This window comes from Camarhynchus parvulus, chromosome 22, assembly GCF_901933205.1.
Source record: "Camarhynchus parvulus chromosome 22, STF_HiC, whole genome shotgun sequence".
Taxonomy (NCBI): Eukaryota; Metazoa; Chordata; class Aves; order Passeriformes; family Thraupidae; genus Camarhynchus; species Camarhynchus parvulus.
In genome coordinates, this window is record NC_044592.1 from 1,889,955 (window position 1) to 1,958,525 (window position 68,571).

The 68,571-nt window shown below is 54.1% G+C and overlaps 3 protein-coding genes across 3 annotated transcripts in view; 2 read left to right on the forward strand and 1 right to left on the reverse strand.

Annotated features, from left to right (window-relative positions):
- Positions 1-16,677: 16,677 nt before the first annotated feature.
- Positions 16,678-39,644, forward strand: LZTS1 (leucine zipper tumor suppressor 1). The gene is made up of 4 exons (XM_030964313.1): positions 16,678-16,780; positions 32,758-33,167; positions 33,771-34,595; positions 36,432-39,644. The coding sequence occupies exons 2-4, from the start codon at positions 32,817-32,819 to the stop codon at positions 37,083-37,085; spliced, it is 1,830 nt and encodes a 609-aa protein (XP_030820173.1). The 5' UTR covers positions 16,678-16,780; positions 32,758-32,816; the 3' UTR covers positions 37,086-39,644.
- Positions 39,645-44,691: 5,047 nt separating this feature from the next.
- On the reverse strand, positions 44,692-57,981 carry ATP6V1B2 (ATPase H+ transporting V1 subunit B2). The gene is made up of 14 exons (XM_030964303.1): positions 57,861-57,981; positions 54,746-54,801; positions 54,053-54,151; positions 53,359-53,452; positions 53,186-53,263; positions 52,327-52,466; positions 52,121-52,222; positions 51,547-51,644; positions 50,429-50,552; positions 49,433-49,583; positions 47,825-47,907; positions 47,638-47,742; positions 46,219-46,348; positions 44,692-46,120 (listed from the first exon to the last, which is right to left on the reverse strand). Exons 1-14 carry the CDS (start codon positions 57,967-57,969, stop codon positions 45,984-45,986), a joined length of 1,506 nt encoding a protein of 501 aa, XP_030820163.1. The 5' UTR covers positions 57,970-57,981; the 3' UTR covers positions 44,692-45,983.
- Positions 57,982-61,421: 3,440 nt separating this feature from the next.
- The window catches only part of MAK16 (MAK16 homolog), a 7,400-nt gene continuing 250 nt past the window's right edge, over positions 61,422-68,571 (forward strand). Inside the window, exons 1-10 of the mRNA XM_030964250.1 lie at positions 61,422-61,552; positions 62,782-62,831; positions 63,448-63,557; positions 64,429-64,493; positions 65,516-65,667; positions 66,586-66,640; positions 66,741-66,815; positions 67,511-67,627; positions 67,742-67,798; positions 68,027-68,571. The exon at positions 68,027-68,571 is cut by the window's right edge and continues 250 nt beyond it. Of these exons, the coding sequence (XP_030820110.1) occupies positions 61,538-61,552; positions 62,782-62,831; positions 63,448-63,557; positions 64,429-64,493; positions 65,516-65,667; positions 66,586-66,640; positions 66,741-66,815; positions 67,511-67,627; positions 67,742-67,798; positions 68,027-68,215 (885 nt within the window). The 5' untranslated portion in view covers positions 61,422-61,537 and the 3' untranslated portion in view covers positions 68,216-68,571. The remainder of the gene's footprint in view (positions 61,553-62,781; positions 62,832-63,447; positions 63,558-64,428; positions 64,494-65,515; positions 65,668-66,585; positions 66,641-66,740; positions 66,816-67,510; positions 67,628-67,741; positions 67,799-68,026) is intronic.

Below are 68,571 nucleotides of genomic sequence, written 5' to 3' on the forward strand. Positions count from 1 at the left end.
TTCCATATTCCCAAAATCTTTTGCCAGACAATCACATTTATAAGGCTTTCCTGTTCCATCTTCCCCAACACCTCGGGATCTGTTTCAGCCCAGCCACGGGACAGGGTGTCCTGCCAGGATGTCACAAATGTCACACAAATGTCACAGCAGGCTCCCAGCCCCTCCCCAGCTCCCCAAAACCAAATCCCAGCTCTGGAACAGATCCCAGCCCAAGCCTCGCTTCCCAGCCAGGCTCATGGCAAAAAAAAAAGGCAGAAAAAAGACGCAAAGAAAAGCAAAATCTCTTCATCAAATCTCTTAATAAACCCCAAGAATGATTCTGGGCTTGTTTCCCTTTTGTGCTGCACCAGCAGCAGATGAGGATTCATTAATTCTCTGTCTCTGTGCTGGGATTATTCCCGGGGTTTTTGGCTGCATTGCCACAGGTGATTTTTGGAGCAGGTGCACCCATAATTGATTTGTCATTATTAGGGAGATAATTTACCTGAATTCGGTGTCAGGCCCTGATTCCAGCCTGGGATTAGTGCAGCCTGATCAGATTAGCAGGGACTCTGCCAGGCCTGGGTGTTCCCAGGCCAGGACCTGGAGCCTTGGAGCAAAAGGGTTTTGTGTAAAAAATTATCTTTAAAATTATCTTTAAAATCATCCCAGAGTGCAGGACGGTTCCCCAGCTCCTGCCTGGGTGAATCCTGGCAGAATTCCTCCTTGAACTGAGCACCCAATGCCCCAAACCCCAAAGGAGTGACCCCAAACTGGGTTTTGGGGAGTTTTGCTGGATTCTCATCATTTTGCAGCTCACTCACAGAACTGTGCAGTGCCTGCAGCTCCTCCCGTTCACCACAGCCCCGGGCAGCTCCAGCCCCAGCCCAGCCCCGTTTCTACCCCTCAGCCTTTTCCAAATCCCTGGAAGAGCCAGGAGGGGCAGGAGGGGCTGCTCGGGAGAGACAGCGTGGGGAGAGGGGGATGCTCAGCAGAAACAACCTCCTCTTCTTCCTCCTCCTCCTCCTCTCCCTCCTTCTCCCTCTCCCTATCCCTCTCCTCTTCCTCCTTCTTCTCCTCCCTCTTCTCCTCTCCCTCCTTCTCTCTCCCTATCCCTCTCCTTCTCCTTCTCCCCCTCCTCTTACTCTTTCCTCTTCTCCTCCTCCTTCCCTTTCTCCCCCTCCTTTTCCTCTTGTCCCTCCTCCTTCTCTCTCCCCTATCCCTCTCTCTTCCTCCCTCTCCTTCTCCCTCTCCTCCTGCTTCCTGTCCTCCTTCCCCTCCTCCTTCTCTTCCTTCTCCTTCTTCTCCTTCCCCTCCTCCTCTTCCTCCTCCCTTCTCTCTCTCCCTCTACTTCTCCTCCTCATCCTCCTCCTTCTCCCTCTCCTCCTACTGCTTCCCGTCCTCCTTCCCCTCCTCTTCCTTCTCTTTCCCCTTCTCCTTCTTCCCCTCCTCCTCTTCCTCCTCTCTCTCTTTACTTCTCCTTCCCCTTCTTCCCCTCTTCCTTTTCCTCCTCCTCCTCCTTCTCCCTCTCCTCCCCCTTCCCCTCCTCCTTCTCTCTTTCTCCTTCTCCTTCCCCTTCTCCTCCCTCTCCTCCTCTTCCTCCTTCCCCTCCTCCTCCTCCTCCTCACCTGCGCCTCCCCCGCCACCCGCGGCGGTCCCGGTGCCGCCGGGCTCTGACAGAGACGTTGTTTAGCAGCTTGTCAGAGCCGTAAATTGGCCGAGCAGCGGAGCCGTTCGCATTCTCCACGGGGCTTGAACTGAGAATTAAACAGTGGCAGCAACCGCTGCTGCTGCCTGATGGAGCAAATCAATTCTCCCTCCTCCTCCTCCTCCTCCTGCTCCTCCTGCTCCTGCTCTCGGCCCGGATTCGGGAGGGCAGGATTTGCCAGGCAACCCTTGAGGGCCGGCGCAAAAAGGCAGAGAGAGATCAGGGCAATTAACCTGAGAGGCCCCTGGAGAGCGAGAGAGGAGGACATCGGGGAGGAGGGGAAAGCTCAGGATCCGAGCGCTCCCTCTGCCCGCGCTGCTTTAATTGATCCGCGAGTCAATCACAGCAGCGGCGGCTGCTCCTGGGCTCGGAGCAAACACGGGCAGGGCAGGGGATCCGGCACGGCTGGGGGTGACACGGGGACACCTGGATCCCCATCCCTGGATCCCCATCCCTCGATCCCCATCCCCCGATCCCCATCCCCTCCTGGACCCCCACCCCTGGATCCCACATCCTTGGATTCCCACCTCCTCAATATTCCCACATTATCCAGGGGTTCATCCCACATCCCTGATATTCCCACATTAGCGAGTTCATCCCCTGATATTCCTGATATTCTCACATCCCCGATATTCCCCTGATTCCCAGGGCTGGGAGCAGAGCCTGGATCAGACCCCAAGGGATTGGAGCACTGGGATATCTGCCCTCATTCCTGTCAGGAGAGGATGGATCAGATCCCAGGTGGTTGGGAGCACTGGGATATCTCACCTCATTCCTCCTCATTCCTGGGAGGAGAGCCTGGATCAGTTCCTGGGCTGTTGGGAGCACTGGGATATCTCCCCTCAATCCCAGGCTGGGAGCACTGGGATGGATCAGACCCTGAGGGATTGGAGCATTGGAATATCTCCCCTCATTCCCAGGATGAGAGGATGGATCAGACCCTGACTGGGAGCACTGGGATAACTCCATTCTCGGGATGGGAGCAGAGCCTGGATCAGATCCTGGGCTACTGGGAACACTGGGATATCTCCCCTCAATCCTAGGCTGGGAGCACTGGGATGGATCAGATCCTGGGCTATTGGGAGCACTGGGACATCTCCCCTGATTCCCAGGCTGGCAGGAGAGGCCGGATCGCATCCCAGGCCATTGTGCCGCGATGAAAGGAGCAATCAGCGGCTGAAAGGAGCAATCACCGCCTGCCGCCTCCTCTGCCATCCCCGTGGGGTCTCGGCCTCCCGGAGCAGCTCCCGCTCCCATCCCTCTCCCTCTTTCCTTCATCCTCCAATTTCCGTCTCCATCCCAGCAGAGATTCCCAGGGCGAGGAACCCGAGCGAGAATCGTTCCTTTTGTTGTCGCTACAACGTTCGGCACCGATCTGCTCTGTCCTTCGGCTGTTCCGGGGATTGATTTTGCATCAGCTGCCTCTGCCTGGGCTCTGGGGCCCGAAAAATCACACAGACACCTCGGAGATGTCGCCGGCCGAGGGCTGTGTACAGATCACAAACGGGACAGGACTGCTGGGAACGCGCCTTGAGCTGTTTTATTTTCCAGCATCAGCCTCATTCCATGGTTATGACAATGGGAAGATGCCACCAGCTCACATCTCAGGCAGCAGATCAAGAATTTAATGTCACAACTCACTTTTTAAGTTTTTTGACCAATCACACAAAGCAAAAGCACATTGACAGCAGTTCTATCCAACCACTATAAGCACAGGTACCTTTGGTTAAAACAATGCTTGCTTATTTGGAATACAATACTTACTTGTAAGCTTTAAAACACAATGCACAGAGCTCCTTTATTAAGCTTCAAACTTCCTAATATCTCACTAGATAAACTTTTCTGTAGCTTAGGGAGTTATTCTAGACAAGCGTTAATACACAGACCATTGTTCTATTTGTCCTTGCTTTTCTACTGTTTAAATAATTTTTCTGCTGACCAATCTCATGGCTGCTGCTTAGCTCTAATCACAGTTCAGCTGCCTCTGGGGCCTTTTGCAGCTTTCCCAAACCCCTCTGATTTTGTGGATTCCCGCAGGAGAGCTCGGGAGCGGCGGCTCCGGCTCCAGGACAGCACTTTAGGGCCGGGAGAAGCGACAGCTGCGGCCAGCGGCCCTAAAAGCCGAGCCCCAGGCGGATAAAAGTTCCAACAAGACTCGGAGAGATGGAAATATCTCTCTCAAAGGGATGCTTGGCTGAGCCAGGGGGCTGGGGAGGAAAGGGAAGGGCTGGAGAAGCACTCAGCAGGAACCTCCCAAATCCCCATCCTGGAGCAGGAGGGTCCCAAATCCCCATCCTGGAACAGAAGGTTCCCAAATCCCCATCCTGGAGTGGGAGGTTCCCAAATCCCCATCCTGGAGCAGGAGGTACCTCCCAAATCCCCATCCTGGAGCAGGAGGTTCCCAAATCCCCATGGGTTCATCCCATCCTGGAGCAGGAAATGCGCCGTGTCCGCGGGGTTGGGGGGTTTGGGTCGCTCCAGGAGGGGTTTTGGCCTCCTGAGCTCATCCCAGGGGCAGAATTCCAGCCCGGAGCGATTCCAGGGCCAGAGGAGCTCCCGAATCCCTTCTCCGGATTTCTGCCCGCGTCCTTCCCCGTGCGCGACTGACTCCTGCCACCTAGCGCTGCTGCCGGCCCCAAAGCCCGCCATTCCCTGCAATCCATCCCGAAATTCCCGCAATTCCCTCAAATCCATCCCCGAAATTCCCGCAATTCCATTCCCTCAATTCCCTCAAATTCCCGCCATTCCCTCGAATCCATCCTGAAATTCCCGCAATCCCAAATCCAGTGGGGTGACCCCAAAACCACTTGGGTGACCCCCAAACCCAGCTGGGTGATCCAAAATCCACCTGGGTGACCCCAAACCCACCTGGGTAACCCCAAACTTGGCTGAGTGACCCCAAACCCACCTGGGTGACCCCTAAACCTAGCTGGGTGACTCCAAACCCACCCAATTGACCCCAAACCCACTTACTTGACCCCAAAACCGCCTGGGTAACCCCAAACCCACCTGGGTGAGCCCAAACCAAACTGATTCACCCCAAATCCATCTGGGTGATCCCAAATCCATCTGGGTGATCCCAAACCCACTTGGGTGACACAAAACCCACCTGGGTGACCCCAAACCCAACTGATTCACCCCAAATCCAGCTGGGTGACCCCAAACCCACCTGCTTGACCCCAAACCCATCTGGGTGACCCCAAATCCATCTGATTCAGCCCAAACCCACATGATTGACCCCAAACCTACTTGGGTGACACCTAAGCCCACCTGGTTGACCCCAAACGCATCTGATTCACCCCAAACCCACCTGATTTACCCCAAACCCACCTGGTTGACCCCAAACGCATCTGATTCACCCCAAACCCACCTGGGTGACCCCCACTGCCACCCCCACCCTCAGGATGCTCCCGCCCATCCCAACCCATCCCTTCCCAGGTGCTTTTCCAGGATAAGTGGGACCATCAGGTAAATCCGCTATTGACTGCGTCACATTAAGGACACGGGGTTTTTGGGGTTTTTTTGGGGACTTTGATGGCAGCGGGAATAATAAAAATGCACTTTGTGCCGCAGGATTGATGGGTTTGTGAAGCAGCTTTGGTGCCCCCTTGGGAGCACGGGGATTAGAGGGGCATTAAACACCTCCAGCGAAAATCCCACTCGGGTGAAAAGGGGGGAACTCAAGGGCGAGGAGGGAAAACTGGAGTTTAATTTATTATCAAAGGAGTAAAAGCCTCGTAAAAAAATATAAAAAAAAATAAATAAAAATCTTGCTGGCAGGCAGGAGGAATCCATAATGCCACACTGCTTGTGGATTCTGCCTGGAGAGAGCAGGCAGGAAGGAAAATCGGGATCAAAACGTGAGGGAAAGATGGAAAATTTGGGGGAAAATTCAAAAGCACCGAGCCCTCCCCTCTCTGGGCAGAGCCAACCTTGCCCCAGAGTGGAGCAGAATTCCAGGGGGAAATTTCTGGAGTTCCAGTGGGGAAATTCCCACATTTCCACCACCGGATCTGGCTCTGTGCTGTGCCAGGAGGGGCAGCGGTGACAAATGGCCCTGAGTGTCACCAGCTGTCACCAGGTGTGCTCAGGTGTGCCCAGGTCTGTCCCCAGATGTGCCCAAGTGTATCCACAAGTGTCCTCAGGTGTCACTAGGTGTCCCCAGGTGTGACTCCAGGTGTCGCTAGCTGTCACCAGGTGTGTCACCAGGTGTCCCCAGGTGTGTTTAGGTGTGCCCAGGTGTGTCCTCAGGTGCATCCTGAAGTGTCCCCAGCTGTCCCCAGGACACCTGGTGTGCTCAGGTGTCACCAAGTGTGTCCTCAGGTGTGTCCCCAGGTGTCCCCAGGTGTGCCCAGGTGTGTGCTCAGGTGTGTCCTGAAGTGTCCCCAGCTGTCCCCAGGACACCTGGTGTGCTCAGGTGTCACCAAGTGTGTCCTCAGGTGTGTCCCCAGGTGTCCCCAGGTGTGCTCAGGTGTGCCCAGGTGTGTCCTGAAGTGTCCCCAGCTGTCCCCAGGTGTCACCAGGTGTCCCCAGGTGTGTCCCCAGGTGTCCCCAGGTGTGCCCAGGTGTGTCCTGAAGTGTCCCCAGCTGTCCCCAGGTGTCACCAGGTGTCCCCTGGTGTGCCCAGCTGTCCCCAGGTGTGTCCCCAGGTGTCCCCAGGTGTCACCACAGCCACGCTTCATTTCCCTCTGCCACCCTGTCTGACCCCGGGGTCATTCTGCTGTTATAAACCACCCCAATTTGGGGCCATTTGGGGTGAAAACAACAGGGTGAGACCAAACCTGCGAGACCAAACTTTGCCTTCCCTTCCCGTAAGGAATCGCTTCCCGTGGGAGCTGAGCCACAATCTCATAAATCCCATAAATCCCATAAATCCCATAAATCCCATAAATCCCCACGGAGCCCCTGCTCGGGGCTGAAATCCCACCCCAATCCCGAGGAGTTATTTGGGATTTTTGAGCAGCCAGCGCCGAATCCCCAGCGCTCCCACCCGAGCCCGGCTGTTCAATTCCGCTTTTCCACGGATTTCAGCAAAAAGAGAACTTTATGGGGTGGTTTTTTTCCCACCCATCCAGACTCCTGCTGGTGCCACAGCCTGGAATTTCTCCCTCATTCCCCGCAGCGTTTTGATGCCGTTTTTTCCCCTCTCCTCGGAGAAGTTTTCCCAGGACAAACCCGTGCCTGCTTTACAAACCCCTGGCTCGAGCCCTAATTAATCCTCCGAGGGCACTCATGGCACGGGGAGCCTCCGGAACAGCTTGAGTTATCCAAGGAGAAGCCAACAACCACCCCCGGGGATGGGCAGAGCTGTTAAACAGCCCGTAAATCTCCCGGCAGGAACATTCCCGGCTCCTCCTGAAGCCAGCTTGGCTTGGGAATCCCCTCCAGGCTGGGATTCCTTCCTTCCTTCCTTCCTTCCTTCCTTCCTTCCTTCCTTCCTTCCTTCCTTCCTTCCTTCCTTCCTTCCTTCCTTCCTTCCTTCCTTCCTTCCTTCCTTCCTTCCTTCCTTCCCTTCTTCCTATTTCCTTTTTCCTTTTTCCTTTTTCCTTTCCTTTCCTTTCCTTTCCTTTCCTTTCCTTTCCTTTCCTTTCCTTTCCTTTCCTTTCCTTTCCTTTCCTTTCCTTTCCTTTCCCTCCAGGATGAACTCCCATCAGGAATGAATTCCTCCAAGATGAATCCCTGGATGAATCCCTCCTGGACAAATCCCTCCAGGATGAATCCCTGGATAAATCCCGGACAGGATGAATCCCTCCAGAATGAATCCCCATCAGGATGAATCCCTCCTGGATGAATCCCTGGATGAATCCCAGGATGAATCCTTGGATCAATCCCTGGATGAATCCCAGGATGAATCCCTCCAGAGTGAATCCCTGGCAGGATGAATGAATCCCTCCAGGATCAATCCCTCCAGGATGAATCCCTGGCAGGATGAATCCAGCAATTCCCAGCTTTGAATTTCCATGGGCAGGGGAACCAGCCCCGGGAGCAGACAGTAACTATGGCAATGCCTCAATCACAGCTCGCTAATTACAGCCCGCTAATTACAGCCCTGTAATCACAGCCGGGCCTGCCCAGGCCCTACCTGGCATCAAAGCAGCCCAAATCCAGCCGGGAATCTGGCTGGGAATTCGCTGGGAATTTGCTGGGAATTCTCTGGAAATTCCATGGGAATGTGGCTGGGAATTCCATGGGAATGTGGCTGGGAATTCTCTGGGAATCTGGCTGGGAATTCTCCAGGAATTCTCTGTGAATGTGTCTGGGAATTCTCTGGGAATCTGGCTGGGAATTCTCCAGGAATCTGGCTGGGAATTCTCCAGGAATTCTCTGGGAATCTGGCTGGGAATTGTCTGGGAATGTGTCTGGGAATTCTCTGGGAATGTGGCTGGGAATTCTCCAGGCTCCCATTCCCGGTTTGCCTGGTGCCCATCCATGGTTGCCATGGTGAGCCCTGACCTGGGGAATTTCAGGGGTTTTACCTGGGGGAGTGCAGAATTTCCAGAATTCCCCCCCTGCACCATGCCCAGGTGGGGTTTGGGGGCTGGTTTGGGATCTTCCCAGGAAGGGGGGAAGCCACAAAACCCCAAATTTGGGTTGTGGCCACCAAACCCCTCCAGGGTCGCTCCCGAAAAAGGGTGAAGGGTGACAGAGGCACAAAACCCCAAACTGGGGTCTCACCCGAACAGTGATAAAGCCACAAAACCCCAAATTTGTGTTGTAACCACCAAACCTCTCCAGGTTTGCTCCCAAAAAAGGGTGAGGGGTGACAGAGGCACAAAATCCCCACAGAAGGAGCAGAGGGGTCCTGGGAAGGAGCAGGACACGGTCTGGGGACTGGGAAGGGTCAGCGGGGGACATTGCTGAGGTCACTGCTCCAAAGCTGCCCTGGAAAGGGATTGGGGGATCCTGGGATCAAAGGGATCCTGGAAAGGGATGGGGGGAACTCTGGAAAGGGATTAGGGGATTCTGGGATCAGTGGGGTCCTGGAAAGGACTCAGGGAGATCCTGAAAAGGGGATGGGGGGAACCCTGGAAAGGGATCAGGGAGATGCTGGAATTTGGGAGAGGACGAGGCTGGAATTCAGGAGAGGACAGGGCTGGAATTCAGGAGAGGATGGGGCTGGAATTCGGGAGAGGATGAAGTTGGAATTCAGGAGAGGACGAGGCTGGAATTCAGGAGAGGACAGGGCTGGAATTCAGGAGAGGATGGGGCTGGAATTCGGGAGAGGATGAAGTTGGAATTCAGGAGAGGATGGGGCTGGAATTTGGGAGAGGACAGGGCTGGAATTCAGGAGAGGATGGGGCTGGAATTTGGGAGGATGGGGCTGGAATTCAGGAGAGGATGAGGCTGGAATTTGGGAGAGGACAGGGCTGGAATTCAGGAGAGGATGAGGCTGGAATTTGGGAGGATGGGGCTGGAATTCGGGACAGGATGGGGCTGGAATTCAGGAGGTGAGAGGCTGGAATTCAGGAGAGGATGGGGCTGGAATTCGGGAGAGAATGAGGCTGGAATTCGGGACAGGATGATGTTGGAATTCAGGAGATGAGAGGCTGGAATTCAGGAGATGAGGGGTTGGAATTCAGGACGGTTCCAAACGGCACCAGCAGCCTCTGGCGGGCGAGGCGGGCCCTGCAGCCGAGTCCGGGTTTATTCAATAAAGGTCCAGGTGTGTGCGGGGACTGGGCTGGGATGGGGAATTCTGGAGCACCCCTGCTTCCCCAGGGATGGGAATTTCAGCTCTCCTGCCTCCCCCGGCCCAGGCTGGGCTTAAATCAACCTGAAACCGGCTTAAAGGGCTCTGGAGAATCAGCAGAGAGGAAAATCTGATTTAGTGAGCCCGGCTCAAAGCCGTGTTTACGCAGCCCCGGGCTCAATAAATCCCGGAATTACTGCTCCTCTTTAGGAGTGATTTAAGCCCCTTTAAGGGCTTCGAATTTGCAGCAGAGCAGCCAAAAGGGTTTTTCACAGCTGGGTGAGGGAAATAAACAAACCCCAAAGTGTCCCAGCCCCCCAAAACTCGGGATGTTCCCACTCCAGCCCTCAAATCACCCCCGCGGGACATTCTAATCCAGTTCCAGCATTCTGTGCTGGAACTGCGACAAATCCTTATTTCCAGCGGAAAAAGGGTTTAATCCAGCATGGAGAGGGCTGGGAATCCTGGAATGGGGTGGGAAGGGCCTCAAAAACCATCCACCTCCCTCTGCCCCAGGGTGGTGCGGGCACATCTCCTCCCTCCGGCTCCAGGATGAATTATTCAACCCCGGAGCGCAGCAGCTCTGCTGAATTATTGAGGAGGATTTGGATCTGGAGGCCGACGGAGCAGAAGCACTGAGTGCCCATGGGGAAATCCAGGCCCTTTTCCTGCTGGTTTTTTCCCCTGGAAAGCAGCAGGAGAAAGGTCTGAGCTGTCCTGGGGTGAATCCGGGCAGGCAGAGCCAGGCAGGCTCAGCAGAATGGAGATAAGAATTGCGTAAGTGGTGAGTAATGGGGGGAGGAGGAGGAGGAGGAGGAGGAGGAGGAGGAGGCTGAGAAGGAAAAGGAGAAAAAAGTTTTCTTCTGACAAGGAGAGAAAATTTCTGCTCCAGAGCCTCTGGAGTGGGATGACACTGGGGTGGGGATATCTCACCCACTGACATTCCCATTTCTGACCCAAACGTGACACTTGGATTGGGATAACAGTTTGGGATATTTCATCCTCTGATATCCCCAGCTGTGACATCTGGGTTGGGATGAGAGTTTGGGATATTTCATCCACTGATATTCCCATTTCTGACCCAAATTTGACACCTGGGTTGGGAGGAGAGTTTGGGATACCTCACCCACTGATATTCTCATTTCTGATCCAGATGTGACACCTGGATTGAGATTAAAAATTTGCGATATTTCATCCACTGATATTCCCATTTCTCACCCCAGATGTGGGACCTGACTCCAGCTCCCTCCTGCATTTTTTGGGATCCTCTCTCACCTTCCCACCTTCCTCCCCTGAGATTCCACCCCTCAGCTCCCTGCCCAGACCAGGAGCAGGATCTGGAGCAGGATTTTGGAGCAGAATTTTGAAGCAGGATTTGAAGCAGGATTTGGAGCAGGATTTGGAGCAGGAATGGGAGCAGAGATTTTTTTGAGCAGGATCTGGAGCAGGATTTGGAGCAGGATTCTGGAGCCAGAATTTTGGAGAAGGATTTTTTGGAGCAGGATTTGGAGCAGGATCTGGAGCAGGATTTTGGAGCAGGATTTGGAGCAGGAATGGGAGCAGGAATGGGAGCAGAGATTTTTTTGGAGCAGGATTTTTGAGCAGGATTTGGAGAAGGATTTTTTGGAGCAGGAATTTTGGAGCAGGAATTTTGGAGAAGGATTTTTTGGAGCAGGAATTTTTGGAGCAGGATATTTCGGAGCAGGATTTTGGAGCAGGATTTTTTGGAGCAGGATTTTTTGGAGCAGGATTTGCAGCTGAGGAGCTGCCCAGGAGCTGAGCCCAGCTCTCACTTTCATTCCAATGGCAAAGGCAGGGATGAATCCCAGAAGTGGAACAGGAAATATCAATCTCCCTCTGAGCAGGGGATGGGACTGGATTTTCTCCGGATTTTTTCTCACGACCTTTTGAGGGTTTTGTTTGGGTTTATTTTGCTGGGAGTGGAGCCAGAGCTGCTTCTCAGGGCTCCAGGAACGGGAGCTGGGAGCAGAGCCTGGCCTAAGCAGGCTGGGACTCCCTGGGAATGCTGCAGGGATTTGCCAGAGCAGCTGGGGCTGCCCCTGGACCCCTGGCACTGCCCATGGAATTGGGGATTTTAGGTCCCTTCCAGCCCAAACCGTTCTGGGGCAGGTTTTACCCCAAATTACAGAGGAGCTGGTGGGAGTCGCCTTTCCTGCTGGGAAGGACACACTCTGCTCCCAGGGGAGGATTGGATGAGGATGGGTTGGGATGGATTCCCTCCTCCACCCCGACCAGAATTATCAGAATTATCCCTGGGCCTGGCTGGAAATCCCTTTGTGCAGCACAATGGGGACAAAATCCCGGGACGGCAGCTGGGGACGAGCTCATGAATATTCCCAGCCCCAAAGCAGAGCACAACGCTGAGCCCTCAGCAATCCCAAAGTCATATCCCAGTCCTGAAGCCCCAAATCCCTGCTCTGACACCCCCAGGAAGGCTCAGGCTTTGGGATCAGGCTGTGAGATCAAACTTTAGGATCAGCCTTTGGACTCAGGCTTGGGCTCAGGTTTTGGGATCAGCCTTTGGGATCAGGTTTTGGATCACCCTCTGGGATCACCCATTGGATCAGCCTTTGGGATCAGCCTTTGGGATAAGGCTTCAGGGTCAGGTTTTGGGATCAGCCTTTGGGATCCGCCTTTGGATCAGGTTTTGAGATCACCCTTTGGGATCAGCCTTTGGGATCAGCCTTTGGGATCAGCCTTTGGGATGCGGCTTTGAGATCAGCCTTTGGATCAGGTTTTGGGATCAGGCTTTGGATCAGCCTTTGGGATCAGGCTTAGGGCTCACCCTTTGGATCAGGTTTTGGGATCAGCCTTTGGATGACCCATTGGGATCACGGTTTGGGATCTTTGGATCAGCCTTTGGGATCAGCTTTGTGCAGCCCCACAGCCACTTTCTCCCCCCTTGGAAGGGAAATTCCCACCCCCGTGGTTTTGGGAAGCAAACCCCATCCTCCAAACCAGGAGAGCTGGGACAGCCCTGTGGGGATGTCCCTTCCCCACCCCACATCCCCCTGCCTGGATCTGTTGAAAATCCAGGTGGAAAAACCAAGGTAGAATTTCTTCCCCTGGCAGCCCCGGGTGCCATTGGAGCCCTCCAGCCCCACGGAGCCTTTGGAGGTTTTGTTTTGTTTCCTTTTCCAGCCTTGGCCTCACTCCTCCGATCCTCCCTCATGGCTCTGTGGGGGAAAAAGTCATTAAATACACACCTACTTCTTGCTTTTATCACTGATCTGATTATCTTGTAATTCCCTCCCCGAGCAGCAAACGAGTGTGAACCGAGTTCTATCCAATTTCAAGGGATTTGTAAATAATCTGGGAGTAGTAAAAAAAAAAAAAAAAAAAAAGGGGGAAAATCCTGTCTTTGTCATTTCTGCTTTTCTTTGTACTAAAATTTAAGGGATTTTATTCCATGTAGCCATGCAAATCCACTTAGGGCTGCGTCAGGGTGACTGCAGGGAGGAAGGAGGGGTGGGAGGGAGGAGGGAGGGACTCGCTGCCCACCTGAGCCACTCCCGGCGCTGCCCAACCTGAGTCAGCCCCAGGAACTTTTCCACTTTTCCCCGCCCAAATTCCCTGCAGGGAAATAAATCACCCGTGGTTCACCTCCTATTTGCAGCCAAAGGACAAAAAGTGGATTATTGTGATTTTTTCTTTAATTTTTTTTTTTTTTTTTTTGGTTGGGTTTTGCTGGAGGAATTTTTAAACTTCAAACGCGGAATGTTTGCGGGGGGAATTTTCACAACAGGTCAGGTCCCACCACGGGGAAATCCAGGTGGATTCAGGGAGGCATTTCAGGACCTGGCCTTCACCCCACGCTCCTCAAGAGCCCAAAGCTCCACTCGGATCCTTTCCAGTTCCTCTCCGGGGCTCCCTTGCCCTGGGAAGGTTTCCAGGTGACTCCGCAGTGAATGAACCGCGGCTCCGAGGCGGCTGCGGGGGAGGCAGCGGTACCGGGGCGAGTTCTGACAGGATTGGGATGGGATGGGATGGGATGGGATGGGATGGGATGGGATCCATGGGGTGGGGTGGGATAGGATCCGTGGGGTGGGATGGGATCTGTGGAGTGGGATGGGATGGGATCCATGGGGTGGGATGGGATCCCATGGGGTGGGATGGGATCCATGGGATGGGATGGGACTGAAGTTGATGAGATGGGATTGATGGGATGGGATTGATGGAATGGGAGGGGATGGGATCCATGGAATGGGATCCATGGGGTGGGATGGGATGGGATGGGATGGGATGGGATGGGATGGGATGGGATGGGATGGGATGGGATGGGATGGGCAGGGGTTCCAGCCCAGGAGCAGCCAGGCAGGGTGAGTTCCAGCCCAGGAGGAGCCGAGCACGCCCTTGGGGACAGCCCATGGGCAGCCCAGGGACACCATGGGGCTCTTTCCCCTCCACCCCTCCACGGTGGCGGAGCTGCTGAGCTCCCAGCCCGGAGGATTCCTGGCAGCTCCAGCCTCTGGCCCAGCTGGAGCAGGTCCCTCCTGTTTGTGGTTTGCTATAGAAACACGGAGCCGGCTGAAAATGAATCACCATCGTTTTCCTGGGCCTTTTCCCTCGTGGAATCCTGCTGAACCCTCTCTGTGCTCACGTGAATTCGCTTTCTCCTACCTCTCCTTCTCCCTGTCCTCCTGTTTCTACTTCTATTTCTCCCTCTTCTCTTCCTTCTCCTCCGCCTCCCTCTCCTCTTCTTTCTTTTCCTCCTCCTCCTTCTCCTCCTTCTTTCTCCTTTTCCTCCATCTCCTTCTCTCTCTTCCTCCCCTTCTCCCCTCTCCTCTTCTTTCTTCTCCTCCTTCTCTTCCTCCTCCTCAGTTCTCTTCCTTCCCCTCCTCCTCTTTCATCTCCTCCTCCTCCTCCTCTCTTCTCCCTCCCTTCTCCTCCTCCTTCTTTCTTCTCCTTCTTCTCCTTCTTTCTTCTTCTCCTCCTCCTTCTTTCTCCTTTTCCTCCTTCTCTCTCTTCCTCCCCTTCTCCCCTCTCTTTCTTCTCCTCCTTCTCTTCCTCCTCCTTCTCTTCCCTCCTCCTCCTCCTCCTCCTCCTCCTCCTCCTTCATCTCTTCCTCCTCCCCCTCTCTCTTCTCCCTCCCTTCTCCTTCTCCTCCTTATTCTCCTGCTCCTCCTTCTCTTCTTCTTCCTCCTCCTCCTTTTCTTCCTTCTCCTTCTCTCTCCCTCCCCTTCTCTCCTCTCCTCTCCTCCTTCCTCCCTCGCTTTGCAGCTCCCACAGTATCAGATTCCAGCCCCTGCTCTCGGGGCTGTGGGAGCTGCTCAGCCCAGCAGAGACACCGAGGGAGCTGCCAGGAAACGGCGTCAGGAAAAGGCAGGGGGTGGATCTCGTCCGCCATAAATCACCTAAATCCCATAAATCCCGTAAATCCCATCAATGGCAGCCCCGCTCTCCGTTCCTACTCCTGTCAAACCCCGGGAGGGACAGGGCCGGGATTGGGCTCGCACCTCCCACCCGCTCCCACCGGGGAATGGAGCAAATCCTGGGGCTGAGATCCTCGGGCTGTGCCAGAGGATGGAGATCCATCGTGGGACACCATCCCAGCCCCGTGGGGCACAATGATCCCAATGCCATGGGAAACCATCCCAACCCCGTGGGAAACCAACCCAGCCCTCTGGGGCACAATGATCCCAATCCCATGAGATACAATGATCCCATTCCCATGGGACACCATCCCAATCCCACAGGACACCATCTCAACCCCATGGAACATGATCCCAATCCCAAGGGACACAATGATCCCAATCCCAAGGGACATGTTGATCCCAACCCCACAGACACCATCCCAAACCCATGGGACATGATGATCCCAATCCCACAGGATACAATGATCCCAAAACCATGGGACATGATGATCCCAAACCCACAGACACCATCCCAATCCCACAGGACATGATGATCCCAATTCCATGGGGCATGGTTGATCCCAATCCCATGGGACACCATTCCCACCCTATGGGACACAACGGTCCCAATGCCATGGGACATGATGATCCCAATCCCACAGGACACCATCCCAAATCCCATGGGCACCCAGCAGCCCAGTGTGAGACTGAACGGGGATTCTGGGCTGGAATTGGGCATCTTCTGCTGAACGGGAATCCCGTGCTGGAGTGGGGATCCTGCACTGGAATTTGGGATCCTGTGCTGGGCTGGGAATCCTGGGCTGGACTGGGAATCCTGGGCTGGAATGAGAATTCTGTGCTGGCTCGGGCGACCTCCCCTCCCCTGCCCGCATACCGGACCGGGCCGCTCCGTGCCCGGGACAAGAGATGTGGCCGGGACAAGCCCAGATGTGGCTCCAGCTGCCCGGGGGATTCCTGAGCGCTGCGTCAGCGCCCCGGGCCCGCACGGGGCAGGCGGAAAACTCCGGGCAGGAAAATGCGGGCAGAAAATTCCGGGCAGGGAGCGGCTGCCCAGGTGAGGAGGAGGAGGAGGAGGAGGCGAACCCCCCCAGGGGACGGAAGGGACGTGGCAATGTCGCTGCACCTCCAGCCCGGTCCCAGGCTGCCAGCGAGCGACGGGAAGGACACGGAGCTGGAAAATCAGCAGCAGGACAAACCTCAGCGGCGGCCACGCTCAACCTGCTCGGGCTACGGAAATCGGGGCCCACCTGAGAGGATTTAGCAGAGACCTTCGGGGGTCAAACCGGGGCAAACCTCACCTGCGGCCACGCACAACCTGGAATTGGGGATCCTGGGCTTGGTTACCTGCTCGGGCTACGGAAATAGGGCCCCACCTGAGAGGATTTAGCAGAGACCTTCGGGGTTTCCTTTAGAGCGTCCCTCGCACTCCGGCGAGCCCAGGAGGGGTCAGAAGGGCTCAGGTCCCCCCTGGCCCAGCAGCTCCAGCCCCCCGAGCGGGTTGCCCAGTGGTCAGAGGCGCGGGGATCGTGTCCCCAGTGGCGCCCCCAGGCTGCGGCGTGAGCCGGGCACAGCCCAGGCCGGGATTTTGGAGCTCAAAGTCCTCGCTCCGAATGCAGCAGAACAGGAACTTCAGCCCGGACCTTTCCCGGCCGGGCGGGCTCCTGGCTGCTCCCCCGCGCCCTCGGCTCTGTTCCCGAAGCACCGGAACCAAGCCCAGCTCCGGCGAGCCCGGATCCACCCGCGGGCCCTTCTCGCTCAGCATCCGAGCAGAAAACGCCGCTCCAGCCCCAGCCCCGGGCCCGGGGAGCGGAGGAGGGGCCGGGGGCGCGGAGGAGGGGCCGGGGGCCGGCGCACAAAGCCGGGGGCTGCGGCGGGGCGGGCCCGGTGCGCGGGCGCGGGGTCCGGGCTCCTCCTCCGCCACCGCCTCGCCGGGGATGCTGCGGCCGGGCCGGCTCCGGGAGCCCCGCGGAGCCCCGCGCCGCGCCGAGGAGCCAGCGGCCACCCGAGGTGGGCACGGGGGGACACCGGGGGGCTCCGGGCAGGGACGCGCGGGGAAGCGCTGGCGGCACCGGGGGACGCTGCCCGGGGAGCTGCGGGGACATTGACGGGACACCGAGGGGACACGGAGGGGCTGAGGTGCGCGGTTGGGGCTCCCCGCAGTGCGATGGCTTTGGGGTGACCCCCCCGCCGGGCACGATGCCCCGCACCGGCCCTGTCCCGGTCCGGCTGCTCGGGGACGGGGACGGGGCTCGGGCTCGGTCACAAAAAGCCGGGATGGCCCCGGCAGAGCGGCTGGACTCGCCTCCATTGCCGCCTCCCATCCCTTCGGCCGCTCGCAGCCTCCCCCGCGGCTCAGCTCTGGCTCTTTTCCCTTCCCTCTGAAGTCTGGCAAACTTCTTTTCACACGGCAGCGAGAAAATTCTGCCTGTTCAGCAGCACCTCGGTGCGGGCTGCCTCGGGTTACAGAGCCCCGGAGCGCCCGGGCAGGAGGGGAAGGAAGGGAAGGAGCGGATGGATGCCTTTGGTTTGTTGTCATCAGCTCGGAGCCATCCCGGCGGAGGGGCTGCCTGCTCCAGAATTCCTCCTGCAGGAATTTTTCGCCGCTGGAGCTGCGCGGGGGCAGCGCCGGGTGCGTGGGAGGAGAGGAAAGAGCGCGGGGGCCTGCGGGAAACGCTGACCGCACCTGGATGGATGCGGCAGCACCGGCCCTGCCAGGGCCTTTCCCGGGGCTGCCCCCGCTCCCGGCCGGGCCCCGCAGCCCGGGGGAGGCGGGGGAGGGAGCTCCGAGCCGCCCCGAGGCCGCGCAGCTCCTGCAAAGCCGCGGGTGAATCTCGCCTGGAAAAGCGGCGCTGGAGCGCTGCCACGGCCGGGCTGTCACCGCTCACACGGTGACACCGAGCGCGCTGGGGACGGATCTGAACGGGGACAGAGAGCGGGGACAGGTCCTGGCAGGCGGCATTCCCATCCCTGCTGAGCCACCCGAGCCGTGTTTGCTCAGTGACATCTCCCGAGGGACCTGGGGTCCCCCCTTGGTGTGGCAGGAGGGTCCCACCCCCACGAGAGCGCCCCGGGGTCCTGTGGGACCCCCGGTGCTGATCCCCCCCTCCCCAGGGATGTGTCCCCATCCCTCGGTCCCGCTGCAGGGGTGGCACAGCTGCGTCCCCGCTGTGCATCGGGGGGGAGCTGGGTTTGCTTTCCTGTGTCCTGTGACCTTCTCCTGCCCCGTGGGCCTTGGGCAGCCAGGAGGGACCAGTGTGGGCCCCATTTTTTGGGAGCAGGGTCCCATTTTTGGGAGCAGGGTCCCATTTTTGAGAGCATGCCCGTGGGTTTCCACAGGAGCCCCCATGGCTGCCCAAACCCTTCGCAGAGCTCCTCTTCCACAAGCAGGGAAAAAAAAAAAAAACCAACAAAAACTCCTCCATCATCAACCATCCAGCAGCAAAACTGATTTACCTTCCCTGGGGAGCTCTGCCAGGGATTCCAGCCTCCCACTCCAGTCCTGGCCAGTGTCACACTCTGTCCCCTGTGTATGTCCCGGTGTCACATTCTGTCCCTTCCCTGTGTCCAGCTCACCTCTGTGTCCCCAGCCAGGCTTTTCCCGTGTCACCCTCTGTCCCCTGTGTGTGTCCCTGTGTCCCCAGCCAGGTTTCCCAGTGTCACCCTCTGTCCCCTATGTGTGTCCCTGTGTCCCCAGCCAGGCTTCCCAGTGTCACCCTCTGTCCCCTGTATGCATCCCTGTGTCCCCAGCCAGGCTTTTCCCGTGTCACCCTCTGTCCCTTCCCTGTGTCCAGCTCACCCCCACGCCCCCATCCAGCTTTTCCCGGGGGGGGGGGGGCTGCAGCTCCGCTCCGCTCGGGCCGTTAATTAATTAATTACCAGCCCCACTAATGAGCGGCACAAAGAGCTGCAAGTGCGACATCCTCTCCATCAGCGCTGGGGGCAATTTAATGGCAGCTGCGAAAGCGCATTTGGCCGCACAATCGCGGCTCGGGGGAGGCTCCCGGAGCCCCGGGCGAGCCCCCCGGGCACGGCGGGGCCGGGAACGGGAACGGGGCCGCTCCGTCCCTCCCACCCGTCACTCCGCGCTGCCCGGGGAGGAGGCGAAGGCAGGCGAGGCTCAGGCAGCAAAATGAGAGCTCGGGAGGAGCTCGGAGCCCCCGCAGGGCTGCGGTGCCGTGCCCGGGTGTGCGGGGCAGGAGGGGCAGCGGGGATGCTCCGCTGTGGAGGGGACAGGGGTCTGAACCAGGGATCCGTCCCAGGGATCTGTCCCTGTCCCAGGGATCTGTCCCAGCTCCTCCTGCACCCCTCTCTCTCTCTCCTCAGCCCCAACTCCCTTTTCCCTCCCTCGGCAAGGCTCAGTTCTGCCGCGGGCAGGTCCGGTCATGCTCAGGTGAGGCTCAGCTGAGGCATCCCCGGCACGCAGAGAGGGGCAGCGCAGAGCAGCAGGGCCGGGAATGCGATCCTTGGGAGCATCCCAGAAATCCCTGAGAGCCCGAGCCGAGCTCCAGGGGCCCTTCCCGGGACAGAAGCCCAATTCCCCAAACCAACCCAATTCCCCAAACCAACCCAATTCCAGCTCAATTCCAGCTCTTGTCCCCCATTCCTTGGCTGTAGGAAAAATCCCCAAACCAGCCCAATTCCTGCTCTTTTCCCCCCTTCCTTGGCTGTAGGAAAAATCCCAAATCAGCCCAATTCCAGCCCAATTCCAGCTCTTGTCCTCCATTCCTTGGCTCTAGCAAAAAGCCCCAAACCAGCCCAATTCCAGCTCTTGTTCCCCATTCTTGGCTGTAGGAAAAATCCCCAAACCAGCCAAATTCCTGCTCTTTTTCCCTCTTCCTTGGCTGCAGGAAAATCCCCAAACCAGCCCAATTCCAGCCCTTGTCCTCCCTTCCTTGACTGTAGGAAAAATCCCCAATTCCAGCCCAATTCCAGCTCTTGTCCCCCATTCCTTGGCTGTAGGAAAAAATCCTAGAGTCACCCAGGGCCAGGAATGCGATCCTTGGGAGCATCCCAGAAATCCCTGGGAGCCCTTCCCGGGACACAGAGTCACCCGGGGCCGCCGGCAGAGCTCGGCGCTGCGTGGCCAAGTGTGAATCCGTAGTAGCACTGCAGCTATTCCTGGAGCTGCTGCTAAAGCTGCTCCTAAAGCCGCTGCTAAAGCTGCTCCTGGAGCAGCCCAGCCTGGCTGTGGCTCCATCCTGCAGCGCTCGGGTGTCACAGCGCTCCCTGGGGTTTTCAGCTGAGGCGAGAGACGAGAACGTTGACTCCGTGATCAGAAGGCTTGATTTATTATTTTATGATATATATATATATATATTACATTATAACTATACTGAAAAGAAAAAGGAAAGGTTTCCAGAAGCTAGCTAAGCTAAGAATAGAAAAGAAATGATAACAAAGGAGCCGGCTGTGCTGTGACTGGTCACTGAACCAAAACATCCACCCGAGACCAATGACGGATCCACCTGTTGCATTCCACAGCAGCAGACAACCATTGTTTGCGTCTCGTTGCTGAAACTTCTCACTCAGCTTCAGCCGGAAAAATCCTAAGAAAGGGTTTTTCCTAAAAGAAATGTCTGCGACACTCAGGGAAAGCTCAGGGAATTTTCCTGTCGTCCCCCCCTGCCATGTTTATAAATCTCCTCTCTCTTGGGAGGCCCCAAATCCACCCCCTGGCTGATTTATTCGCTGCTCCTCGCTGGCCAGCTGCCCTTTTTGGGGGGGGATTTTTCCAGGAGCAGCAGCCCCAGGCAGGGTTTCCATTCGGGATGAGTTAAAAATAGCAGGGAATGCACAAAGATTGGGCACTGCTGCCTGCCCTGGGTTTGTGCTGCTCCCCTGGCTGGGAGAAGCCCCTGTGAGCACCAAGGAATGAATTCCTGGTTGGTTTTTTTTGTGGGAAGCCCTGAGTGGGGCCATTCCCTGGATTTGGGCAGCCAAATCCTGCACGAGCAGCGCTGGGGTTGCTGCAGCAGTAAATGTGACATCCCTGCAGCGTTCCCAGCCAGCCCTTCCTCCTCTTCCTCACAGCCAGGGCTGGAATATTCCCATTTATCCCCTCAGCAAAGGGCAGCTCCAGCCTGAAGGGAATTTTTATAATTTTTATCATTTCTGGGAGAGCCTCGGCCCCGAGCTCGGGTTTGGGAGGATCCTCCCAGGCCTGGGAGAGGGAGAGGATGGAGCTGGGAGATCTGGGGAAGGAAAACCCCCCAAAAATCCCTGCTGCCATCCCAGGGTGTCCCCCCGAGTTCTCCCAATTCCAGCTCTTTTCTCCCATTCCTTGATTGTAGGAAAATCCCCAAACCAACCCAATTCCAGCCCCTTGTCCTTGGCTGTAGGAAAAATCTCCAAGCCAGCCCAATTCCAGCTCTTTTCCCCCCATTCCTTGGCTGTAGGAAATCCCCAAACCAGCCCAATTCCAGCCCTTTTTCCCCCCTTCCTTGGCTGGAAGAAAAATCCCCAAACCAGCCCCAAGCCAGCCCAATTCCAGCTCTTTTCCCCCTAATCCTTGACTGTAGGAAAATCCCCAAACCAGCCCAATTCCAGCCCCTTTTCCCCCTTCCTTGGCTGGAAGAAAAAGCCCCAAACCAGCCCCAAGCCAGCCCAATTCCAGCTCTTTTCCCCCCTTCCTTGGCTGCAGAAAAAATCCCCAAACCAACCCAATTCCAGCTCTTTTCCCCCCATTCCTTGGCTGTAGGAAAAATCCCCAAACCAGCCCAATTCCCCCTGGGTGCAGGGCTGTGGATTTTGCCCCTTGCCCAAGCCAAAATCAGAGATTCCAGCTCAGGCTCCAGGACCACTTGGATCTTTAACTTCCCCCTTTTTCTCCTCCCCATTTTCAGCACAACTCAGCGACATCTCCCTGCGCCACTCGAGGAAGAGCTCCTTTAAAGGTTAATTAAATATTCCCTGCAACTTTGATGCACATTTCCCTGTTGGGAGAGCTGCTCCATTTGGCAGCCAGGCATTAAAGGGGTGGAATTCACCACGGGCCAAGTCTGGAAAAGGGAGAAGGAGGAAAACAGGAAGCGAGAACTGAATTTGCCTTTTTTTTATTGGTTTTTTGTTGTTGTTGTTTTTCGGTGTTTTTTTTTTTGTTGTTGTTTTTGGGGTTTTTTTTTGTTTTTTTTTTTTTTTTTTTGGGGTTTTTTTTTGGGTGTTTTTTTTTTTTTTCCCTTCTGCTGCTGCATTGGAGCTTTGGGATGGGATGTGACGCTCTGGGAAGCAGGAGAGGAGCTGGGGATGAGGAGATAGCAGCAGCAGATGCTCCTCACAGCGAGGATTGAGCTTGGCTCCTCACCAAGGAGCAGGAGCTGAGCCTTTCCTCAGCTCTGAGCGCCAGGCAGGGGCGAAAATCCCCAAATTCAGACAGAGCTGGGTGGAACTGGTGCCACAGACAGGGAAGGGCGGCGCAGGAGGAACCACAGCAAAGCCCAGCCTAGGCCTGGCGCTGGGTTTGGTTTCAGGAAGATCTTTAGGCCCTGCCTGGGAGAGGTTTTCCTTGGCTGGGGCAGAGATTTGGGGTTTTCTGCTGCTGCCAGGGCCAGTGATTCCCCCTCCTGTTTCTCAGGCAGTTCCAGCCCTTGGTGGAGGAAAAATCCCCAATTCCAGCCCAATTCCAGCTCTTTTCCCCCATTCTTTGGCTGTAGGAAAAATCCCCAAACCAGCCCAATTCCAGCTCTTTTCCCCCATTCTTTGGCTGTAGGAAAAATCACCAAACCAACCCAATTCCAGCCCAATTCCAGCTCTTGTCCCCCCATTCCTTGGCTGGAATAAAAATCCCCAAACCAGCCGAACTCCAGCCCCTTGTCCTTGGCTGGAGGAAAAATCCCCAAACCAGCCCAATTCCAGCTCTTGTCCCCCCATTCCTTGGCTGGAATAAAAAGCCCCAAACCAGCCCAATTCTGGCCCAATTCCAGCTCTTTTCCCCCATTCCTTTCTGTCCCCAGGGCACAGGGAGGAGGGGACAGCAGAGGGTGGCTCTGTGCCCCTCACCTGAGCCCAGCAAACCCAAATTTGCTTTTTGGTCCCGGAGAGGCCGGGAGGTGCCCGAGGTGGCCCTGAAGGAGCAGAGAGGGTGCCCAGGGAGGGCTGGGCCGCCAGGAGCAGGGGGACAGTGCCAGCGGTGGCAGTGCCAGGGGTGGCAGCGCCAGCAAGGCAATGCCAGCCCCGCTGCTCCCGGCTGCTTTGGAGAGAGGGGGAGAGAGACAATAAAAGGCATGGGGATTGCAAACAAACAAAAAAAAAAAAAGCCCCAAACCAGCCCAATTCCAGCCTTGTCCCCCATTCCTTGGCTGTAGGAAAAATCCCCAATTCCAGCCCAATTCCAGCCCTTGTCCCCCATTCCTTTCTGTCCCCAGGGCACAGGGATGAGGGGACAGCACAGGGTGCCCCTCATGGTGCCCAACTGAGCCCAGCAAACCCAAATTTGCTTTTTGGTCCCGGAGAGGCCGGGAGGTGGCCCTGAAGGAGCAGAGAGGGCGCCCAGGGAGGGCTGGGCCGCCAGGAGCAGGGGGACAGTGCCAGGGGTGGCAGTGCCAGGGGTGGCAATGGCAGCAGGGCAATGCCAGCCCCGCTGCTCCCGGCTGCTTTGCAGAGAGGGGGAGAGAGACAATTAAAGGCGCGGGGATTGCAAACACAGCCCGGTCTCCATGGCAGCCCGAGCACCGCTGCTAAATTTTGCCTGTACATGGAGAGGATGCTGCTGCTCCCCTCCTGTGCCCGGGGGAGTTGTGCAGCACAAAAGAGCCTCGGCCCAGGTGTTCCCTGCAGGTTTTGGCGTTTGTGGAAGGAGCACTCGGTGCCAGCAGCTCGAGGGAAATGGGTTTGGTGCCCCTCATCTTGTCTATCCATAATTCAGGGGTGAAGCCACGTGAGGAGTGACAATCTGAGAGGACAAGTGTTTATTTCGGGCTCATGCCGAGTTACACCAAGTCCCTGTTATTTTTAGCAGGACAGGCAAAGCCCTCCCAGCAGGCAGAGCCTGGGGGAGGCTGCGGGACCCCCAGCCCAGGCAGGAATTCAGGGATCCATCCCCGAATCCTCCCAGAGCAGAGCAGCCCCTGGACCAGGAATTTCAGCTCCCTGGAGCCGGGAATTTCAGCTCCCTGGAGCCGGGAATTTCAGCCCCTGGATCAAGGAATTTCAGCTCCTGGAGCCGGGAATTTCAGCTCCCTGGAGCCGGGAATTTCAGCTCCTGGATCAAGGAATTTCAGCTCCCTGGAGATGGGAATTTCAGCTCTCTGGAGCCGGGAATTTCATCTTCTCCCCGCGGCAGATTGTGCGGGGCAGGGTTGGGAAGGGAGGTGTGAGCAGAGGCCTGGCGGCTCCAGGCTCAGCTATCACCACCCCGGCACCACCTGCCAGCCCAGACTGCTTCCCAAAATATCCCAAATTATCCCCAAAATATCCCGGCCAGTGCAGGGATGGCACCTCCAGTGAGGTGTCCCCCGCGGAGGCCAGATTGTCCCCAAATTGTCCCCAAATTGTCCCCAAATTGCTCCCCACGGACCGAGGGTGCCTGGCATGGGATGGGGGTGTGTAAGAGCGTCGGGGGTGGGATGGTCAGGATGGATGGAGACGAGAGATCTCTGCAGCCAGGTGGTGGAATTTGGGGTTTATTGCAAAGGGCCTGGGTGCAGGGCCCTGCTGGGAGCTGCCAGCCACAGCTCAGAGCAGGAATGAGAGAAGAGAGGGGGAGAGAGGATGAGAGAGAGTGAAGGGGTGAGAGAGTAGAAGGTGTCAGAGCAAAAGGCAAGAGCTAAGAAAGCGAAGTTCCTGTTCCAATACAATAAATCTTCTTCTGTGTTGAATATTCTGATTCTCACTAACCAATCTAGTACAAGATACAAATCCTACAGCATTTCCATACAGCCTATAAGAATCATTACATTACCACACTGTGTTACATTTTAAACCCTAAAAACTCCTCTTTGGGCCCCTTCTGCCAAGCTGTAGGGTCTGCTCTGACCCTTGGGCCTGTCTGCAAGCAGAGGGTGTTGTTCCATCAAAAGGGGATCACCTTCAGCCAGCCACACCATTGTTTTCCAGCTGTTCAGTAACTGAGGGATCTCAAAGCTTGCTTTCATTTCCATCTCACTTATAGTTTCTATATTCTCCAAATCTTTTGCCAGACAATCATATTTATAAGGCTTTCCTGTTCCATCTTCCCCAACAGGGGTGAATCCCCCAGGTGTCCCTGTCACCCTTCAGGTGTCCCCAAACCAAAGCAGGGGAGCGGGCGTTGCTGCCTTGCCAATTAGCAGGGCTCTAATTGCCGTCTCAGTCGCTCATTAGCGCGAAAAGCCAGATGCTGGGAGGAATTAGAGGAGCTGAAAGGATCTTTCTCTCCGCCCCAGGAATATTTAACGGTGTCTCACACGCGTTCCCTTTGTAGCCGAGCATGACTGATGTGGCTCGTGTGGGTGCTCGGTGAATCACCGAGCTCCCAAAGCCCGGCGGGGACAGAACCGGGGGGCTCCGGGTGGCACCGGGGGGCTCTGGCACGTGGTGGAGCCGGGGCTGCCAGCTGAGGGGGGTTGGAGTGGATTTAAGCCAAAAATGAGGGAGGAAAAATTCGGGTTCTGCTCTCGCCAGGCAGGGCTGGGGGCTGCTCGCGCAAGTGTTGGTGTTGGGAGGATGGAAAGGGCAAAAGGTTTGGAGAGCAAAACCAGCAGGTTTTGGGGAGCAAAAAGCAGAATTTGGAGGGCAAAAAGAGCAGGGTTTGGAGAGCAAAAAAGAGCAACGTTTGGGGAGCAGAAAGGACAGGGTTTGGAGGGCAAAACCAGCAGGGTTTGAAGACCCAAAACCAGAATTTGGAGGGCAGAAGGAGCACGGTTTGGGGAGCAAAAAGTGCAGGGTTTGGGGAGAAAAAAGAACAGTGTTTGGAGGGCAAAAAGAGCAGAATATAGGGAGCAAAAAGGGCAGGGTTTGGGGAGAAAAAAATAGCGGGGTTTGGAGGGCAAAACCAGCAGGGTTTAGAGACCCAAAAGCAGAATTTTGAGGGCAAAAGGAGCAGGGTTTGGGGAGCAAAAAGCGGAATTTGGAGGGCAAAAGAAGCAGAGTTTAGGGGGCAAAAAGGGCAGGGTTTGGAGGGCAAAAAAGCAGGGTTTGGGGAGCCTGGCCCCAGCTGGGCACAGGGAGAGCTGGAGGCCGAGCTGAGGTGGGTGGAGCAGGGATCCCCAAGCTCCTGGGATGTTCCCAGGCTGCCCTGAGTCCAGGAGGGAGCATCCATCCGTCCATCCATCCATCCAACCATCCATCCATCCATCCATCCATCCCAGCTCCCAGGAATATCCCGATTTTCTGGGCTCTGCAGCTCTCAAACCGCAGCTCTGTGGGGGTTTTGGCCTCCAGGAATCCCTCCTCGCTCAGGGCACACCCACAGGGCAGCTCCAGGGCTGGCCTGGCAGCAGCAGATTCCCAAAGTGACTTTTGGGGGCTGGCAGGGCTGGCAGGAGGGAGGGGGTGAAGATGTTCAGATGTCCAGTCCCTCATCATCAGCATCTGGTGGCATCCCAGTTAATTCTGGGATCGCAGGATGTCCTGATCTGGGAGTGACCCACAGGGATCCGAGTCCCAGCCCTGCACAGACCCCCCTTTTTATTTCCTTTTTTTTTTTTTTTGCCATTGAGCAATCACGCCCCCACCCGCAGCCCTGCAAGCGCGGTGCCCAGCGGCAGTGCCACCCTGGCACGGAGCCCACCCAGCCCCTGGCACCGGCTCCACTTTAACGAGCGGCGGCTGCGAATTCTCCCGCTGCTCATTGCCAGAACACCGAGCGTGTGATGGACTCCGGGGCCACTCGAGTGCCTGGAACGTGTCACCGAGCCGGGTTATTCTTCTCCACGAGTGTCGTCCCCCCCGCCTCCTCTTCCTCGCTAATGGCAAATCGGGGCGGAACGCGCGGGGAGCGCTTTGTGCCGGCCCGCGATCACAGCCAGCGCGGTGGATGTCGCTGAATGAGCGGGGACAATGGGTGGCAGTGAATGAAATCCTTGTTGTGGGGCCCCGAGGCACAAAGGAGCACCGCGAGGCCGGCGCCTGCCGGGGCAGGGGATGGATTCAGCCCCGGCAGAGCCGGGAGGGGCTCGGGCACGGGCTGGGGGCTCGGTGGGTGAGCCCGGGGCTCGCCAAGCGCTGGGTGCTGCTGTTGGGTTGGGGGGCAAAAAGAGCAGGGTTGGGAGGGCAGAAAGGGCAAGGTTTGGAGAGAAAAACCAGCAGGGTTTGGAGAGAAAAACCAGCAGGGTTTGGAGGGTAAAACCAGCAGTTTGGGGAGCAAAAGGAGCAGGGTTTGGATGGTCAAAAGAGCAGGGTTTGGAGGGCAGAAAGGGCAGGGTCTGGAGAGAAAAACCAGCAGGGTTTGGAGAGAAAAACCAGCAGTTTGGGGAGCAAAAAGAGCAGGATTTGGAGGTAAAAGCAGCAGGGTTCGGAGGGCAAAAAGAGCTGGGTTGGGGAGTAAAAAGAGCAGGGTTTGGATGGCAAAAGGAGCAGGGTTTAGGGAGCAAAAAGGGCAATGTTTGGAAGGCAAAACGGCAGGGGTTTTGGAGAGTAAAACCAGCAGGGTCTGGGGAGCAAAAAGAGCTGGGTTTGGACGGCAGAAAGAGCAGGGTCTGGAGAGTAAAACTACGAGGGTTTGGGAGCAAGACCAGCAGGGTTTGGAGAGTAAAAAGAGCAGAGTTTGGATGTCAAAAAGAGCAGGGTTTGGATGGCAAAAAGAGTAGGGTTCGGAGACTCAAAAGCAGAATTTGGAGGGCAAAAGGAGCAGGGCTTAGGGAGCAAAAAGGGCAGGGTTTGGAGAGTAAAACCAGCAGGGTTTGGGGAGCAAAAGGAGAAGGGTTTGGGTAGCCTGGCCCCAGCTGGGCACGGGGAGAGCAGCAGGAGCTGGAGCTGAGCCGGGCAGATGCTCTCACACAGCCCAGGGCAGATTAATCTCCTCAGCCCGGGGGGTTCAGCAGCGTTTGGGGCTCCTGGAGGCTCAGTCCGGGTTTGGTGCAGCTCCCAGGCCCAGCTCTGTGCAAATCTGCTCTCCAAGCTCTGCTCTGAGCCATTCCCTTCACTAAATCCCACCTCAGATGCTCCGGGTAGCACTTTCCACCATGGAAATTCCCAATTTTCCTCCCCAGGGCCACATTCCCGATGTCCCCAAGGCTCAGATGGCCGGGTGGGACAGGGGCACAGCACCTGGCTGTGCTCGAGAGGAAGAGGAAGGCTGAGGCTGAGCCCCGAGCAGGCTCCTGGCAGCTGCTCCGTGCCATCCCAGCATCTCCCAACAAACACCCAAATGTGTGGGAGCATCTGCACGGCGAGGATGAATAATAATCCAGGAGGGAAAAGGCGGGGGCGAGGCGAGAAGGAAGCGCTGGCATTCCAGAGATACAGGGGGGGAAAAAGAACAGGATCGGCAGGGAGCGGAGCAGCACCGCCGGGAAAAACCGAAAAACCGCGGCTCCTGCCGGGGAAACCTGCTCGGGAAGGAGCAGGGAAAGGGGCAAAGCTTCAAAGGCTGAGGGAGATAAGATTGAGGGAGATAAGGCTGAATCGCGCGGCGCTCCCACGTGCGGGGTAGGCATGACTGCGCTGATGAGATGCCGTTCATTTTTTATCCCCCCCCCTCTCTCCGCACAAGCCGAGTGGGTGAATCCACGTGTTTTCCCCCATGCCGGGGTGCAGCCCGCGCTGTTTGTCGGGATCAGCCCCTCCCCAGGACCCCCACGCTCCCAGCAGTGATCTCCACTCTGGGATCCCCTGATCCACGGGGAGCTGGAAGGTCCTGGAAGGGTCACGGACCTGCTCGGGGAGGGGACACGGGGCTGGTGCCAAAAGGTCCTCGAGAGGCTCCTTTGCTGCGGGCACAGAGCGGCAGGGACACGCTGGAGCCTTCTCCGGCTCGCTGCGCTCGCTAATTGAGCTAATTGATCGCGGTAATCACCTAATCGGGGCTGTGCGGTGACATCACCGAGGACACCGTGACCCCGCCCGCAGGTCCTGACACCCCTCTCACTTTTACAGCTCGGGCTCGCTCTCCAAGATGTTTTCAATTTTAAGATTAACATTTTAATTTTCATTTTAAAAAATTGATTTTTTTTAATTTTAAAAATTAGATTTCGTTTTAATTCTATCGTTTTGTGACCTCTGGCTGTGTGGCACCCCCAGGCCCCCAGTGCTGTCCAGCTGTGCTGCCCCTTTTCCAGCTGTGCTCCCCTTTTCCAGCTGTGCTCCCCCTCTCCAGCTGTGCACCCGCAGCTGCCCACAGGACACCCCACTTTCACTCTCAGCCTTTATTTTTTTATTTACATTTATTTTTATTGTTATGTATTTATTTAAATTCTTATTATTTATTTATTTAGTTTTATTTATTGTTATTTACTTTTTAATTATTTCTTTATTTAAATTTTTATTGTGTTTTAAATTATTTTTTAAAAAATTATTTATTTATTTTTATTTACATTTAGTATTTATTTATATAATATTTTTATCTTTTATTTCTATTTATTTATTTTTAATTACTTTTTTAGTATTTATTTATTTAAATTGTTATTCTGTTTTTTTAATTTTTTAATGTATTTATTTAATTTTTTACTTACTTTTTTTTTTTCCCTTTTTTACACTTCACATGACCCCTGCCAAAAACCCACGGGGGATCTGCCCGAGGGGGCGGAGAGGAAATCCGAGCCTTTAGGGGTTCAAATGTACAGGGACGGGCTGTGGGTGCGTGGAAACCCTCCCAGGAGGAGAATAAATGTATAAGGATGGGCTGTGGGTGCGTGGAAACCCCTCTGGGGGGGAAATAAATGTATAGGGATGGGCTGGGGGTGAGTGTAAACCCCTCTGGGGGGGAAATAAATGTATAGGGATGGGCTGGGGGTGAGTGTAAACCCCCCCAGAAGGAAAATGAATGTACAAGGAGGGGCTGTGGGTGAGTGTAAACCCCTCTAGAGGGAAAATAAATGTATAGGGATGAGCTGTGTGTGCGTTAAATTCCCCTCAGGAGGAAAATAAATGTGTAGGGAAGGGCTGTGGGCGAGTGTAAAGCCCTCTGGGTGGAAAATGAATGTATAGGTACAGGCTGTGGGTGCATATAAACCCCCCCATGTGGAAAATAAATATATGGGGATGGGCTGTGGGTGCGTGTAAACCCTTCTGGGGGGAAAAGAAACGTATAGGGATGGGCTGTGGGTGAGTGTAAACCCCCCCAGGAGGAAAATAAATGTCACAGCCCGGGGACGCTGCAGCCGCAGGTGGCACCTGTGTCATTGTCACAGCGCCTTCCACCCCTGCAGGCACCGGCACGGGCTGTGTGGGGACAACTGTGGGGACAGTGGTGGGGACAATTGTGGGGACAATTATAGGGAGAATTGTGGGGACAGTGGTGGGGACAATTGTGGGGACAATTGTCGCGTCCCCTGCAGCGATCCCTCCTCTTCCCCGAGCTTGTGCCCTATCAGCAGCGCCCCAGCAGCCGCTCAGGCCTTTCTCACTTCTCGTAATCTCCCAGAAATTGGATTTGGGGATTAGGCGGGCAGTCTGTCCGTCCTCCCTCTGCCCTTCAGCCATGCCGGGCCTCGGGCGCGGGGAGAGGAAAAGAAATAAAGGGAGAGAGGAGAGTGGGTGGGGCCGGGAGCAGCCGGAGCCAGGAGTGGGTTAAAAGGGAAATGGGAAAAGAGAGGAGTGGGAAAAGGGAAATGGGGAAAGAGGAATAGGAATAGGAATAGGAATAGGAATAGGAATAGGAATAGGAATAGGAATAGGAATAGGAATAGGAATAGGAATAGGAATAGGAATAGGAATAGGGGGTGGGAAAAGAGGAGGGGGAAAAGAGAGGAAGGGGAAAAAAGAGGAGTGGGAGGAGAGGAATGGGAAAACAGGAAGGGGAAAGGGAGGAGTGGGAAAAGAGAGGAGTGGGAAAAGAGGAATAGGAAAAGAGGGGTGGGAAAACAGGAAGGGGAAAAGAGGAGTAGGAAAAGAAGAATGGGAAAAGAGAGGAGTGGGAAAAGAGGAATGGGAAAATAGAGGAGCGGGAAAAGAGAGGAGCAGGAAAACAGGAATGGGAAAAAAAGAATGGGAAAAAGAGGGGTGGGAAAAGAGAGGAGGGGAGAAAGACAAGTGAGAAAACAGAGCCCTGACTGGGATTGAGGATAGAGCAGTGAGGGGGCCCTGGCACAGCGTTCCTGCACCCCCTCCACCACCCAGCCCTCTCCCAGCCCCAGTTTAACCCCCGGATTCCTGCTTGGAGCCCCAGAACTCAGCCTGGGGAGCTCTGGAGCACCCAGTGGGAGCTCTGAGCTGTCCAAGCACAGCGTGGAGCAGAAACCTTCCCTCCCTCCTCCTCCTCCAGTGCAAACAGCACCCAGATAATTTTATTTACATGCCTTCCCCCTTTCTCACCGCTAATTATCGAGCTGGATCCGCGTCCCCATTAGAGCCGAGTGTCGCCGAGGCCACCAGGAGCTGGGGGGTTTATTTTATTTATATTTTTCCCCTCACAACAAAGCGGAGGAGCCCCGCGTGCCTCTGATGGGCCTCTCATCCCCTTCGAGTGCCGCGCAGCCATTAACGCTAATTAAGCCCAACGCTAATTAAGGCTCGCGGAGCCCCTTTTCAGGCAGGTGAAGAGCAGCGCTGGGAAGTGGAGAGGGATGCGGGAGAGGCTGTGGAGTCGGGATCTGGCCAGGAACAGGCAGGAGATGCAGGAGCCTGTTGAGATTACACCCAAAAATCGCCACAAATCCCTTTTCCTCCTCTGGGTGTTTTTAGAGAACTTACCTGGTTTTATCCAGGATAGGTAAAAATCCACTTCAATTAATTAAATATTTCATAAAAACCATTTAAATTAATAATAAATCAAAGCCATTTCAAGCCGTTTCCTGGCTTTTTCCAGGATGCTCCCAAGCACAGCCAGAGCCTGGCCAGTGCCAGGATTGTTAATTTTCTCTCATCTATTCCATTCTTTCTCTGCCCTGCTGAGATCTGTCCAGCAGGTCGGGTTGTGGCACAGTCCCTGCCCTTGGCGTGGTGTTGGCTTTTTATACTAAAAACTACGTGTGCTTTATTTACAATAATTTTCCAACACCTATCACCTGTGTTAGACAGTCTGTCTCTACTCTAAACCAATCCAAAAGTGCCACCATCACAGCAGAAGATGGAGGACAAGGAGGAGAAGGACAGGACACGCCCAGATTCCTCCATCTTTCCTCTTGAACTTCCATTCTAAATCCCCAAAATTCTACTTTTTCAGCCTGTGACAAATTAACTAACATTCTACTCAAACCCTTGTGGCTTGTAAATCTTCACACAAAGTTGGTAATTGTTTCCATGGGACGGTGTTCACAGGGGTCTCAGGTTGAGGGAAGAGACGAGGATCTGACTCCATGTTTTAGAGGGCTTGATTTATTATTTTATGATATATATTACATTAAAACTATACTAAAAGAATAGAAGAAAAAATTTTATCAGAAAGTTAGCTAAGAATAGAATAAGGAAAAAAGATAACAAAAGCTTCATCTCGGACTCTCTGTCCAAGCCAGCTGGGCTGTGATTAGCTATTAATTAGAAACAACTAACATAGACTAAACAAAGATCCACCTGTGTTGCATTCCACAGCAGCAGATAACCATTATTTACATTTTGTTCTTGAGGCCTCTCAGCTTCTCGAGAGGAAAAATCTTAAAGAGAAGATTTTTCATAAAAGATGTCTGCGACAGTGGCTAAAATCAAAGGCACGGGTGTTTTTGACTCCGTGCCAATGTCTCCGAGCCCCTGCCAGGGTCTCGAGTCTTCCAGGGCAGCCAGAGGAATGTCCTGGGTTCTGACACCTTTTAACCCCTTTTACAATATAATAACCAAACTAACAGCACATGCTTAACAATCTATCAACTATTTTACAACAGTTTCTAACCGATTTTTAACACTCAGCCCCCAAACCGGGGAGTTCTGCCACCGCCGGGTGGCCTCTCCTGGCTCACACCATGTCCCCGTGTCCCCAGGCTTGGCGCTCCCGGCCGCACCGCGGGCTCTGCTATGATCTGGCGGCGCTGGGAGCAGCATGGGCAGCGTCAGCAGCCTCATCTCCGGCCACAGCTTCCACAGCAAGCACTGCCGCGCCTCCCAGTACAAGCTCCGCAAGTCCTCGCACCTGAAGAAGCTCAACCGCTACTCGGACGGGCTGCTCCGCTTCGGCTTCTCGCAGGACTCCGGCCACAAGTCTGGCTCCAAGAGCAGCAAGAATGAGGATTTCTTTTACATCAAGGTCAGCCAGAAGGCGCACGGCTCGCAGCGGCCGGACTACACCGCGCTGGGCGGCGCGGAGCTGGCCGTGCCCACCGGGAGCAGCGCGCTGGACTTTGGGACGCCCACGCCACAGAAGTTGATGCCCTTCCCCAGCCAGCTGGAAGTGGTGAGTGGGGAAAAGCAGCCCTGGGAGCGGGGGGATGTCCCACTGTTGTTGTCATTGTAGTGCAAGAGTTCTATTGTCAGTACATTGCATATTGCTAGAGTTTCGTAGCTCCACAGGGTCATATAGCTGAGTCCTTTTCCCCAAACCCACGGGGTTATATAGTTTAGTCCCGAGTCCACGGGGTTCCTGAGTCCATGGGATCATACAGTCAAGTCCTTTTTCCTGAATCACGCCGGGGTCACCATTTGTTGTCATTATAGTGCACGAGTTCTATCGTCAGAAGGGCTCCAGCAACAGCTCTTCTTCTGCCAAATGGGCTAAAACAGCCCCTTTTTATAGGGTAAAGGGGGATCCAAACTGGCCCAATAGTAGGGGTTAGGGGAAAGTGACCTATGGGGTTACAGAGATAAACTAGGGTCCGAGAGACAGAAGACAGGAGCTTATTTTGCTGTCTCATCATGACTCAGCAGTTCCTGCTGTTAAGTCTCAGCCCACCACGGGGCCCTATTCAGCTCCATGGAGTCTGCTACACTGGGGGTGCTGTGGGGTGGGAGGACACACACGGGGTTCACCCGGTGCTGACGGGCTCTGCTCTCCCCGCAGGGCGGGGAGAAGCCGCTGCCTCGTCCCACGGCCTTCAAGCCGGTGCTGCCGCGCTCCGGGGCCATCCTGCACTCGTCCCCCGAGAGCGGGGCGCCCCTGGCCCAGCAGCTGCACCCCCCGGAGAAGGCCAAGGAGCAGGAGCTGCGGCCACTGCCCTGCTCGGGGGGCCTGTCCGACTCCGGCCGCAACTCCATGTCCAGCCTGCCCACGCACAGCACCAGCAGCAGCTACCAGCTGGAGCCCCTGGTCACCCCCATGGGCCCCATCAGCCGCTTCGGGGGCTCTGCCCACAACATCCTGCAGTGCGCCATCATCCAGGACAGCAACATGATGAGCCTCAAGGCCATGTCCTTCTCTGACGGCGGCAACAAGATCCTGAACCCCGGCAAGGCGCCCCAGCACCGCGCCGCCGCCCAGAAGAGCGCCTGCATGCGCTCTCCCATTGCCACGGATGAATCCACCATCCAGGAGCTGGAGCAGAAGCTGCTGGAGAGGGAGGGTGAGCTGCAGGAGCTGCAGTCGAGCTTCGAGGAGAAGGAAATCAGCTCCTGCCAGGCCTATGAGGAGAAGCAGCGGCGCTGCAAGGAGGAGCTGGAGGGGCTGAAGCAGAAATGCAACAGCAAACTCAAGCAAACCTCGCAGAAAACGCAGCGGACGCAGCAGGTGCTGCACCTGCAGGTGTTCCAGCTGCAGCAGGAGAAGCAGCAGCTGCGGGAGGAGCTGGAGAAACTCATGAAGGAGCAGAACCTGCTGGAGACCAAGCTGAGGTCCTACGAGAAGGAGAAGACCAGCTTTGCCCCAGCGCTGGAGGAGACGCAGTGGGAGGTGAGAGGCAAAAGAGGGGATCAAGGAGACCTCCAAACCCCCCATCCCATCCCATCCCACCCCATGGATCCCATCCCATCGCATCCCATCCCACCCCATGGATCCCATCCCATCCCATCCCATCCCATCCAATCCCATCCCACCCCATGGATCCCATCCCATCCCATCCCATCCAATCCCATCCCATCCCACCCCATGGATCCCATCCCATCCCACCCCATGGATCCCATCCCATTCCATCCCATGGATCCCATCCCATCCCATTCCATCACATCCCACCCCATGGATCCCATCCCATCCATCCCATCCCATCCCATCCCATCCCATCCCATCCCATCCCATTCCATGGATCCCATCCCATCCCATCCCATCCCATCCCATCCCATCCCATCCCATCCCATTCCATGGATCCCATCCCATCCCACCCCATGGATCCCATCCCATTCCATCCCATGGATCCCATCCCATCCCATTCCATCACATCCCACACCATGGATCCCATCCCATTCCATCCCATCCCATCCCATTCCATGGATCCCATCCCATCCCATCCCATCCCGTAGGAAATGGATGTGAAATCCCAGCAGAGCCCCCTGGCAGTGGGATTGAGGCTCTCACTGCCCCCCTGAACCCTTCCCCTCACCCAAGGGAACAAGCACAGCACAAACCCCTCAGGCATTGAATCAACTCGACATTCCCGGCCTCCAGCTCGGGTTTTCCTGCCCCACAGGAGCTGTAAAACTGCTGTGCCACAAGGAAATAGGAACTCCTTGGGTTTGCCGCAGCTGTTTGTTAGGGAGCAGTAAAACCTTCCACTCTCTGCTTTAGCTTAATTTACTCACTCCTTGGTATCGCTGAGCAAACACCGTTAATCTGCTGGAAATTCCAATGTTTAGGAAGAGGTAATTATAAATATATTATATTAATATTTAATATATACACTATATAATAGTAATATTTAATATACAATATATAATATTATTTCATATAATATTAATATTTATAATCAATACTACATTAAATAATATTGTATATTATTTCATGTAGGATTAATTATAAATTATAATTGTACTTAAATCATAATTCTAACAAATAATGGTATGAAAGTCAAATTCAGGGTCTCCACGTGCTGCACCCCAGCTGTGCCTGGCTCACACGGGGTGCCCTGTTCTTCTAAGTTCTTCTAAGCCTTCTGATGTTTACATTCTTGTAACAAACCTTCTCACACACTTTTCTGTAAATAATTACTGGTTTGCATTCTTTCCTAGAGGAAGAGAAATTTAATAGACTGTTAGTTTGCCCAGTGTCATTGGAGAGGGGGCACTGTCATCCTCCAATCCACTGTCACCTTTAAAAGTCTACAAATGTTAGAATCAGAAATTAAACTGCCCTTCTTTTTACCTTGGAGGTTCCAGCATGTGTGTGGTTTTATTTCATGTCCTAGAGCGACACACATGGGGTACCCTGGCCTTTCCCCTTGGTCCAGCCCTAACTCAGGTGCTCACTGAAGGATTTGGATCCTTTAATTTCCAAACCCAGCAGTTTTAGCCAGCAGCCTCCCCCTGAGCACTGGTCCAGCCCTAAATCATGGTCCAGCCCTAACTCAGGTGCTCACTGAAGGATTTGGATCCTTTAATTCCCAAACCCAGCAGTTTTAGCCAGCAGCTTCTCCCCGAGCCCTGATCCAGCCCTAAATCATGGTCCAGCCCTAATTCAGGTGTTCACCAAAGGATTTGGATCCTTTAATTTCCAAATCCAGACATTTTAGCCAGCACCTTCCCCCTGAGCATGCCCCAAGCCCTGCTCCAGCCCTAACTCAGGTGTCCCCCCCTCCAGGTGTGCCAGAAATCCGGCGAGATCTCACTGCTGAAGCAGCAGCTGAAGGAGTCGCAGACCGAGCTCACCACCAAGACCACGGAGATCCTGAGCCTGAAGGCGCAGCTGAAGGAGGTGAGGCTGAAGATGGAGGGGCTGGAGATGAAGAGCCAGGAGCTGGAGGTGTCGCTGCGCACCAAGGCCATGGAGCTGGAGGTGTGCGAGAACGAGCTGCAGCGCAAGAAGAACGAGTCGGAGCTGCTGCGGGAGAAGGTGAACCTGCTGGAGCAGGAGATCCTGGAGCTGCGCTCCGAGCTGGCCGCGCTGCGGGAGCAGCTCCAGGGGCTCCCCCGGCCGGGCGGGGACGATGCCCAGGCCCTGCAGGGGCAGCTGGAGAGGCTGCGGGCCGAGCTGAAGGCGGAACGCGACAACAACGAGCAGATGAGCTGCAGCTTCCAGCACGAGCGGCAGACGTGGAAGGAGGAGAAGGAGAAGGTGATCCACTACCAGAAGCAGCTGCAGCAGAGCTACCTGCACATGTACAAGAGGAACCAGAGCCTGGAGAAGATGCTGCAGCAGCTGGCGGCGGGCGAGGACGGCAAGGAGCCCATCGAGCTGGAGATCCCCGGCGGCACCGACGTCCCCTACGAGGACATCATCGCCACCGAGATCTGAGCCACCAGGGGAGCTGTTCCCTCCCCGCCGTGCAGTGTCCCCCTGTCCTTCCGCCGCCCGTCGTGTTCCAGAGGTGACCAAGCCACTCGTGCCAATGGTGACGTGCCCGCAGCTCCCCCACCCTGGCACTGCCCCCTCTGCCCCCGGGCAGGGATCAGGACTCCAGGGAATTCTCTGCCATCCGTGCCCAGTGCCCAGGGGATGCTCTGCTCCAGGCTGGGGGGACACAGCCTGGCCCTGCTCTGGGGATGGCACAGCTCTGGGGATGGCACATCTCCAGGGATGGCACATCTCCAGGGATGGCACAGCACCATCCTGCTCGCTGATGGTGGCAGAAATCAGGCCAATGTGTGCCCAGCTCCAAGGATGGCACAGCACAGTCCTGCCTGTTGATGGTGGCAGGAATCAGCCCCAATGTGTGCCCAGCTCCAAGGATGGCACAGCACAGTCCTGCCTGTTGATGGTGGCAGGAATCAGCCCCAATTTGTGCCCAACTCCAAGGATGGCACAGCACAGTCCTGCCCACTGACGGTGGCAGGGACCAGCCCCAATTTGTGCCCATGTCTGGGGATGGCAGAGCACCATCCTGCCCACTGATGGTGGCAGGAATCAGCCCCAGTGTGTGCCCATCTCTGGGGATGGCACAGCACCAGGGATGGCACAGGTCCAGGGATGGCACAGCACCGTCCTGCCCACTGATGGTGGCAGGAATCAGCCCAATGTGTGCCCAGGAATCAGCCCCAGTGTGTGCCCAGCTCTGGGGATGGCACAGCACTGTCCTGCCCACTGATGGTGGCAGGAATCAGCCCCAGCTCCCTGGAGGAAGCTCCCACTCCTCCTCACCCTCCTTTGTCACCGTGGGAGCGCAGAGCCACCTCCAGCCACTGCCACATCCACCCCTGCCAGCCCGTGAGGGCCTCAGGAAGGTCCCCACCTGCTCACACCCCCTACTATGGCCCAACTCACTGAAATCACCCTGAGATCACCCTGATTTCACCCCGAAATCACCCTGAGATCACCCTGAAATCACCCTGAGATCACCCTGATTTCACCCCGAAATCACCCTGAAATCCTGCTGAAATCACACTGAAATCACCCTGAAATCACCCTGAGATCACCCTGATTTCACCCTGAAATCACCCTGAAATCATGCTGAAATCACACTGAAATCACCCTGAGATCTCCCTGAGATCACCCTGAGCTCCCCATTCAGTCCAAGCGCAGCACCCACTGCCCTCCCTCCGCTGGCATTCTCATCTCCCTGGGACAAGGACTCCGTCCCTTCTCCCGGCTGCCAGACAGCAGCTGGATCTGAGGATTCACAGGAATGTCCCAGCCACGTTCTGACCAGGGAATGGGGTTTGTGTTCACCCCAGAGCCCCCTGCACTCGCTGGGGCTGTCCCTCCCGGCTGCCTTATCTCCTCCCCTGCCCTGATCCTGCAGGATCCGGCCCAGGGAAGCTGGTTAAACACCCCAAACCAACCACTTCCACCTTAACTTCTACCCCAGCTCTTAAAAGTTCCTCCTGCCACCAGCGAGTGGCTCCACAGATACCGAGGTGGCCCTGCTGGTGGCCCTCGTGTCCCCCTGGGTGGGGAGGGAACCAGCAGGACCCAGCTTGTGGGGTGGGGGCCCCAGGGGACCCCTCCGTGCCAGTGCAATGATATTTTTGCTGCAATTATTTACCCACTGCCCCATTCCAGGGCTCTTGGGGGGGTGGTTCTTGCACAATCCCAACGCCGCCAATTCGGCCACGGGCTCCGAGCTGTGCGAAATTCCGCGTCCCTCGCGCCACTGCAGCCTGGAAAGGTGACACACAGGAACCAGTCTGTGCCTTCTGCGCCCAGCCCTGAGCACCCCAAACCACTGCGCCAGCTCTCCCGGCTGGACCTGGCACTGCCCAGCCACTCCTGGCACTGCCCAGCTTTTCTTGGCACTGCCTGGCCAGTCCTGGCACTGCCCAGCCAGTCCTGGCACTGCCCAGCTGGGTCTGGTACTGCCCATCCACTCCTGATACTCCCCAGCCACTCCTGGCACTGTCCAGCTGGTCCTGGCACTGCCCAGCTGGGTCTGGTAGTGCTCATCCAGTCCTGGCACTGCCCACCCACTTCTGGCACTGCCCAGCCTTTCTTGGGACTGCCTGGCCAGTCCTGGTGCTGACCAGCCATACCTGGCACTGTCGAGCCAGGTCTGGTAGTGCCCATCCAGTCCTGGTACTGCCCAGCCACTCCTGGCACTGTCCAGCTGGGCCTGGCACTGACAAGCCTGGCCTGGCACTGCCCAGCCACTCCTGGCACTGCCCAGCTCGGTCTGGCACTGCCCAGCCAGTCCTGGCATTGCCTAGTTGGGCCTGGCACTGTCCAGCTGAGCCTAGTACTGCTCAGCCATACCTGGCACTACCCAGACAGTCCTGGCACTGCCCAGACTTTCTTGGCACTGCCCAGCCACTCCTGCCACTGAACCAGCCGGTCCTGGCACTGCCCAGCTGAGCCTAGTACTACCCAGCCATACCCAGCACTGCCCAGCCATACCCAGCACTGCCCAGCCGGTCCTGGCACTTTCCAGTCAGTCCTGGCACTGCCCAGCCAGTCCTGGCACTGCCCAGCCATATCTGGCACTGCCCAGCTGGGTCTGGCACTGCCCAGCCGGGTCTGGCACTGTCTGGACAGTCCTGGCACTGTCCAGTCCATCCTGGCACCGGCACAAGTGATGCTCACCCCCGACCCGCAGGAAAAGCCAACCTCAGGCTCCTGCGGGTGCGCCCCGGGGCCAATCCCTGCCCATCCCCTGCCAATCCCTGCCCATCCCCTGCCCATCCCCTGCCCATGCCCATCCCTGCCCAGCCGAAGGATGTTTGCAAAGCTGAAGGATCAGGGGCACAGCGAGGCCGGCAGGGATTTTGCGCCTCCCCCGATATCGGCGCAGCCCCGCCCGGAGCCGCGGGGAGGGAGCAGAGCCCGTCCCGGCAATTCCCGCTCCTGCCCCCGCCGGCACCGTCCCTGTCCCTGTCCCCAGGCGTGTCCCCCGGCCCCGTGTCCCCCCCAGCTCTGTGATGTGATCTCCAGAGGCCTCGCCGTGCTGCCTTTGCACAACCGCGCTGTGTGTGCCCGTCGCATTCCAGGTGTGTCTGGACAAGAGAATTATTTTTCTGCAGGTTTTTTTTTTTTCATTTTGTTGATTTTTTTTTTTTTGGATGTTCTTTCTGGTGACTGATGTAAACTACTGGTTAATTTTATGTTTTTTATTTATAAATAAATTTTTTAAAACTTCTCCAGCCTCTCTCTGCAGGTGCTTGTGGTGGTGTTCACAGGGGTCCCAGGACGAGGGAGGATCTGACTCCATGTTTCAGAAGGCTGATTTATTATTTTATGAGATATATTATATTAAAACTGTACTAAAAGAATGGAAGAAAGGATTTCATCAGAAGTCTTGAAAGGAATAGAAAGAAATGATAATAAAATCTTGTGTCTCACAGAGTCCAAGACAGCTGACTGTGATTGGCCATTAATTAGAAACAAGCAACATGGACCAATCACAGATCCACCTGTTGCATTCCACAGCAGCAGATAATCAATGTTTACATTTTGTTCCTGAGGCCTCTCAGCTTCTCAGGAGAACAAATCTTAATGGAAGGATTTTTCATAAAACATCTCTGTGACAGGTGCTCGTTGGTGTTCTGGTCATTCTCCATGCCCGAGCCACCAGAAAAGGACACAGCTATGTCAGGGAAGGTGTAGGTTGGATATCAGGAAGAAATTTTTCACCAAAAGAATAATAAAGCACTCGAATGCTCTTCCCAGGGAGGTGGTGGAATCACCATCTCCGGATGTGTTTAAAAAAAGCCTGGACATGGCACTGGGTGCTATAGTCTGGGTGAGGTGTCAGGGCACAGGTTGGACTGGATGATCTCAGAGGTCTCTTCCAAGCTCATCATTCTGGGATTCTGTGAATTTATCACAGCCCACCAGAGTCCCCTCTGGGGCCATCCCTGCACCTGGCCCTGGAGTTATCTCTGCTCTGCAGCTGGGATAACCCGAGCGTGGAGAAGCAGGGATTGGGCTCGGGATAATCCTGCCAGCCTGAGCCCCCGACCCTGCAGGCGGGGCTGGATTTCACCCCCAGCCCATCCCCAGCGTCCCTGAGCAGGCAGGTCCCGACCCTGAGGAGATCCAGGGAAAACAATTCCCGAGGGAGAGGTGGAGCCTGGCTGCTGGAACAAACCCGAGGTCGGGTTTTGACTGTTTCAGCTGTTTTGCTTCAAACCAAATCAATTCCACGAAAAAACAGCGTGGGGAGAGGCCAAGGGGGAGGTTGGGGAGCAGAAAATGGGGAAAACTCTTCAATTTCAGGCAACTTTGCTCATTCTGGCTGCACCCACAGGGCAGGGGGTGGATCTGGGCACCCCAAAAAGGCTCTTGGCACCTGCTGCTGCTTTCCAGGGAAATTTGAGTTTATTTATTTTTCGTTTATTTTGGAACTGCTGGGGAGGGAAAGGACAGGAAATCCCAGTGAGGGCTCTGTGCCCTGAGGGTCCCTCCTGTCACAGCCACCCCAACCTGGCTGGGGGTGCAGCCCAGCCCTTCCCAGCCCTTCCTTGCCAGCGATGCAGCCAAGGGAGCAGCAAGGAGAGCCCTGAGCCTCATGGGGATGTCCCTGTCCCTCCGAGGTCACAGCCCAGCTCAGCAGCACCAGAAGGAGCAAGGGCAGGGCCAGCAGCATCCCTGAGGGCACAAACACCCCAGAGAATCCTTAGGAACGTCCAGGGAAGCCAAAACCTCATCCCTGGAGATCCAAAATGCCAGCCCTGATGGGTCTGGGCTGCTTCTCCTGGAAAGCAGGCGATGATCCTGCCCCTGTTCCAGCAAACCCCTCCTGGAGCTGTGACTGAGCTGTGCCAGCCTTGGCACAAACCTGGCAGGGGAGAGCACCAGGATGTGACCTCTTGTCCTGGGAGAGCCTCAGGGTGTGAAATGCTCCTGGCAGAGCCCCAGGACAGCTGGGACCCTGCTCCTGCAGGACACAGAGCAGGAAGGAGCAGCAAGGCCGGATAATGCCAGGGGAAAATCATTCAGAGCTCCCTCGGGGACAGCTCAGCACGACCAGGGGCTGAGGCAGCCAGGCTGGTTTTTGGGGGGCAAAAGGGAGAACGAGCCTTTCTCGGGGGTCCCTGCTCTGCTCCAGCCCCGCTCCAGCTGCCGCGGTCGTTGGGCTAATGAGCGTATGCAAATGAGCGTATGCAAATGAGCCCCGGCACGGAGAAAAGCCGATTTGCATCTCCTTAAAACGCGCCGGTGGCACCGCACGCGTGTCTGGCGGTGTGCAGGGCAGAGCCAGCCCCAAACCCGAACCTGAACCTAAACCCGAACCTAAACCCAAACCCAAATTCAAACCCGAACCCAAACCTAAACTCAAACGCGAACCTGAACCGAACCCAAACCTAAACCCAAACCCGAAGCCAAACTCAAACCTAAACCCGAACCTAAACCTAAACCCGAATCCAAACCCAAACCCGGACCCTGACCAAAACCCAAACCTGAACCCAAACCTAAACCCAAACCCGAACCCAAATCCAAATCTAAACCCAAACCTAAACCCGAACCCAAACCCAAACGCGAACCTGAACCCGAAGCCAAACCTAAACCCGAACCCAAAGCCAAACCTAAACCTGAACCCGAACCCAAACCAAACCCCGAACCCAACCCCAACCCCAACCCTAAACCCAAACCTGAACCCCGAACCCAAACCCCACCCCAGCGCCTCCGTGGCGCTGCCTGGCACGGGGAATCGGACGGGCCCCCCCCGCGCTCGCAGGGCCGGGTTTGGGGAGCAAACGCCGCTTTTGATGTGCAAATGAGCCCCGGCCGCTCTGCCCACCCGCCTGGTGCCGGCCGTGCCTCGCATCTGCCACCGGCCCGGAGCCCCCGGGGCAGGAGGGACCGCCCGGGCTGTCCCCCCCCGTCCCCAGCCAGGCAGGGACAGCTGGCGTGTGCCCGCGGCAGGGACCGGCTGCCATCCCCCGGCGCGGGGCTGAGCCCCCGGGCGCTGCTCGTTACTCATTATGGGATCAAAAAATCTGAATTCAAAAAGCGGCCGGGGCTGGAAAAGCCCGGCAGCGGCAGCTGGGAGAGCAGCACGGCCCTTTGAGCCGGTACCTGCTGTCCCCTGTCCCCAGGCGTGCCAGGAGCTGTCACAGCGCTGCCAGGGACAGACGGACAGCCCCAAAGCCTTTGTTCATCCCACAGCGCTGAGCAGCTCGGGGGAAACGCTGTGCTGAGCCCAGGGGCTGGGGAGAGAGGAAACCTGCAGGGGCTTGCAATTCCTGGGCTTGGGTTGTTGATTCCTGGGTGTGCCATTCCCGGGTTTGGTTTGGCCATTCCTGGGTTTGCCATTCCCGGGGTTGGTTTGGCCATTCCTGGACTTGGGTTGTTCATTCTTGGGTTTGTCATTCCTGGGTTTGGTTTGGCCATTCCTGGGTTTGCCATTCCCGGGTTTGGTTTGGTCATTCCTGGTTTTTCCCATTCCTGGGTTTTTCATTCCTACATTTTCCATTCCCAGGTTTGATTTGTTCATTCCTGGGTTTGTTCATTCCTGGGTTTGGTTTGGCCATTCCTGGGTTTGCCCATTCCTGGTTTTGCCCACTCCTGGGTTTGTTCATTCCCACATTTTCCATTCCTGAGTCTGATTTGTTCATTCCTAGTTTTGTTCATTCCTCAGTTTGCCATTCCCAGGTTTGCTTTGGCCATTCCTGGGTTTGGTTTGCTCATTCCTGGTTTTGTTCATTTCCAGGTTTGACTTGATCATTCCTGATTTGGTCATTCCTGCTTTTGTTCATTCCTGGGTTTGCCCAGACCATTCCAGGTTTGCCCATTTCTGGGTTTGATTTACCCATTCCAGGTTTGTCCATTCCTGGGTTTGATTTTTTCATTCCTAGGTTTGGTTTGCCCATTCCTGGGTTTGATCTGCCCATTCCTGGGTTTGGTTTGGTTTGCCCATTCCCAGGTTTGGTTTGCCCATTCCCAGGTTTGATCTGCCCATTCCAGGGTTTGGCTTGCCCATTCCAGGGTTTGGCTTGCCCATTCCTGGGTTTGCCCATTCCTGGGTTTGGTTTGCCCATTCCTGGTATGGTCACTCCTGGGTTTGCCCATTCCTGGTATGGTCACTCCTGGGTTTGCCCATTCCTGGGTTTCCAGGGCCCTGTGCAGGCTCAGGCTGTCCCACCCTGGGCCAGGGTCTGTCCTAAGCCTGAACCTGCCCAGGGGTGATGAAGGGGCTGGGCTCACTGACTGTCCCCCACCCCACTGCTGATCACACCCAGAATCCCAGCCAAAGTGGGGCCTCCAGCTCATTTTCCAGGAGTTTAAGGTTTCCGAGCCTCCCCCAGCAGAGGGAGGGAGGTGAGCACAGAGCGATCACATTCCCTGCACATTCCTGCAAAGCCTTTCCCCGTGACTGAGGCTGAAGGTCACACCCTCCTCCTCCTCCTCAGCCACCAGCTCCAAGGACAATGTGGGGGTGGCTCCAGTGACCCTTAATCCACACTGGAGCTGCTCCATTCCCAGGGACAGGAACAACCCAAGTGAATTTTCACCACCAAAGCTCCCGTTTGTTCAACACCTTCCATATTTAATTTATTTAGAGATTCTCTACATTAAAGTGTTTTCATGCCAAGGCTTCTGCCCTCCCATCCTGACCTCAGGAAAAAGAGACTGGACACAGCTTTGGGTGGAATGCACTGGAATAAAGTCGCTGCTGCAGCCACAGAGAACACGGAACAAACCAGAGAACTGCACATGGAGACGGCAGGGAAAAGCTGGAATTTGCACATTCCAGTCATGTTAGCACCTTCCCAGACACTGCAGGGAGGTGTAACATGCTCTGCTGAGCCAGCCCAGGGCTCAGACTACAGGAAAGCCTGGAAAAAGCATGGAATTGTGCCAGCAGCAGCGGGCCCAGAGCCTCAGCTGAACCCGTTGGAAAAGGAACAACACGGAATTGCCCAGCCAGGACTGCAGAGTTCGGGAATGCTGAGGCAAATCTGTGCCTGGAGTGCAAACCACAACAGCTCCAGCCATGGCACGGGCCCAGCACACCTGGAGCAGGTTGGAAATATCCTTTCTCACATTAAAAGCTGCCTTTTTTATGAACTTCTGTGGCTTTGTGTGTACAGGCCATGGTTTAAAAGCTGAGCTCACACCAGCAGACCTAGGCCAGGTTTTAGGTTGGTTTTCACCTCTCAGGGTCCCCCTCAGCAGCAGCACAAAGCCTTGAACCACCAACAGCTGTGGTGACACTTCTGAGCCCAGAATGAGCTGCTGGTTCTGTTTGGCACCTCCAGAATCCAACCAAAAAAGGGCGAAGGAGGAAATTTACTCTGCAAACTTCAATTTAAAACCTGCAGTTCAATAATTAAGCTTTACCCTGCTAATTTCAGGTAGCACCTCACTGGCCTTTGTCCTCTGAAAGGACAAGGACTTTTCCACCTTTGCTGGTGGGGAAGTCCCCAGTGTCACCTCCACATCCTTTCAGAAAGTGCAGCCCTGGTTAAAAACCCGCATTTTTCACCAAGGAATGTTGTCCTGCAAGTCACATTTCCTCTTTCACGTTTTCTAACCCACGGGTTTCAAAGTGAAGGTTTGCAATTTCTGATCACGCTCAGCGCCTTGAGAACCCCACAAAAGCTCATTTCAAAGCCCAAACCTCGTGGTGGCTATTGCACATTTTCAGAGCATCCTCCTGGAGATGCAGGCTGTGGGAGAAGGGATATTTTCCAAACTGTTCTCAGTGGGAACACTGCCACAAGTGTCACCTGCTGCTGGGTGGAGCTGGGAGGGTGACGGGGAAACACCAACACATGGAAAAGGAAACCAAACCACAGAGCAGGGGCACGGGGAGCCGGGCTAGTGCTTGGCATCCCGAGGGTAGAACTCGGCCAGCGTGCTCTGGGGGATCCTCTTGAGCATCTCCTTGGGGAAGATCCTGAGCAGCTGCCAGCCGATGTCCAGGGTCTCGAACACCGTGCGGTTCTCGTAGGGCCCTGCGGGGACAGCCCGGGGCCACGTGGGGCAGGGAGTGCCACAGGGAACACGGCCCTGGCACGGTCCCTGCCCTGCTGGGAGCTGCTGCCAGCCTTACCCTGAGCAATGAAGTTCTTCTCAAACTTCTGCAGGAACTCCAGGTACAGGAGGTCATCCGAGGTCAGCGCTTCCTCGCCCACCACGGCCTTCATGGCCTGCACGTCCTTGCCGATGGCGTAGCAGGCATACTGGGGGGAAAGAAGGGGGCTCAGGGAGCCTGGCAGGGCCCTCAAACATCATCATCATCACCTCATCTCACCCCTGCCATGCCAGGGACACCTCCCTCTGCCCCAGCTTACCCCAGCCTGGCACTGCAGGGATCCAGGAGCAGCCACGGCTCCTCTGGGAATTCCAGCCAGGAATTCCCAATTCCCAATATCCCATCCATTCCTGCCCTCTGCCAGTGGGTTCCATTCCCTGTGTACTGTCTCTCCATCCCTCATCCTGGTGCTACTCTGGGAATTCCAGCTCAGCCCCTCACAGCCAGGAATTCCCAATTCCCAATATCCCATCCATCCCTGCCCTCTGCCAGTGGGTTCCATTCCCTGTGTCCCGTCCCTCCATCCCCAGTCCCTCCCTGTCACCCTGATTTTTTAAGATTTTCTAAGCCTTCTGGTGTTTACATTCTTGTAGCAAACTTTCTCGCATGCTTTCTGTAAATAACTCATTGTTTTGCATTCTTTTCTGGAGGAGGAGAAATTTGATGGACTGTTGGTTTGTCCGGTGCCATTGGAGAGGTGGCACTGTCACCCTCCAATTCGCTGTCACTCTTGGAAAGCTATAAATGTTGGAGTCAGAAAATAAACTTCAATTTTCTTCACCCTGAGAGCAGCAGTGTGTGCTCGAGTTGTTTTGTGTGCTACAGTGACACCTCCCCAGCTCTCCTGGTGCTCCTCTGGGAATTCCAGCCCAGGAATTCTATCCAAATATCCCATCCATTCCTGTCCTCTGCCAGTGGGTTCCATTCCCCGTGTCCTGTCCCTCCATCCCTCATCCCCAGTCCCTCCCCAGCTCTCCTGGTGCTCCTCTGGGAATTCCAGCCAGGAATTCCCAATTCCCAATATCCCATTCATTCCTGTCCTCTGGTAGTGGGTTCCATTCCCTGTGTCCTGTCCCTCCATCCTCATCCCCAGTCCCTCCCAGAGCTCCACTGGGAATTCCAGCCCAGCCCCTCACAGCCAGGATTTCCCAATTCCCAATATCCCATCCATCCCTGTCCTCTGCCAGTGGGTTCCATTCCCTGTGTCCTGTTCCCAGTCCCTCCCCAGCTCTCCTGGAGCCCCTCCAGGCCCTGGAAGTGGCTCTGAGCTCTCTCCAGGTGAACACCCTCAGCTCGGCTGTCCCCTCCTCTCTAATCATCCACAATTCCTCTCCAAACTCAAGACCTCTCACTGAACACTCAGCCAAGGCGTGAAAGCAGCCTCAGGAATGTTCTGGATCCCCTCAGCTGGGTGGCCAAGGGGGGTTTTGTACCCACCAGCTGGTTGGACACATCAGCGTGGTCCTTCCTGGTCATCCCCTCACCGATGGCCGACTTCATCAGCCGGGACAGGGAGGGCAGCACGTTGATGGGGGGGTAAATCTGGGGGAAAACACCCAGAATTAACAGGAATCCTTAAAAATCAGAGTAACCCTAAGCACCTTGAGAGCAGCGAAGCACACACCTGCCTGTTGTGCAGCTGCCTGTCCACGTAGATCTGCCCCTCAGTGATGTATCCAGTCAAGTCAGGGATGGGATGAGTAATATCTGTGGGAAAAAAAAAAAAGTTTTGATGATTTTCAGCCTTTTTATATCCATTTTAGCATTGAGCTGCAGCTTTTTGTTGCCAGGTGACTTCAGCAATTATTCCCTCCACAAATCCCAAGTGCTCATGGATCAGCACCAAGCCTGAGCCCTCAAAGGGCAAAGCATTTTTAGCAGAAAGCAGCCAAAACCTGGAACAGGAAGGAAACCTAAAGGCCCCAAGACTGCTGTGCTGCTGGGTGACCCCAAGGCAGCTCTTGGAAGGCCCCTGGCTGTGACTTGAAAGGTCTCAGAAGCTCCTGGAGATCTATTTCACACCCAAGATAGCTACCTCAGAAGGTGTAAAATCAGCAGGATGGCTTCTGTGGTAGTGTTGGAAACAAAAAGGTTTTGATAAAATGCAAAATAACAAAACTCTTTACAGAGAAAAACCGAGCCAGGTGCCAGAGGTTCTTCCTCCTGGTAAAACACCTCACAAAAACAATTAGTTTCTTTGTTCTCTTCTTTTTCTAGTAAATTGCCCAGACTTTTTGGGTTTGTCCAATTGGCTATCCTTAGGTTTGAAGTGAAGTCCCCCAAGCCTATGAGATGCCTTTTTTAGCTTATTGAGGAAAGAAACTTCTGGGCTTCTTTCCTTTTTAAGGGGACAAAGGACAATTTTGTCACTCAGTCAACAGCAGGCACATTCCTACAGGGACTCACCAATTTGCTCTCCTTAACTTTGACGTGAAGTTCCCCAAACCTGTGAGATGCCTTTTTCATCTAAACCTTTAAACTTCTTTCCTTTTTAAGGGGACAAAGGACAGTTTTGTCACTCCATCAAAAAGAGGCACATTCCTACAGTGAATTCCTACACCAATTTGCTATCTTTAGGTTTGAGGTGAAGTCCCTCAGGTCCTATGAGAGGCCTTTTTCACCTAAACCTCTAAACTTCTTTCCTTTCAAGGGGACAAAGGACAGTTTTGTCACTCTGTCAACAGGAGGCACATTCCTACAGGGACTCGAGGCACATTCCTACAGGGACTCACCAATTTGCTCTCCTCAATTTTGAGGTGAAGTCCTGAGACTTCAGAACAAACCCAGGTCCTATGAGAGGCCTTTTTCACTTAAACCTCTAAACTTCTTTCCATTTTTAGGGGTCAAAGGACAGTTTTGTCACTCTGCCAACAGCAGGCACATTCCTACAGGGACTCACCAATTTGCTCTCCTTAACTTTGACGTGAAGTTCCCCAAACCTGTGAGATGCCTTTTTCATCTAAACCTTTAAACTTCTTTCCTTTTTAAGGGGACAAAGGACAGTTTTGTCACTCCATCAACAAGAGGCACATTCCTACAGTGAATTCCTACACCAATTTGCTATCTTTAAGTTTGAGGTGAAGTCTTGAGACTTCAGAACAAACCCAGGTCTTATGAGATGTCTTTTCCACCTGATCAAGGAAAGAAACTTCTGGGTTTCTTTCCTTTTTAAGGGGACAAAGGACAGTTTTGTCACTCCATCCAGAAGAGGCACATTCCCACAGGGACTCACCGTCGTTGGGCATGGTGAGGATGGGGATCTGGGTGATGGAGCCGTTCCTGCCCTCCACACGCCCTGCACGCTCGTAGATGGTGGCCAGGTCAGTGTACATGTAGCCAGGGAAGCCTCGGCGCCCAGGCACCTCCTCCCGAGCTGCTGACACCTGGGGCAGCCACAAAAATGTGAAAAAACAAGTGTTTTATGATTGGCTTTTGGCAAGGATTCAAATGAGTATTATATGTGTTGTGTTAGAAAGTAATGCTGTACTAATTCTCTTAAAAATATAGTTTTAGGTTATGAGAGGAATGGTGGATTTGTCTTTCCAAACAAGCTGTGGGTCTGCTGGTAGATAAAATTAGCACTGGGAGATAAAAGAAACAACAAGAAAGATTCTACTGATTGATGAATGGAAAAAGAGATTTGCTTTTATAAATAAACTTTAGGTTTGCTGATAAATGAAATTAGACATTGAAAGATGAAAGAAACAATGGAGAAGAAAAACCTCTGAAAGAATTAAAAATTAAAAGGGAGGTTTACACATTAGAGAGGAATCTTTGAGAAATCTTTGGTATGAGGTGTATCAAGGAGTCTGAATCTCTCGAGTACCTCAGAAATGGGGAAAAATCCATAAATTCTCTAAGAATTATAAATTAAAAGGGAGGGTTATACATTAGAGGGAAATCTTTGGGATCAGGTGTTCTGGGAACTCTGAACCTCTCAAGTACCTTAGAAATGGGGAAAGAGAGAAGGGAAATGTGGCTGGAAATTGGGATAAAAGGGAGGCTGCATCCCAGGTTGTTCCAAGTCCTGTCCAACCTTGGACACTTCCAGGGTCGGAATTGCCACCAGTGAAATAAATCCCAGCCCACCAAGGATCAGCTAAAATCCTCACTGGCTGCTCTCAGCCACCCCAAAGAACATGACTCAAGCAGCAGCTTGGCTCCTCACTTCACAGCACCCCTTTCTGCCAACACCCCCATTAATTAACACCTTAATGAGCACACACACCTCTCTGAGAGCCTCAGCATAGGAGCTCATGTCTGTCAGGATGACCAGCACGTGTTTCTCACACTGGTAGGCCAGGAACTCTGCCGTGGTCAGCGCCAGCCGGGGTGTGATGATGCGCTCGATGCTGCAACACAAACTGCTGTCACCTGCAGGGACACCTGAGCCACACGGGGCTGCCAGGCACCACCTGCAGCTCCAGTGCTGCCCCTGCAGCTCCAGTGCTGCCCCTGCATGTAGGAGTGATGGGGGTAGCATGGTCAGGACAGATGGAGATGAGAGATCTCTGCAGCCAGGTCATGGAATTTGGGGTTTATTGCAAAGGGCCTGGGTGCAGGGCCCTGCTGGGAGCTGCCAGGCACAGCTCAGAGCAGGCTGAGAGAAGAGAGGGGGAGAGAGGGTGAGAGGGAAAGAGAGTACGAGAGGCAAGAGAGCAAAAGCATAAGAGAGCAAAAAGGGCAAGAGCTAAGAGGGGCAAGAGCCAAGAGAGCAAAGTTCCCATTCCAATACAATAAATCTTGTTCTGTGTTGAATATTCTCATTCTCACTAACCAATCTAGTACAAGATACAAATCCTACAGCATTTCCATACAGCCTATAAGAATCATTACATTGCCATATTGTGTTACATTTTAAACCCTAAAAACTCCTCTTTGGGCCCCTTCTGCCAAGCTGTAGGGTCTGCTCTGACCCTTGGAGCTGTCTGCAAGCAGAGGGTGTTGTTCCATCAAAAGGGGATCACCTTCAGCCGGCCACACCATTGTTTTCCAGTTGTTCAGTAACTGAGGGATCTCACAGCTTGCTTTCATTCCAATCTCACTTATAGTTTCTATATTCTCAAAATCTTTTGCCAGGCAATCATATTTATAAGGCCTTCCTATTTCATCTTCTCCAACACCTGCAGCAGCTCCAGCACCATTGCACCTGGAGCTCCAGCACCACTGCACCTGGAGCAGCACTTTAGCTGCAGCAGCACCACTGCACCTGCAGCTCCAGCCTCATTTCACTTGCCGCGTTGCTGCCACAAACCCCCACCCCACAAGTGGCACCTGCACAACCCCCCCAGAAGGCTCCGTCCCCCCCAGCTGTTTGTCCTGCCCCCCTCAGGGGGTGCCACTCACGTGGGGTCGTTGGCCAGGTTCAGGAACAGGCACACGTTGTCCATGGAGCCGTTCTCCTCAAAGTCTGACTTGAAGAACCGAGCGGTTTCCATGTTCACCTAAAGCACAGCTCTGGGTTGGACCTGGCACATTTCCCAGCCAATTAAGGGCTGATGAGCTCATTAATAACCCTCAGCAAAGATCTCCAGCCATCAGGTTCCTCTAAACTACCAGAGTGAGCAACTTCTGGAATTCCAGGCTGGAGATCAAGTCTGAGATACTTTATTATCCTTATCTTTGTTGGAACCATGGAATGGTTTGGGTGGGAAGGGACCCCAAAAAATCCTCCACTGCCATGGGCAGGGACACCCCCACTACCCCAGGGTGCTCCAAGCCTCGCCCAGCCTTGGACACTCCCAGGGATGGGGCAGCCACAGCAGCTTCTCTGGGCAGCCTGTTCCAGAGGCAGATTCCAGCCTTGAGGATTTTCACCCATTCTTTAATTCCACGCTCACAAAAGCTGCTCAGGCCTCAGCCACTCTCAGAATGTCTCTGATTCCTCCAGCCCCACGTTCCCCCAGCACTGTGGGCTCACCCCCATGGCAGCAAAGACGATGGCAAAGTTCTCCTCGCTGTAATCCATCACATCTTTGGATTTCTTCACCAAGCCAGCCTGGCGACAGATCTGAGCTGCAATCTAGGCAAGAAATATCCCAGGGTTTGCACCTGATGCTGTCCCACGGCCCAGAATTAAATTTAGTTTTGGCTCCCACCATGTTTCGAGCAGCTCTGAGGCCTCACCTCGTTGTGGGGCAGCCCAGCAGCTGAGAAAATGGGGATTTTCTGGCCCCTGGCAATACTGTTCATGCCATCTATGGCAGAAATCCCAGTCTGGATCATTTCCTCTGGGTAGATCCGACACTGGGGGTTGATTGGCTGGCCTGTGGGATTTTTGGAGAGAACACAATGTTACTCCCTGGACGTGGTGGGAGCTTTATCAAACACCCTGATAAATGGGTACAAACCCCACAGTGACACCAACAGATCTTCAGCTGCACCTGGTCACACCTGACCTTTCAAGACTCTGCTGTTAAATGCTCCTGTCAGTGCTAAGAATGATTTAAAACTCTGCCAGGTTATCAGCATTTCACCTCAAATAACAAAGAGCATCTTTGAAACATTGCAGAAAATGTTGTGCTCCCTCATCTCCCTGCACTTGGGTAATTTAATTAGAATTTGGTGCCATACACATACTCAAATATGAGTACAAACCCCATTGTGACACCAAATTTTATGACCTGTACACCTATAAACTGCTGTTAAATGCTCATGTCAGTGCTAAGAATGATTTAAAACTGTCAGGTTATCAGCATTTCACCTTTAGGTGTTGTAGAATTAAGTCTACAAATAACAAAGAGCGTCTTTCAAATATCGCAGAAAATTTCCTGCTCCCTCATCTCCCTGCACTTGGGGAATTTAATTAGAATTTGGTGCCACACACATACTCAAAAATGAGATGAAGCTCCTCCCAAGTTAGATCTTCTGTTCTAATATATAACAAATAGAGTTAGTTCTTGTGTTCAAATATATAAATTCAGAAAGCTGAAACACAGCAGGTTTGATTTTACTCCCCCCCCTCAGAAAAGGACTAAGAACAAACCCATAATGTCCAGGAAATCCTCAGCCAAGACAATGGGACCTCTGTCTATGGGTTTTCCTGACCCATTGAACACTCTGCCTATAGGAAACAGCAAGAAAAATGAGAATTATTGTGAAAAGCAGGTAATTTTGGAGAAATCCATTCACTGTTCACATCCACAGGTAAATCCTCACCAAGCATGTCCTCCGAGACCGGGGTTCTCAGGATGTCCCCAGTGAACTCACAGGAGGTTTTCTTGGCATCAATCCCTGAAGTGCCTTCAAACACCTGCAAATGCAGCAGGAAAAATACAAATAAACCACAGGACAGGAGTTTTGTGCTTCACAAAGCAACCCCTGAATGCTGCTTCACCTGCAGCCTCAGGGCACAAAGCAGGAGCTGCTCTGGAAAGGGCACCAAGAGCTGGTAGGAAACACCATAAAACCCTGCTTAAAAAAAAATAATTATGAATTCTATCAGCAAGAACCACCAAACCTGGTGCAATTCCTTTGATCTCAAGTGTTTCCCCCTGCCAAGCTCTTCAGAGTCAATAATGTGAACATGAAACAGCTTTTTAGGAGAAATAAAATATCAGGGGCTGATCTGGAATCCAACACTGCAAATTCCAGGGGATTCCTTTAATCCAGCAGCAAAGGAAACCAGTGGGGTGGAAATAAATCCAGTGGGGTGGAAACACATCCAGGGGGGTGGAAACAAAAATGTCATTGTGCACGGTCAGAAATCTCAAATTATCGACGCCACCTGCACTGGAACAAGCAGGTGATTTTATTGTTTCCATTGAAAAAGAAAACATCTCCAGCCAGGTTTGATTTGGTTTGGGGCTCATCCTGATGAATTAATGATGGGAAAAGAGCTTCCTGCTCCTACCTGAACCACAGCTTTGGAGCCACTGACTTCCAGCACCTGCCCACTCCTCCTGGTGCCATCGGGCAGGGTCAGGTGCACGATCTCGGCGTACCTGGGGAACTGAGGGGGCACAGGGAGGAGGGAAGGGGTTAAACTCCAGCCAACAAACAAAAATCACCACCTCCCAGCCTGGTTTCTTAAAAAATTATTATGTATAATTTTATCATCTGAACCAAACTCCTGCCCAGGATATTAAATCTCTCAAGTTAAAGCCATTTTTATGGGAATATCTGGATGGTTGGAGCTGCCAGAATTAGTTCTAAAAACTCCAAATAGTGGCAGAAAGATGCAGTGCAGCCTCTGCACAAGAGGAAAAACCTGCAGCAGCTTTGCCTGAAAAGGAGCCAGGAGTGTCCACAGCTTCCTTTTCCAGAGCACTGATGTGGAAACAGAAAGGTTGGGAGCAAAGCAAACAGCTTCATTTCAGCTTGGAATGTCATCAGCATTCCAGGGGTTTGGGAAAACTCAAACTCTGCTTCCTTTCTTTCCCCAAGAACTCTCCCTTTCCTCCTGCCTTTCCCACTCCCATTGATCCCAGCAGTCAGAAATGTACCAAAGTGGCTCTGGGGAACTTCCCAGCAGGTGGATTTTACCTTTCCCAGCTTTTCCTGGCAACTCTCCCTCCAAAATCTCCATGAACAGCTGAGAATTTACCTTAACCTGGTCCAGGATAACCAGGGGCCCGTTCACACCTGACACGGTTTTGTAAGCTGCAAAAAACCACAGGGCAGGAGTCAGGAACTTCCTCAGGAACATCCCAGATCCCATTTCCCACATCCCAATTCCCACTTCATCCCTTCCAACTTCCCATTTCCCACTCCATCCCTTCCCATTTCCCCTCCATCCCATTTCCCATCCCATTTCCCACTCCATCCCTAGCACCAGGCTCAGATTTGGGGCCTGATTTCTGTTTATTAGGAACTCCACAGGAAGGATTAGGGACAGGATTGGGTGTCCAGCATTCTTCCTGCTCCTTGGATGTGATCCCAATGTTTATTCCCCATTACAGGAATTCATGGAGCACTTTTCCTGCTCCTGGAGCTGACACTGATACAATCCCAGTGTTTATTCTCCAGGACAGGAATTCATGGAGCATTTTTCCTTCTCCTGAAGGTGATCCCAGTGTTTATTCCCCATTACAGGAATTCCTGGAACATTTTTCCTGCTCCTTGGAGGTGATCCCACTGTTTATTCCCCATTACAAGAATTCATGGAGCACTTTTCCTGCTCCTGGAGGTGATCCCAGTGTTTATTCTCCAGGACAGGAATTCATGGAGCATTTTTCCTGCTCCCTGGGGGTGACACTGACACCATCTCAGCATTTTCCTCTCCATGACAGGAATTCTTGGTGCATTTTTCCTGCTCCTTGGAGGTGATCCCAGTGTTTATTCCCCATTAAGAGGAATTCATGGAGCATTTTTCCTGCTCCTGGAGGTAATCCCAGTGTTTATTCCCCACTACAGGGATTCCCTGCTCAGGCTGGAGGGGGCTTGGGGCACCCTGGCACAGCAGAAGGTGTCCCCATGGCAGGGGTGGCACTGGGTGGGCTTTAGGTCCCTTCCCACCCAAACCATTCCACGATTCTGCAATTCCAAGGGAGGATTTTGCTGTCAGCTCAGGGAAAACGCATCAGCTGACCCCAGGCAGGGGAATCCTGAGTCAGAGCTCCCTCAGGGTCACGAGGAGCAGCTGGGGCTGTTCCTCACCCCATCCCGGGGTGGGGGGGGAAATGGGACAGTGGGGCCACCCAGAGCCCAGCCAGGACCCCAAATCCCAGTGGGGCCACCCAGAGCCCAGCCAGGACCCCAAATCCCAGTGGGGCCACCCAGAGCCCAGCCAGGACCCCAAATCTCAGGATCCCAAATCCTAGTGGGGCCACCCAGAGCCCAGCCAGGACCCCAAATCCCAGCAGGGAACCCCCAGGGCCTCCCCAGGTGCTGACACTGCAATAAAACAGCCGGAACTGCTGCAAGGGCAGCCCTGACCAAACTGCTCTGGCTCAGCAGAGCCAGGCTCAAACCCCTAAGCTCAGCTTGAGCCCTGCAATCCTCCTGAGCACCCCGAGACAGAGCCCTGGGCCCAACCCCTGCTGGGCCTGAGCAGGGAGAGGCACCCGGGAGGAGGAAACAGCTCAGGGGCAGAGGGGCTGGGATTGGGAATGGGATTGGGAACAGGGACAGGAATGAGGAATGGGATTGGGAACGGGGACAGGAAGGAGGAATGGGATTGGGAATGGGGAACCGGGACAGGAACAAGGAATAGGATTGGGAATGGGAACGGGGACAAGGAATGGGATTGGGAACCGGGACAGGAACAAGGAATGGGATTGGGAATGGGGACGGGGACAGGAACAAGGAATGGGATTGGGAATGGGAACGGGGACAGGAACAAGGAATGGGATTGGGAATGGGACACAGGGAATGGGATTGGGAACGGGGAACTGGGAACAGGGACAGGACTGGGAACCAGGATATAGGGAATGGAATTGGGAATGGGGAATGGAAACTGGGAATGGGGAACGGGAAATGGAAATTGGGAATCAGGATATAGGGAATGGGATTGGGAACTGGGAATGGAAATGGGGAATGGGACTGGGAACAGGGAATGGGAACAGCATTGGGAACTGGGAACAGGGAATGGGATTGGGAACCAGGATATAGGGAATGGGAACTGGGAAAGGGATTGGAAACGGCATTGGGAACAGCAACAGGGAATAGGACTGGGAACCAGGAATGAGACTGGGATATAGGGAATGGGAATGGGATAATCAGGAATGGGATTGGGAACCAGGACTGGGAACTGGGATATAGGGAATGGGATGGGATATAGGGAATGGGGCTGGGAACTGGGATATAGGGAATGGGATTGGTAACAGGAATGGGATAGTGGGATATAGGGAATAGGACTGGGATAACCAAGAATGTGATTAGGAACCAGGATTTGGGAATGGGATTGGGATATAGGGAATGAGGACCAGGAATGGGGCCAGGATACAGGGAATGGGAACAGGGAATGGGATTAGGATAATCAGGAACGGGACCAGGATATAGGGAATGGAAAAGCTGACCCTGAGTGAGGCATTTCATGTGGAAAGGCTGACCCTGAGTGAGGCATTTCACCCCGTGACTGTCTCATGAGCTCTCCTTCCTCAATCAGCCTCTGAGGCAGTTCCAGGGCAAACCAAAAGCAGCCCGGAACATTTCCCATTTTCCCAGTTCAGGGAAAATCCAGAATCTCCATGGAAAACCCTGCAGTGACCCTGGCTCCAGCCCTGCCAGCAGCCTCTGCTCCAGGGCAAAGCCCTGGGACTGCAGCGATGGGTTTGGCTTCCAAACCTGGCGGAGATTCCCAAAGGCTCCGTGACCCAGGAGCTCCTGGTGCTATTCAGGGCACAGCTACAGCCATTTTATGTCATTGCAGCCACAAAAACACCTTCACGCACTCTGATTTCTCCCCACTGCGCTGCCATAGAGCGATTTTACCAAAGCCCCGCATTTCCCCTTTTTCACCCGATTTCTCAATTCAGCGTTAAATACAGATTCCATCCCACCGCCAGCACTTCCAGCTCCCGGAACAAACCCCGGCTTTTCGGGAGTGACACGGGCCGGGTTAATTACGGTGGTAATCACGGTGTTAATTAACCTGGGATGTTCTGAGGGGGTGGGCGAGCCGGTATTGCGGCCTGCCCGGGCCCGGCTCTGCGACCCCCGAGGCGGGCGGATCCCCCCTCCCGCAGCCCCCCGGATCCCCCCGCACGCCCCGCACTCACTGAGGCGCGGCTGGGACAGGAAATCGCGGGTCAGAGCCGCCGCCTGCTCGCGGGGCCCGCCGGGCCCGGCGCCGTTCACGGCCCCGCGCAGCGCCCGCACCGCCGCCATGTTGGACCGGCTGCTGAGGGGGGCGGCCGCGCATGCGCTGTTATAGAGGGTACAGGGACACGCCCAGTGACGCACGGGACACGCCCAGTGACGCACGGGACACGCCCACTGCCGGTGAGGGGCGGGGCCGGAGCTGTCCTAGGTCATGAAATGGGAAAAGGAAAAAGAAAAAGGAAAAGGAAATGAGGAAGAGGAAAGAGGAAAAGGGAAAAGGGAAAGAGAAAAGGAAGAGGAAAGGAAGAGGAAGAGGGAAAAGAGAAAAGGGAAAAGTAAAAGGACAAGGACAAGGAAATTGGAAAGGGAAGAGGAAGAGGGAAAGAAAAAGGGAAAAGTAAAAGGAAGATGAAAAGGGAAAAGGAAAAGGAAACGGGCAAAGGGCAAAGGAAGAGGAAGAAAAAAGGTTAATGGATAAGAATGAAAAAAAATTGAAAAGTCGAAAGGGGAAAGGTATGAGGAAAAAAGGCAAGAGAAAAGAGGAAGAGGAAAATAAGGAAATGGACAGAAGGAAAATTTAAAAACCGTTAAAATAATAAGGGACAGAAAAATAGCAAAAAAGAAGAATAAAAAGCAAAAGGAAGGAAAAGGAAAGTAAAGCGAGAAAGATGGAGCAGTGAGACAGAACAGGTTGGGGTTTTAAATCAATCCTCCTGCTGGCTCAGAACTGGAAATATTTGGGGAAAACATCTGCAAAGAGACCTGGGTGATTCTGCCTGGGGCAGCAAGGAGGCAGAGAGACTGGAAACTTCCCGAGGGGGCTGCAAACGGAACAGATAACTCCACAGAAAGGGTTAAATGCAGAAAAAATGGAGGGGAAAAGGAAAAAAGGGGAAGGCGAAGGAGAATTGGGAGCCTTCTGTTGAGAATCCCCAGGACGAAGGAGGGATTGAGAATCTGACTCCATGTTCTCAGAAGGCCAATTTATTATTTTATGGTATTATATTATATTAAAGAATGCTATACTAAACTATGCTAAAGAATACAGAAAGGATACAGACAGAAGGCTAAAAGATAATAATGAAAAACTTGTGACTCTCCAGAGTCCGACACAGCCTGACCATGGTTGATCATTAAGTAAAAACAATTCATATGTTGGATAAACAATCTCCAAACACATTCCACAGCAGCAAAACACAGGAGAAGCAAATCAGATATTATTGTTTTCATTTTTCCCTGAGGCTTCTCAGCTTCCCCGGAGAAGAATCCTGGGCAAAGAGGATTTTTCCACAAAAAATGACAGTGACAGCTCCGAGCTCCCTCAGCAGATGGTGCTGCTGCCCCACTGTGAAAAATGCCGATTAAATGGCTCTGGGCAGATATTTACTGTCTGTATTGTGTTGTGCTGATTGTTAGTGCTGTGTTAACATTTTAATAGGATGGGAAATGTAGTTTTGTGGTTAAAAGGTAACTTTTGTAGTTAAAATAAAAACTATGCACGTGGGATATTTTTTAAAGAGGAATGAGGTACTCACACTGAGATAGCAGCCACAGGACACTTAAATCTTTCAGAGAAAATGAATTTATTGCTCCATTTTCAGAAGAAATGAACTTCTTCCTGCCTCGCTCAGCCTTGAAGATGCCATTAGGATTCAGAGGAAGAAGCTGACACTGCCCAGACAGAATCCTGTGTTTGAATGGAATTTATGCATCATGGATGAGCTGTATGAATATGCAACAGGCTGTTGCTTTTAAGGGTTAATCCTCTGTTAACGTGGGTCCTTTTTCAGGTTTATTTTGCCCAGAAAGAGGTACCCGAACTGTCCCTAACTCTTTCTTCTAATGGTCTCATATTGTCCTAATCCAAATCGTCCAAATTATTATTACTCAAATTATATTGCTATTTTAAGAACCATTTTATTATCATTAAACTTTTAAAAATTTTTTTAAAAATCAAGAGATTGGCGTTTTTTACACCCGCTCATGCCCTGCCTCGGCTCCAGGCATCGGGAGAGCGATTTCCAGGCAATTCTTGGCTCCTGAAATCCATTTAAAGGCTGGAATCCTGCTCTAATGCTCACCCAGGGAATTCCCGGGCAGGATTTTCCCACCTGGCGATGGTTTGGGGCCAGGCAGGAGGCAGACAAATTCTCGGGGTCGGCTGCTTGTTCTCTGCCCCCGAGGTGAGTTGGGTGGTCCAGGGAGCGACCCCAGGCTCTGAAGAATGAGACTGGACTCTTTGCTGTTCGGTCTTCAGGTTGTTTATTAAGTCTTATCTACAAAATTTTCTTCCTGGCAGACAGAGGTCTGACCAGCAAGGCAGCCACGACGCTCTCCGACCGCCCCCGAGGCTGCTCTGTCTCTTATACCACAAATTACGTATATCATATTTACCTTTACCTTCCAATACCTATCACCCATGTTGGACAGTGCACCCCTTCCCCAAACCAATCCCTGAGTGCCATCACCACAGCAGAAGATGGAGAACAAGAAGAAGAAGGAAGAAGGATGAGACACGCCCTGTTCCCTCCATCTTGTCCCCATTACCTTTATACAAAAATTTTTAAAACTTATATTTTCACCCTGTGTACACCTTATAAAAACACCCTTTAAACCTGTGACACCTTCCAGCCCTCATACCAAACTGGCAATTCATTTGCAGGATCGAAATCCAGCCACCAAGTGTTCTGGGCATCATGCCAAGATCTCCGAGCCCCCTGACGGGGTTTCGGCTCTCGATGTGGTCTCGGGGGACTCCTCACATCCGGAGTGATGTGCAGAGTTCCCACAACAAATGGCACCAGAGGCAGACTGATGTCACCAAATGTGACATTCACGCACACATGAGCAGGGTCTAAGGAGAAAAATGTTTTTTTTTTTGTTTTGCCCGTTCTCTAGCTTATATACTCTTAACAAAGCGTGCTCTTAAGTCATTAACTCCACCACAATAACTTATTATATTCATTCGTGCAAAGCAATTAATGTCAATATAATTAGCAAAAGTTTTACAAAAATTTAGTAAGGCAGGTATACACATCTACTTATGCACATAGTCCAGCTTACAAAATTTCTCATGTATCTTTTCTAATCTGTTTCCATGCTGACAGCCTTCTTTTCTTTTTTGTTATGGACACACTCAAAAATCAACAATTGTTATTTCTTCCATTAACTCAGCTTTGCTTGCAGGCCAGCTGCCAAGCACCTCCATAGTGGAGGAAAGGTGAATATATTTAGGATTTATTCCCTCTCCCTGCAGTAAATCTCCGTGTCCTGGATGAAGGATGGCGTCTTCCTCTGAGGGAAGAGCTTGGCAGAGAATCTGCATCTTCTCCCACAGTTCCAGAGAGCAGATTTAAACAACCTCGAACACACCGCTCAGGATGCCTCAGCGTCTCTTTGAGCGAGGCTTTACGCGCTCTCGGTCCTGAGGGGGCGCGGCCGCCATGACAGCGCAGCCCGCCCTCCTTCCCGCCCTTTCCCCCTCCCTCCGGGCCGCCGCTCTCGCGAGACTTCGCGCACCCCGCCCTTTCCTGTAATGGCGGCGCCCTAGACCGCGCGGCCGGCACCCTCAGCGCCGTCAGTGCCCGCTGTCACCGCCGCCTGTGCCACCGCCGCCACCTCTGTCACCGCCGCCATGCATTCCGACGATGTGAGTCCCACGGTTCTTTCGGCCCCGTGTCTAACGCCCGCCCCGCCGCCGGGCCCGGCCGCGCGCCCGCCTCACGTGGCCGGGGGGCCCCTGTGTGTGCCCAGCGCGGCTCTGAGGGCACCGGGGCACCGGGGATCCCTTATGTGTCCCTATCACGGCTGTGGCTCTGAGGACACCGAGGGTCCCCTGTGTGTGCTCAGCGCGGCTCTGAGGGCACCGGGGCACCGGGGGTCCCCTGTGTGTGCTCAGCGCGGCTGTGCCTCTGAGGGGCACCGGGTGTCTCCTGTGTGTGCCCAGCGCGGCCCTGAGGGCACCGGGGGTCCCATGTGTGTCCCCAGAGGGCTGTGGCTCCGGGATCCCCTGTGTGTTCCCTGTGTGCCCCCGGCGTGGCTGTGGCTCCGGGGGTCCCCTGTGTGTGCCCTGCGCGGCTCTGAGGGGCACCGGGGGTCCCCTGTGTGTCCCCAGCACGGCTGTGGCTCCGGGGGCACCGGGGGTCCCCTGTGTGTCCCCAGCGTGGCTGTGGCTCTGGAGGAACCGGGGCACTGAGGATGTGAATGGGGACGTGGCAGCAGCACGTGTGCTGTGCCCCGGCGCTCTCCCTGCCGGGGGACACCGAGCAAACCCCAATGTTTGTGGGGTGTCCCCCGTCAGCTGCCACAGCCGGCGGGGACACGCAGGTGAGGGGCGTCACGGTGTTTCATCATTTTAAGATATTTGATGGTGCTGGGAGATTGATTAAAGTGTCATTGATGATTTTCAGGATTGGATGGTTTTTACAAATGTTAAGGGCCATTGGTTGTTTCTGTATGTGGATATGAGGATGATGAGGATGGATAAAGCGAGTGATCCTGAGTAAGCTTTGATTGGGCCAGAGTGGAGGGCGGTGGCAGCTTTGGTTGCTGTTCGTTGCAGGTTGGCTTGTCCTTCTGGGGCTAGTATTTTGTATCAGGAGAGGTCAGTTAGGTGAGAGGCAATGTTTTATCCTCTGTTGAGGAAGTTAGTTATGCTTAGGCGGTGGATTAAAGGGTTAAAGTATCCTAGGAGAAGTTTGAGAGAGGAGTTTGCTTGGTGAGGACGAGTGTTTGGGCTATTTTTGACATTTCTAGGGCTGAAGCGATGCCTAGGCCTGTTACCATCAGGGCAGTTATTCCAATGGAAAGTGGCATGGTTGTTGGACGGTGTTTTGTGGGGATGATAAATGAGATCACCGCTGCTTGTGTCCCCTGCAGGTTGTCTGGAGCATGCTGGGGAACAGGCAGTTCTGCTCCTACAAGATGACGTGAGTCTGGGGGACACGGCGGGGCGGGGGCTTTGGGGGATCCAGCAGGGACACCCCCTAAAGTGTCCCCTCTGTGCCACCACGTGTGACAGTCACAGAGCACGGGGTGAGCCGTGGGATGTTTTGTGGAGATGTAGCCAAAAACTCCACAACTTTGTGGAAAGTTGTAAAGCCGGTGTGTTTATTACAGCGCTGGACGCATGTGGGAATCGTTCCCTTAAAATGACACGCGTGCCTCTGGGAACTTCAGGTCCCTTTTTATCCCCCTCTCAAATACATACGCATGCAATTCCATGTTAGGTTCATACATATTCCTTTTTTATGAATTTCGTGTGACATTTGCCGCTAGTTCTTCTTTATCAGAAAGAATTCCTAGGTCAGGTTGACCTGCTCTCACAGCAGTTTCTGTCTTATCTGTCTCCCCCCTTATCTCTGTCCTTCATTGACACAGTTTTCCCTTTAGCCTAGGCCCTGCAGTAAGGCGCCACACACTTAAAGATGTACATTTCACCTAAATCAAAACGGATTTCTACTCTGGGGGATTTTTACTCTGTCTCAGGGAGCTGCAGGGTCTTCCTGCCCTCCCCTCATGGATCCCCTGTCCCGTTTTTTGCAGCACCAAAACGCAGAATTTCTGCAGGAACGAGTACAACCTGACGGGGCTGTGCAACCGCTCCTCCTGCCCGCTGGCCAACAGCCAGTACGCCACGGTCCGCGAGGAGAAAGGTGGGAGCAGGGATTCCTGCATGGAAAGGGGATCAGGCCTTGAAAAAGGCCCCCAGGGGGGGTTTGGAGTCCCCCAATCCTTGAAGTGCCATGGGAATGCCGGGATGTGGCACTGGGGATCAAAGTTGGGTTTGATCTTGGAAGGTTTTTCCAGCCTGGATGGGTCTGGGGGGCAGTGGGCAGGGAGGGGTGGGTGGCGCTGTCTGGGGGCAGCCCTGGGGGTTTGTTCCCTGTGAAAAACGCCAATCATTTGTTTTTAAAAATTTTTAATAAAGTTTAATAGTAATAAAATGGTTGTAAAAGTAGCGGTATAATTAGAGTAATAATAATTTGGACAATTAGAATTTAGGACAATATGAGACAATAAAAACAAAGAGTTAGGGACAGTTTGGGTACCTCTTTCTGGGCAAAATAAGCCCGAAAAAGGACCCATGTTAACAGAGGATTAACCCTTAAAAACAACAGCCTGTTGCATGTTCATACACCTCATCCATGATGCATAAATTCCATTCAAACACAGGATTCTGTCTGGGCAGTGTCAGCTTCTTCCTCTCAATCCTGATGGTGTCTTCAGGGCTGAGCAGGGCAGGAAGTTGGTTTCTTCTGATATGAGGGCAATAAATTAATTTTCTCTGAAAGATTCAGGTGTCCTGTAGCTGCTATCTCAGTGCAAGTCCTTTCTTTAAAAAGTATCCTACATAGCACAGTTTCTATTTTAACCTTATGTTGTAACCTAAAGCTATATTTAACACACTACTTAAGAAAACTAATACAGCATTACTTTCTAACAGAACACGTATAACATTCATTTGAATATTTGTGAACAGCCAATGACAAAATACACATTTTCCACGTTCCCTGTTTTCCCCAGGTCGCTGTTACCTCTACATGAAGACCATCGAGCGGGCGGCGTTTCCCCGGCGCCTCTGGGAGCGGGTGAGCTCGGTGACAGCAGCCCTGGTGTCCCCACAGAGGGCAGGGAGGGACAGGGGGGACAGCAGCAGGAATTTCTCCATGGGAAGGCTGCTCAGGCATGGAGCTGTGGTGGCGTTCTCAGGACGAGGGAAGAGATGAGAATCTGGACTCCGTGTTTCAAAAGGCTGATTTATTATTGTATGATAATATATTATATTAAAAGAAAATTATATTAGAAATATAGTAAAAAATAGAAGAAAGGATTTCATCAGAAGGCTTGAAAGGAATAGAAAGGAATGATAATAAAATCTTGTGACTGACCAGAGAGTCTGAGACAGTTGGACTGTGATTGGCCATTAATTAGAAACCAATCAAAGATGCACCTGTTGCATTCCACAGCAGCAGATAATTATTGTTTACATTTTGTTTCTGAAGCCTCTCAGCTTCCCAGGAGAAAAAGTCCCAATGAAAAGATTTTTCATAAAATATGTCCATGACATGGAACTGTCATTGTCGAGGCAGTCACGACACAGAGACCACAAGCAGTCTCAGATATCAACTCTATTATTGAACATGGCTGACCTTTTATCCACTTTCTAATTGTTTATATTTCTTCTACCCTAACTGTTGGCCACAATAAATCAGCCTAACACCATTGGTGAAAAGTTATAGTGACTTCAGCTAACTTTCTAAAAATACTCTGCGAAGTTCTCTTCTTATCTTTCTTCAGTTCCTCTCTTCTCTTGGTCTCCTTGGTTACAGCCTTGGAGAGAGCTCCTTAGCAGCTTCTTCTTGCTTCTCAGCTTCTTCTTGCTCCTTTAGCCAGCAGGCCTGCTGTTAGCCCCTTCCACATGGAACTGCCCAGGGAGGTTTGGAATCCCCAACCTGGAGGTGGCACTCAGTGCTCGGGGATGGGGACAAGGTGGGGACCACCTTGGAGGGCTTTTCCTTAATGATTCTGTGACCCTGGAGGCCATGCAGTCCCTCCCAGACGTCCCTTTTTTGTCCTGCTCTGTCACCCAGCCCTTCCCCTGTCGCTGCAGGTGCTGCTGAGCAAGAACTACGAGAAGGCTCTGGAGGAGATCGATGAGAACCTCATCTACTGGCCCCGCTTCATCCGGCACAAGTGCAAGCAGAGGTTCACCAAGATCACACAGTACCTGATCCGCATCCGCAAGCTGACCCTCAAGAGACAGTAAGGGACATTAGAGTGACCATGGGAGTGACCTCTGGTGGCTTCTGGAGCCATTGCCCCTCTCCTGAGCCGCTGGTGCTGCTGGGACACCGAGCTGGTCCTGTTTTCCTGAGGGGTTTAGATGGATCTGACACAGATGAGCTGCAGGAATGCAGTGTAGAAATGCACTGAGGGAATGTCCTGAGCTGGAGGGACCCATGGGGACATTGATCCCAGCTCCTGGCCTTGCACAGACCCCACCTGTGCATCCCTGACTGCAGGAATGCAGTGTAGAAATGCACTGAGGGAATGTCCTGAGCTGGAGGGACCCACAAGGCCTCCAACAACCCCACCTGTGCATCCCTGGCTGCAGGAATGCAGTGTAGAAATGCACTTGCAGTGTAGAAATGCATCGAGGGAATGTCCTGAGCTGAGGGACCACAGGTATTGATCCCAGCTCTGTGAAATGTGTCCTGGCTGCAGGAATGCAGTGTAGAAATGCACTTGCAGTGTAGAAATGCATCGAGGGAATGTCCTGAGCTGGAGGGACCCACAGGGATCACTGATCCCAGCTCCTGACCCTGCACAGACCCCCCAACAACCCCACCTGTGCATCCCTGGGAGCAGTGTCCAGCTCTGGCAGCCTCAGGGCTGTGCCCAGCACCCTCTGGGGGAAGAATCTTCCCCTAAAATCCACCCTGACCCTGCCCTGCCACAGCTCCAGCCACTCCATGTCATAGAGAGCCGAGATCAGAGCTGCCCCTCGGGAGGAGCTGCTCTTCCTGTGGCCCCTCCAGACCCTTCCCCATCCCTTGGACGCTCTCTGGCAGCTTTAGATCTTCCTTCCCCTGAGGCACCCACCCCTCAGGAGGTTTGGAATGCTGCAGCTGCTGGCTGATGCTGCCTGCCGGGGGCTGTGACATTCCCTGTTCCCTGCAGGAGGAAGCTCGTCCCGCTGCGCAGGAAGATCGAGAGGCGCGAGAACAGGCGGGAGGTAACGAGTGCCCCATGTCCCCTCGTGTGCCCCGTGTCCCCTCGTGTGCCCCGTGTCCCCACTGCCCCTGGGGCTCACCCAGCTGCTCTGTGTTCCTTAGGAGAAAGCCCTGATCGCTGCCCAGCTGGACAACGCCATCGAGAAGGAGCTGCTGGAAAGGCTGAAGCAGGACACGGTGAGGGTCACACGGGGCTCACACACAGGGAGCTGCCCTGGGGAATGGGGCTGCCTGGAGCCCCAAAACACAGGGAGCCCCAAACACAGGGAGCCCCAAAACACCTGGGCTGCCCTTCTCTTCTGTGCACAGGGAGCCCCAAAACACGAGGGCTCCCCAAAACACAGAGAACCCAAAAACACGAGGGCTGCCCTCCTGCTCTGTGCACAGGGAGCCCTAAAACACGAGGGTGCCCCAAAACACAGGGAGCTCCAAAACACGAGGGCTCCCCTCCTGTGCACAGGGAGCCCCAAAACACAGAGAACCCCAAAACATGAGGGCTCCCCTCCTGTCTTGTGCACAGGGAGCCCCAAAACATGAAGACTCCCCTCTTGCATACATGGAGCCCCAAAACACGAGGGCTTCCCTCCCACTCTGTGCACAGGGAGCCCCAAAACATGGGGGCTCCCCAAAACACAGGGAGCCCCAAACATGAGGACTGCCCTCCTGCTTGAGCCCCAAAACGCAAGGGCTCCCCTCCTGTGTACAGGGAGCCCCAAAACACGAGGGCTCCCCTCCTGCTCTGTGCAGGAGTGTGGGCTCAGAGCTGGGAAGGGGCTGATCCACACCTCAGTCTGATGCTGCCAGGCTGTCAGTGCCCCCCCAGCCCATCTTCCTGCTGTGGCTCATGGAAAATATCCCAATTTTCCTTTCAGTATGGAGACATTTACAACTTCCCCATCCATGCCTTTGACAAGGCCCTCCAGCAGCAAGATGCAGAGAGCGAGAGCGAGTCGGATGCAGAGAGAGAAGAAGATGAGGATGATGATGAGGTAAAGCTTCCTGGTGCTGAGCTGGGCTGAGAACAACTCAGGACAGCTCAGAAAAACCTTGGTGGCGTCTTCCATGGCACTGCTGTGCTCAGTGCCTGCCTCTGTTCCTTGCAGGACGTGGATAAAAGGGAGTTTGTGGAAGCAGAGGACAGCGAGCTCAGCGACTTTGAGGTGGGTAAAGCACCAGGTACAAACTGAGGCTGAGCTGCGGGGGCACCTCCACCCTTGGGTGCCTCTGGGGATGGGTGAGAGGCAGCAAAATCAGCTGTGGAAGAGAATTATACAGTGGGAGCCCAGCCCAGCTCCAAGTGGGATTGTAACGAGGTGATTTTGGGGAAAGAGGAGGTTTAGTTACACAACCTGCTCTGACATCACTCTGCTCACTCAATTCTTCCTCAGGACATGGATAAACTGGAGACAAGCAGTGAAGAGGAGCAGGAAGAGGAGGAAGAAGTAGAGAAGAAAGCCTCCCACTCCAAATCTAAAGGGAAAACACCCCTGAAGGGCCCAGCCAGGAGAAAACGTCCCTACATCGAGATAGAGTATGAGGAGGAGACAGAGCCCAGCACCAAGACAAAAGCAGCCTGAGCCCTCCTGATCCCATTTTGTACTGACTGAACTCCAGATGTGCCACCAGAGTGCGACTCCAGCCTCTGTCACCCACCTCCACCCCTCACAGGACCCTGGCTTGATACTCCACGCATTTTCTGGGGTTTGTGTCCCGAGCCCAGGCACTTGCAGTGAGTTTGTACAGCCGGGTGAAGCCCAGCTCAAAGGAACATCTCCCACCTCCTCTGCAACCCCAAAAAGCTGAGCCCAGCCTCTACTCCAGGAAGGGCCCTGGCCTTGGGGGGCTCTGCTGCTCCCTGTGAGGCTGGAGAAACCTCAGCTGTGTCTGGGGGCAGGTGTGGGGCTCACAGGTGGGACAAGAACGACAGAACTTT

Coding starts and splice junctions, on each gene's coding strand:
- ATP6V1B2 (XM_030964303.1), bottom strand. CDS start 57,969: ATGGCGGCGGTGCGGGCGCTGCGCGGGGCCGTGAACGGCGCCGGGCCC. Junction 53,264..53,358: donor GGTCTCGGAGGACATGCTTG/GTGAGGATTTAC, acceptor TGTTTCCTATAG/GCAGAGTGTTCAATGGGTCA. Junction 46,121..46,218: donor GAAGAACTTCATTGCTCAGG/GTAAGGCTGGCA, acceptor CTGTCCCCGCAG/GGCCCTACGAGAACCGCACG.
- LZTS1 (XM_030964313.1), top strand. CDS start 32,817: ATGGGCAGCGTCAGCAGCCTCATCTCCGGCCACAGCTTCCACAGCAAG. Junction 33,168..33,770: donor TCCCCAGCCAGCTGGAAGTG/GTGAGTGGGGAA, acceptor CTCTCCCCGCAG/GGCGGGGAGAAGCCGCTGCC. Junction 34,596..36,431: donor TGGAGGAGACGCAGTGGGAG/GTGAGAGGCAAA, acceptor CCCCCCCTCCAG/GTGTGCCAGAAATCCGGCGA.